Source organism: Podarcis vaucheri (genome assembly GCF_965113315.1).
Source record: "Podarcis vaucheri genome assembly, chromosome: 8".
NCBI classification, from domain to species: domain Eukaryota; kingdom Metazoa; phylum Chordata; class Lepidosauria; order Squamata; family Lacertidae; genus Podarcis; species Podarcis vaucheri.
The window spans coordinates 1786819-1858907 of NC_138766.1; the positions used below are offsets into that span (position 1 = coordinate 1786819).

Consider the following 72089-nt stretch of genomic DNA (forward strand, 5'->3'; position numbering starts at 1 on the left):
GTGTGAATAAAATTGGGCTATACAGATTGGCCACATGCTCATGATGTCAGTTGAGCTGGCCTTCCCAAGATTCTAATCCAGTTGGGTAATGCACACAAAATTTGATGACAGACTGCACAGTTTACTTCTACACATCCATTTGGGTTTTGTTAGGAGTCACATAAGCCACCATGTTTAGTGGCGTGTGAGCATCATGGTTTGAAATGGAATCTGCCCAAGCTGTTTCCTAGACTAGCTGTCAGAAATAGCATCACCCACTAAAGAATTCCATTTCATTTTTCTTTGCCTAAATATAGTTTATTGAAAAAGAAAAGAAAAACCAGACCAGTGGTAAAGCTATGCATTTTTTGCAACATTCAGTGCCAAATAAATATAAGCCCACATTCAACATGAATAATGCAAAGCATCACATTTATGCAAATGCACTTACAGTATCCAAGCTAACACAACTTCCATGTTTTATTATGAATCTACTTTTAATTTTTGGGGTTTTTAAAATATTCATCATTCGAAATTTATATGGCAAACAGAAGTGTGCAGGAAGAAACCATTGAACAAGTAGAAGAGAGACAGTTGTGAGATTAAGCACACTAAATTCTGTATTAGATGGTGGTCTAGAGTTTTCTTTTATTTACAAAATATAGAAGTCATAGAAAATTTACCGTATGTAGTTCATTCAAAATTCTAATCACAATTATTCATAATTAATAAAAATGCAAAAGATGGCATAGCATATTATAATTTCTTGCTACAAAAAAATCAATTATTCACTCATTGATCACAACAAAGGAGGGGTTTACAAATGTTTGCACAGTATCTTGGAATTTCTTGTCCAAAATGTCACAAATAAGACCCCCTTTTCATAAGACAATTAGTATTTCTCTCCCATTTCCTCCAAAAGTAGGGACAACAGCAATGAGCCATTTTTTATATATTCCAGTCCAAAAAAGGAAGGCTCCATTTGGCCTAAATCTTTACCTTTGCAGGACTCTTTTCACATCAAAAAGCTTGAGGACTGGAATCTATCCAAAGAGATAGATTAATATTTGGCTAAAATTGGCAGTACTTTTACATTAGTGGCAAATTGTTTTGCATACACCCTGGCTTGGATTATGCTGTGTGGACATAAAGGTCACAATCTACCTTGTGGATTGTTCTCTTGAGCAAGCCTCATTGAAATGAACATAACAATCCTTTGCTGTGTAGCTCTTGTTAATTTTATTATCTGGGCTTTCACAGAAGGAGTGTGCCTCATGAGCTTATCCACTAACTGTATTTTTTCCTTTGTGATCCTTCCACATATCCCTGAGCAACAACTTTAAGGCCCCATCCAGATTTCACAAGATATACTTGTGGGAGTCAGTGGAGAGGGGTAGTAACCATAAAGGGCCTGTCCCCAAAAAAGTTATCAGTTTCATTCTTACTATCCAAAGTTGCAAAGCACCATTCAGAGTGCTGGAGAGGGATGAAAGAATCCTCAGTCTACAATTTATATAACTTTCCACTTTAAAACATTTCATTATTGTTAGTAAGTCTAGATGAGTGTTGATGACATTCAAAGAATATTTTAAAACTATAAGGTAAAGGTAAAGGTAAAGGTAAAGGTAAAGGTAAAGGTACCCCTGCCTGTACAGGCCAGTCGTGTCCGACTCTGGGGTTGCATGCTCATCTCGCTCTAAAGGCCGTGAGCCGGCGCCATCCAAAGACACTTCCGGGTCACGTGGCCAGCGTGACGAAGCTGCAGCTGGCGAGCCAGCACCAGCGCAGCACACGGACACGCCGTTTACCTTCCCGCTATAAAGCGGTCCCTATTTATCTACTTGCACTTAAGAGTGCTTTCAAACTGCTAGGTGGGCAGGAGCTGGGACCGAACGACAGGAGCTCAGCCCACCACGGGGATTCGAAACGCCGACCATACGATCGGCAAGTCCTAGGCACTGAGGTTTTACCCACAGCGCCACCCACGTCCCAGACAAAATCCCAGATTAAAACTATAATCATGTATAAAACATGTCACTATAAGGCACAGGAATAGGGGAGAAAGTACAGACAAGGAGTTGTCATGTGTTATTCTGATACCACAAATACTAACCAAGTGGTGCCTATGACACACACAAACCACAGCCTGGGAGCAGAACCAAATTCTCACTGCAATGAACTACTGCAATTTGAGCACTGGGAAAATGTAATAACAGTAGTGGTGCTTTAAGAGGAAATGTTTTAAGTCTGCATAGCAAATAATATGGAGTAGAAAAGCCCTGAGGTAGAGATGAATATATTCCCCTGCCCCAATCCAAAAAGACCAGGTCCCCCCCTCTAGTAACAGACATGAGCATCACACATAGGAAGAACACTGACCTAAAGGGACAATTGGTCTGAACCACGCAAGGTGTATTGTTATGGGCACAATCAAGCCAAGCTTAAGCAGTTTTAAGTCCTGCTCATTTCAATGGGAATGTTAAGCAAAGGCTTAATGAAATAAAGCAAAGGCTGGTGAAATAATTGAATTTTAAGTGTTCAACATTGGCTGGACCTTGCCCCAAGTTTTCCAAACCTCCATGTTGCCATGAGTTAATATTACATTTCTTCCCCTCGCCCCTCAGAAATGTAGTAGCAATTTTGGGAGATAGTACAAATGAGTTACAAACAAGTCAAACCTCTGCTTTCCCCTCTTCCTCTGCTTCACTTTTGTTGTGGAAGAGTCTGGAAGGTCAACTGATGCTGAACAAGGTAGCCATCATTGAACACATAAAGTTTCCCATCTATAGGGCTGTAGTTGATACTCTGAATTGTTTCTAGCATTTTATCTAGAGTGATGCTTGTTCTGCCTTCTCTTCCTGTGTTTGTGTCATATGTGTAAAATATTTCCTCCTTCCTAGTATTGATGGGCCTTGTGGCATAGAGCACACCACACACAACAAAAGCATTGGACACGGCTGGCTTGTACTGCCTTGTTTCCCATGTACTGATCACCTCAAGAGTTGTTTCATTAAGTCTGCTAATCACGATATTACCTGCGCTATCTTCTTTTGAGTAAATTACCCACAATCCATTCTCATCCACAGCAAAATCCAGATCTTGCCATGACACCCCTGCATATGAGAACCGATTGTTAAAAGCAGCATCTGGAAGAGTTTTCTTCAGCACCACAGTATTGGTGCTTAAATCTAGTTTGCTCATATCTCTTGAGCCATGTTGGTTAAAATACATATAGTTGTTGTAAGCAACCATGCCACTGCCCTGGCCATATAGAATTCTAAATTGATTAGAGTATCTGAACAGCAATAAATTATCAAAGGAATCATGAAGTCTATAATATTCCAGGTATCTTCCATCAGTGTTCAGTGGTGCAACCCAATAGAGCTCCTTTTCAGGGTTCAGGGGAGAGGTATATCTTCCCCAGGCACCATATTTGTAGTCAAATCCTCTCCAGTTTAGCTGAATCACAAAGGGCTGGCTGGCATTTGCAATTCCACCATGACTGCAGCTTCCTGAAACCAACCAAAAACAGAGTGTGTTGCACATATGCAGTTCAAAGATTCTGAGTATCTCTGGCAGTGAAATAACTTATGTCTCTAAAATCTTCACCTCTCACTTGCTTTGTGCCCTCAGTCACTCACCACCACTTCCTCACCCTCATTTCTACCTCCCATCCTGCTCTTGGCTCGTTATTACCTCTCGTGTCACAGGACCCTCGCTCCAGACCAGGTGTCTTGGCAACGCATCAGTTTGGAACATATCTAGAGAAAACCTATTGCAATCACGGGGGTTTCCCCCCAGAGATTAAATGAATCATTCTGGGCAAAATTGACTAAGAGTGTCATGTCCAGAAGGATGGCTGTGTTTCAGTTCTCATATTGTTTTGCAAAGTGTGGATTAAGCAGGTTTACCTTTAAATGTGAGTTGAATTGACTTTACAGTGGTGCCTCGCAAGACGAAATTAATCCGTTCCGCGAGTCTCATCTTGCGAAGCAACCCTATTAGCGGATTAGCGCTATTAGTGGTTTAGCGGCTATTAAAGGCTTAGCGGCTTAGCGGCTAAAAGGCTATTAGCGTCTTAGCGTCTTAGAAAAAGGGGGGGAAGCGAAAAAAATCGCAAGACTCGCAAGACTTTTTCGTTTTGCGAAGCAAGCCCATAGGGAAATTTGTCTTGCGAAGCGCATCGAAATACGGAAAACCCTTTCGTCTAGCGGGTTTTCCGTCTTGCGAGGCATTCGTCTTGCGGGGCACCACTGTATCCACCATTCTGACTCCCAAGCAAACATATTGCTAAAACAGGAGGACAATGCATTCCCAGGGTCAATAGTATTGAAAAGAAATGGTTGTTAACGTAACAACATCAAGCATTTATATAACACTTTAAAGAGTTTCTAGATGGGGGGGCAGCCTGTGGCCTCCAGGTATTACTAAACTACAAAACCCATCATCCCTGACCATTGCCCATTCTAGCTAGGGCTGATAGGAACTGGAGTCAACTCCTGGAGGGCCATAGGTTCCCATCATTGCTCTAGACAAAACATATTACCATTTGGCAAAACTGCTTCTAGGCTGTACTATTTTAGAATGCACAGGAGAAGTGCATGATAGAACCTCCACCTCCAAAAACAACAATAAAAAACACCTGCACATAGAAAATTAGCATGTCAGGTAGAAAGCTAAATCTTGTCCTTTAATATGCAATCCTCTACCTGCAATATGAAGTTGTGGAGTTCAACCTCCTGATCTGATTGTAGTGAGTCTATAAGACAAATGTTACTCAGGGCTCATCCACACTTCCATTTGTTCCTGGGAAAACCCAGGGACCCATGCTTTCTAGACATGGGGCAAGTGGAAGTGTGAACGAGCCTTTAGTCACCCTTACAACAGCTCAGGCAAGTGTTGATTGCTATCCCCAGACTATTGATGGGAGAGTTGCCAAATCCAACCCTGAGAGAGTTCATGGTAAGGCATGAACTGAACTGGGGACTGCCCAACTCACAGCTTTCATGCTCCAGACCTTATGCAATCAACATGATCTCAGCTCTTGGCATACCTACATTTCTGTACTTAGAGTTATATATACCCCCATCAGCACAATACAGGAATATAATATGTAGTTTTATGATCTGGGTTTACTGCTAAATGTTGTGCCACTTACCAGCTCGCTAAATCAATGGGAGCTCTTTACACAGCAGAGAAACCACTATAATTTATAGTTTGCCCTTAACTGTCAACACATTGACTGAATTAGTGCACCTAAATCAGTAATGTTATTTTCAAATTAAATGCTTATTAACGGCATGCATAAATCTGCAACTTACTTTTTAAAAAGCTGCAAAAAAGATATAAAAATGTCCACAGCAAGTTGCAGAGATCCAGCCTAAAATAATTTTTCATGTCATTAAACCAAGCACGGATCTAGCTTCATCTTAATAATTCATGCATTGTTTCATAAATAAAAAACAATCATGTATTCAGCCAAAAGGCTTTTTATGGTACAAAAGAAATAAGAAGATCTTATTTTTCCCCTTAAAGAGATCTCTTTCCTGAACATTTGTTTGTTCTTTACTTATGAAATAATACATGAATTATTAAAGTTAGAAGTGGGTTTGGTTTATTAAGATCAAACATTGTTTGAGGTTCAATATCCAGTCTAGGCTTTTCTTTTTAAAAACAAAACAGCCTTTTCAACATGCACACAACATGCACACAAATAGTCAGGGTAGGTTATCCATTTCTTGTACTAGATTTGAATACTGTGTTGCTGTTGAGTTTCTTTAATGTTGGCATACTGAGCAGAACAGAGTGGGGTGGAGGGGAGTAGAAGAAAACAAAGCATCCTCTCACTTTGTAAATATTGGAAGGCATAAGAAATAAATGTACATCCATTATTCAAGCTGTCACTTGTTTTCAAAGCTTGACCATGGGACAGCATGCATGTCAATGCAGGGGAGTCAAGAAATGTTTCACACACAACTAGGGGAATTAGCAGATATATGTTCATATACTTAGTAAACTCCTGTGGTCCCCCCACAATATGCTGGAGCCATGCTAGTCTTTCTTTCACCTCAAGTATAACTCACAGATATCGGGGACCCCTCACACTTTCCCATGACATGTACACAGTCATCAGGAAAAGCTTAGCAAAGCACTTACAAATTTCAGGGAATCTCAGAAGCACACAGCATATTCACACACATGTACCCACAATCCTTGCAATGTTTGAAGGGGCACTAAGAGAGTATATGGGTGCTTTTCCAGATACTGAGGACTGCAGTTCTGGGAGAGGAACCAGGGATCTTTCTTTCCTTTCTTAAATGGCAAAGAATGAAAGTCATTGTGGTGGAAATGATTTGAGCACAAGCCTTTGCCCTGAAAGACAAATGCTTTAAGTCATCTTCAAGCACTACATTTTGAGCTCAGGAAACGCAAGAGTGGGACAGGCAGCAAGGATATATCCACGAGCTGCATCCCTCTGTCACCTTTCCCATCACCTTTTAGCACAGGGAAAGCAATCTTCTGAAGCAGGGAGACATGCTTTTCAGATCCCTGGAGAAACACTGCTCTCAGAGGTTTTCCCAAAGTACAGCAGGCTCCCTGCTTCAGACCACCTTCTGCAAATTGGAAGGAAATGAGCATACTCCTCTCTGGACCCTTTTCACGTACAGTGGTGCCTCGCAAGACGAAAAGAATCCGTTCTGTGATTCTCTTCGTCTAGCGGTTTTTTTGTCTTGTGAAGCAAGCCCATTGACGGATTAGCGGATTAGCGCTATTAGAGGCTTTTAGCGGCTTATCGGCTTATCGGATCAGCTGATAAGCGGCTTAGAAAAAGGGGGGAGGGGAAAAAACCCGCAGGAACTCACAAGACATTTTCGTCTTGTGAAGCAAGCCCATAGGAGATTCGTTTTGCGAAGCACCTCCAAAACGGAAAACTCTTTCGTCTAGCGAGTTTTCTGTCTTACGAGGCATTCGTCTTGCGGGGCACCACTGTACTTGCTAAACCATCAAGGCCATCACCAAACAAAGAAATTTTAAGCACTTTCACTATTCTCAGGAGTCTTTGAAGTAAGTCATGAAAGCTAAAGCAGGATAAAACAGAAATAAGCTCAATGAGATCCATGCTAAAACACTCTTTCTTGCTCTTTCCTGAATTGTCTAAGACTTAGACTGCAAGAAGCTTTCATCATAACTTTACATGAAGGGAAAGGGAGAAGGGAGAAGAGGTGGAGACAGACAGGCAGGTGTCACTAGCACATTAGACTGCTTTAGGCAACAGCTTCCCAGAAACAGGACAGGTGTAGGCATGGGCATAGCCAGGGGGCAGGGGGGCATCTGCCCCCTGTAAAGCAATCAAAATCTCTACAAATCATTACACATGTGAGGTTCTCCCTCCCCTAACAAAAGCCTGCCCCCCTAACAAAAATCCTGGCTACAGCCATGGACATAGGATAGCTCCATTAAGATTCCCACTCAGCCCTGAAGCTCATTGGGCACAGAATCATAGAATTGTAGAGTTGGAGCAACCCCTAGGGTCATCTAGGAATCTTTTGCCTAACATGGGGCTCGAACCCATGATCCTGAGATTAAGAGACTCATGCTCTACCAACTGAGTTACACCAGCAACCATTGGTTACTTCTCAGTCTCACAGGAAAGTATAAATGACATTAGACTTGTAAAACACTTTTTCGCATTAGAAAACACTACAGGAAAAAATAATACCCTGCCATCTTATCTGTAAGGTGTGCACGTGTAAAGAGGGCAGGTGCACCTCCAAGGCAGCAGCTCCCTCTTTTGAAACAGGTGCGCTTGTTCATGGCATTATAATCATGTTTACAGTAGTCAGTGGCCATGCTAGAAGTCAGAGGCATATCAAATATGCTTTTATTTAGCACTGATCTACAGTGAAGTAATTGTGTAGATAAGACAAAAGACTATTTTTGGAGGGGAGAATTGTTAAACAGATGAAAATGTCCATGATTTGCCAAAATGTTCTTCAGAAAATGAGGGTGTAATTCAGTATGCCAAATGCTTTTTTCTTCCTTGGAATGAGCACTGAGTTAGAAATTTGCAAGCAAAATGGAGAACACATTTTGTTCTAACATTGCTGCAAACTAGGCTAATCCACTCTATTGAGCACAGCCACAAGAGAAGCTTTACAACAGAGCATCTCACGAGGTGACTTTCTAAAGCTCTGCCATAGCCGTTAAACTTTATATAGTCTCATTAGATTCATAAGCTTAGACAGCTCTGGGATTTCCTAGGCACTCTTCACACCCGCCACAAAATATCAAGGAAAGAGAGAGGAGAAAAAGGAAAGCATTGGAATCAGGACAAAAAAAACCACCCAGTTTAATACAAACATTATAAATATAAGATGAACCCAAAGCAAATGGAAGCCAAATGGGCTGGCAGATATACACGTGGAGCTAAGTTTGCTGGGAGAATGTACTTAACTATCTGCTCTCACCTGCTTCAATGAGTGCAAGGAAGCTGTAAACCCACAAAGCCCCCACCCACTTAGAAAGTAAGGGAAATTACAGGGTCCTCCTGCTCCCCAGCTGACTGGGTGTTGCAGTCAAGTCAGGGGCAAATTAGAGATTACATGCAAATGTAGGTAACAATAAACCGCCAACAGCCTTGTTTTAAAATAATATGGAAAAGTAGCCTTGTTGTGGAAGGCAGTAATTTTAAACAAATTAGTGGCAGACTAGTTTCTTTTGTTCAGACTTACTCTGACTGCTTTCCCCATACAGATGTATATTTATTGTGAAAGCTCATCCAGCAACGCCCCCAAAAAGGATGAAAATACACCTAGTGGGAGAGATTTTTGTGTGTGGGAAAATGACTAGTGCAAAAAGCATAGAGCCTCTCCTCCTGCACACACAACCGTGTGACCCAAAATTCAAGTTTTTTAGCTGTTTCTTGAAGGAGAGTAATGCCCTTTCTGGGCTTCAGAGGTGTTGTTTCAGATCTTTTGTGTATGTGTGTATGTTTTAAATCTCTCTCTCCCCAGCCCCACTTGACCTGGCAGACAAAAGGGTTCCTCATCCTTCAGGGAGAAAATGCAGCTGCTGCCTGAAAGGCAAGTAAGTTCAAGAAGGTGTTTTGAACAATGGAACTTTGTCTTCCATCACTTCATTTATCCTTCTAGCAAGGAAACAGAAGCATGTGGTGAACAAAAATAATAAGATCTTTCTGAGATGAATTGCCCTTCATACAAAACACGTAACTTTTTTCCTGACCCACTTTGTACCTTATAATCCAGGGACTGTTTCCTGTGGGCCTCTAGATATTATTAGACTAAAAAACCCATCCTCTCTAGCCACTGAACACGCATGTTAAGACAATGGTGGCTGCAGCCCAACAACACTGGAGGGTCACAGGTCCCCACAAGAATGTAAAGTACCAGAGACTGTCCCATCACCAGGGAATGGGCAGCAGCCGCCTACTCAGAGGGCAAATCCTGGGTCCTGTGAAAATGGCAGCACAGACAGTTCAGCAGAATGGTGTGCTGTTCACCAGAAGATTTTCTGAATAAGCCCAACTGAGATGAAGGGAGCCCTCCAAGAGCATAACAGAAGCCACTACACTACCTGATGGTTAATCTGTGGTCATTGAAGTGTCTTCTACACTTTGCCATGGTGATTATCTGAGACTGATTTCCCCTATGGCCCATTTCATTAGCATACTGCAAGCATACTGATAGTGCAGGAAATGTATTTCCCAAGGTTATGATGAGCAGGAGATCACAAAGGAAGTTTCAGAAGAGAGTCACTGCAGAAAGATTAACAAGATCCTCCATTATGTTATGTAGATAACTTGAATGTATTAAATTCTGGCATCAGTGAGTTATCACTAAATCTTGCTACCTCTGACAAAGGTCCCCCGCCTCCAAAATTAGGAGCCATTCTGGAATGTGGCAAGAGTCATTGAGCTAAAGCTCAACAGGTTGGGTAGGGTGGGAGACTTACAGGAACCTTGCAAGCAATCTGCTTAATAAACTGAAGTCAAAATTTTGACCGTTCTTTGTACTTTTGACCAGTGGGGAAGTGTTTTATTCCAGCATTTTTCTGCGCATTTTACCATGTGGCTTCATTTAGGTACCAAGTCATGTCTCAGTGTTTTTTAGAGTTGCAGTCACACACAACCTGGAACAATCTAAGGGGTCGGGAGCCTTTGGCTCCACAACCTAATCATTATCAGGATTGGTGTTGCAGGCCAAATTTGATAGGTGGGAAAGGCCACCCACTGTCAATCACACGATGTCACCATGCCATCCAGTGCCAGGTGTTTTGAAGTCCCAAACCTTACAAGGTGCTGCTGAAATTGAGGCCTCCCCTTTCCTTTTAGAGTTCAAAAGGGCTTACTTCTGGTTGGTTAGGATATTATTTACTTATTTACTTTCAGAAGCATTTTAATCCCTGTTTCATTGCAAAATGAAGAATTTCTCCATTAATTGCCTGGTCCTCCTCCTCTCTGCTCTTTTTCTCATTCACTGCAAGGAAGGATGAAAATGGCCACAGTGTGACATGCTGAGGGCTGGGCAAATGAATACTAAAGATATTCATTCACAATATATGTAACAAAATGAAAAGTTTTCAGGAAAGAAGCCTCAGATCTAATTATTTACCCTGCCCTCCAAGAATGGAAAATATGAAAATATACTTCTGCAACATAGGTTCCATCATCTAACAAAACAAATACTTACCAGGAGGGATGTAGTGGCTGGTGGTGCTCTGGTTTGTATTCGCTTCACATTCTTGCAATTTATTCTTTAGAGCCAGAATTTCTCGGCGGACTGCAAGGATGTTATGCTTATCCAGCGATTCCAGTTCGTTCACCATAAGACTCAAATTCTTAATCTAGGCACATAAAATGGTAGGAGTGACTTTTGGTTATGCTCAAGTTTGTTTTGCAAACTCATTTTTTGCTGATATTTTAATAAAGGATGTTACCAAGAGTGCAGTAAGTACACTGATACCTTGGGTTAAGTACTTAATTCATTCCGGAGGTCCGTTCTTAACCTGAAACTGTTCTTAACCTGAGGTACCACTTTAGCTAATGGGGCCTCCCGCTGCTGCTGGGCTGCCGCTGTGCGATTTCTGTTCTCATCCTGAAGCAAACCCAAGATACTATTTCTGGGTTTGCGGAGTCTGCAACCTGAAGCGTATGTAACCTGAGGTACCACTGTAATTAGAAATTGTGCATTTCTAACAATAAATGTTATGCCATCACCATTAATGTAGATAGATGTATGACAGGTGCTCATTGTCACATAGAAATCTTTTGGCTTTTGCAAATAGCTTAGGATAAGGTTACTAATTTGCTTTAACTTCCTGTTTTGTTTTGTGTGTGTGGTTTTGTTCTTTTACTGTGAAGTGCCTTGAACAAAATGAGTGAGCGATTGGATGCAAATTTATGAATTCTTTTCAGTGCTCAGTGTGGGAATAGTTACTAATTTTTTTTACAGAGCAGGCTACTTGTGGAGCTTTTGATTGGTCCATGGTAATTATTCTGGACCACATAGCTCCCATTTCCTCCTTAGGGCCTGGATCCTTCTCCCCCTTACTCTTGACCCTTATTCCAGCCCCACTGTTTCATCCTTGACACTATTCTCTTATTCATGGACCAGCCATATTTTCCAGTCCTTGTGTAAACTGGCTAGGAAAGGAGGGAATAATTTCTACCTTTGGCTATATGTGCATAATTTCAGGAGAATCATATTAAAGCTACTGGAGATTTTATCAGGAGAAACTGTGGATCTTAACAAAGCTTTTAGCATACCTCTCCATACAGCTGCTCAACAATCACATTGCTTCCCATTAGTGTACTTTTCAGCTGTGTGACAAGCCTCTCCATTTCACTGATTTCCAGTTTCATCAGTTGGAAGTCCAGTTCAGTGTAAGAAATGCTCATCTTCTCCATGCGCTCAATCTTGATGGTTAGGTTTACAATCTTTTTTTCATACATTGCAATTTCTTTGGTGTACTTGGTAATCTATACATATACACAGGAATGTATTTCATTTTAGAAAATGTATTTAAGATACCTTTTAAAAAGATAAGTTTTGCCCCACTGCACCTCTGTAATCTCGCCAAGATCAAAATATGATTACTTGGGTACCACTGAGCACAGAAGCTTATATAACATTGCTGTGGATTCTGGTCTAAAAATAAAGACAAAGATTACAGATAAATGACATAGATAAAGAAGAATGTCTGCAGGAAAGGGAAAGTGTAATCACTGTTCAGCTACATTTTTCTCAGTGGGTTTTAATTTTTATTGAGTTCAACAGAAAAGTGCCTCCAACTGTGACAGAATGACATAGATGATCCTTATCCATACTTTTTAAAAAATAATCTGGTGAATTCATCAATCAAGTGCCATCGATCACAAGAGCTTTTAGGCAGAAATACATTTACATAGATTACCTACCTTACCAATTGCAGGGGCCAACACTGCATACACACGCTCCTTTCTATAGCTAAAGATGTTTTGGAAGCCTGAGTACTGAGTATCCATGGAAATTAACTAGGTAAAGTCCCATTCTCGGAACCAGATGCCCCTGGGACAAGGCAGAGAACCCCAAGAGTCCCTGCCTGTAACTACAAACGAAATGGATGTATAGGACACATGATCTGCATTACAGCCTTCCTTTTATTTCACACCAGTTAACTATCATGGCATCACCTATCACAGGGAAGGGAAGAAGTTTGAACCACCCAGTTCAAGTTGGTTGCTGAGATTCCTGCAAAGTATGTGGAACTGAATAGGCCTTCACAGAACAGCAATTAGGGAGTGGGGCTGGTTGAATTTTCAGGAGGGTTAGGGGAATGAAACCTGGAAGAATGTGAACTCAGGGTGTATGGGAACATCATAGTAAAAAGTAAAAAGTAAAAATGAACAATGTTTAGATTTAGCTTATCACCAAACGTATCATTTGTACAGTTCTGTTAGCTGAGTACATGTGGTGAACAATCCAAAGCCATACGGGGTTTTTTCGGATCATGTCACCCTCTAGTTAACCCTTCAGACTGTGATATTTAATAGGTTTTCATGTCAGGATGATTGACTGTGTAAAAGAAATCCTCAGCATTGTGATTCCAGTGTGAGATTACAAGAGGACATAACGGTGCAATATAAGCATGTCTCAAACAGATGCTTGGAAGTGTAGTGCCTGGGGCACCTAGCCATTTTCAAGAACAGTTATGCATTTACAAGATCCATCAATCATTTGCTGCTGGAAATAATAAGAAAGGTGATGGCTTGAATAATGTTTTTATATAGAACAATAACAAATGAGGTTGCATTTATTTTATGTCTTTACCAAATGACCTCAACTATGAAACAGAAGCCTCAAAAAGCTCTTTATTTTTCCTGTATAAACAATTCTCATAAATAAGTGAGTATCTTTAACACCCCTGTAGAAAAGCTTTGTTTTCATGTCTGACCCGATCTGTTATCTGCCAAGATTATGTCAGAGTATGTGTCGCTCTGCATCTAGCTTGAGGGTTTGTTGCCCAGCTAGGCTGAATTGTCCAGCTGGACTGCAGAGCCACAAAGGTTTGGGGCAGGGCTGGGGGGGTTTCTTTTCCCAGCTACCACAACTTTAATCACATAGTGCTCCACAGGAGAACAACACTGTTTGGTTTCAGAAATTTCATTGTTTAAAACTATCCTTAAACAGCTTTCAACTGGGAAGACGACTGTCAGCGCTGCCTCAGGTCCTAGCTCACAGAGGACCAACGCCAGTCTTTATTGTGGTTCATTGTTGGTTTGACATCCATGGCGTGCAGTGCTACGTCTGAGTCCTTAGACCGGCGAAGCTCCGTCTGACTCCTCCCCGCCCATACACCAGTTCAAGACCCGAGCTTTGCCCCACCTTTTCCTCTCCTCCTTCTGCTCCTTTCTCCTCCGGGTCCTCCTGCCCTCTGGGGTTACCTCCTTCCTACTTTCTTCGGAGGCGGATTCTTCTGACTCCTCCCCACCCTTCCGGCGGGCTTTAGGACCTGGCTCCCAATCCGGGTTTTCTGCTGGCCCGCGCGCCTCCACATTTGAACTTGGCGCGCGCGCCCAGCTGCCTACTTTCCTCCTAACGGCTACACTGCTCCCCTCACTGCTTTCTCCTTCAGGGAGGCTGGCCAGACCTGCTCTTCCCTCCGCCCCTCCACTCTCTGACGGAGGCGTGGTCAGTCCAGCCTCACTCTCTCCTCCTGCAGGAGGCTCTTGTTTTAACCCTTGGGATTCTCCCCCCCCCCCCGCTACGCTCTGGTGGGGAAGCTACCCCTGATTTCCAGCTGCTGCTTGGAGACTCCCCACTGGCCCCCCTTGCCCTGCCTTTGGGGGCCCCCTTCTGGGAATCCTCTGATTCGCTGGAGAGACTCATGGAATCTCTCTGATCGCTGGCATACCCTCCTGAACTCCCCTCAGATTGTTCCCCTTCGCTCTCCATCTCCTCCTTCCCCTGTGGCTCAGCCCCTGAGCCCATGACAACGACTTTTTCTGTAATTTTGCTGAATAGCTCAAGATAATTCGCTAGTAAGCACAAATGATTAAAATGATTTTTTAAAAGTTCCTATCAAAATTATTCATGTAGGTTGTTAAATTATTTTTGTAGTCCTACAAGTGGGACCCCATTAAGAATGAACCAAATGGCTGATATTAGTCCTTGACCATCCCTTCTTAACGTCTGCAAGAAATCTGTCACTGCTGGAATAGATGACCCTCTACAATTCTATGATTATGCAATTCTCAGTCTGTTGTCTGATTCTTTGTGAAGTCAGGTGAGAAAGCCTTCACAGCCTAATTCCTATACTTCCAATTTTTCTGTTCAGGATGGGATTTTAAACTTTATTCAGGCCCATATTTTAAATGTATGTTCAACCCTCATACATGGGCCCTGGAGGAATAAATTGCAATTAATATATCCTCTCCTGCCTATTAAATCCCATCCCACAGTTAGAGAGGTGGACCTTTGGGTGACAAGGAAATCAAAGGTGTGCTAAACAAGAGAAGGAGATGGCAGAGAAGCTGAATGAATCACTTGCATCTATCTTCATAGAAAAGCCTATAGCACAGATCTCTGTGCCTGAATAAACTTTCAGTCTGAGGAACAAATAGTGGTTACAAGAGACAAAGTTCTAGATCTTATTGAGAGAAAAAAAAACCTTTAAAAATCTGCAAGTCTGGATGTTATCCACCCAAGAGATCTTAAATGACTCAAACGTGAAATTGCTGTCAAAATATTTTTTTAAAACTGAAATGTATGTATGTATTGTATGTAAGGGACGCGGGTGGCGCTGTGTGTTAAACCAGAGAGCCTAGGACTTGCTGATCAGAAGGTTGGCAGTTTGAATCCCAGCGACGGGGTGAGCTCCCATTGCTCGGTCCCTGCTCCTGCCAACCTAGCACGTCAAAAAAGTGCAAGTAGATAAATAGGTACTGCTCTGGCGGGAAGGTAAACGGCATTTCCGTGCACTGCTCTGGTTCGCCAGGAGCGGCTTAGTCATGCTGACCACATGACCCGGAAGTTGTACACCGGCTCCCTCAGCCATTAAAGCGAGATGAGCGCCGCAACCCCAGAGGCAGCCACGACTGGACCTAATGGTCAGGGGTCCCTTTAACTTTATGTATTGTATGTAGAGAGAGAGAGGGAGAGAGAAAAATCGCTGACCTTCTCACAAAAATATTTAACTTGTCTCTAAGATCAGCCTCTGTACCTGAAGACTAGTTAGTGGCCAGGGTAATACCTGTAATGGGAATTGGGGTTGCTTGTGCGTAAACTGCAAACTGCTCCAAGCTGGTTGTATAGCTAAACCTTTCCCTGGTTTGACAGCCCTTACAACACGACTGTCTTAGTCACTGGCAGAATCCGTGAGTGGGCGTTTCCTAAACTTCTTCCAACATAAAAATTCCTTGACTCCAAGTCTCCTCCTAGATTCTCTGCGTGGAAGCTTTCTGCGCAGCGTAGGCGTGCCAAGCGGAGGTCTTGTGCTCTCTCCGCTGATTTCACTGGAAGAGTCTCGGAGCCTCCCCTCCGCAGTACTCTCAGCCTCCCCTTTCTCCCTGGTGTCCCCTGGATTTCCTTCCCCAGCGGAAGCTCTCTGTCTCTCCTTGCTAGTTCCCTCCCCTGCATCATTGGAGAGTCTTACCTCTCCTCTTGCCTCTGATGGCAGTTCCCTGACAATACTGTTTTTTAAAAAGGATCCAGGCTGGATCCAGGGAACTACAGGCTGGTTACATTAAAACTGGTGAAAAGCATTGTTAAAGATAGAATTACCAAGAATACAGATGAAAGTCCTGCTGAAGATGAACCAACTGGCTTCGGCAAGGGTTAGTCCTGTCTCACTAACTTACTACTACTACTACTACTACTACTACTACTAAATTTTTATTATACCCTGCCCTCCCCGGCCAGAGCCGGGCTCAGGGCGGCTAACACCAATAAAATTACAATAAAATATAATGGGGGTGGGACCCAGTTTATTAAAATACGGGTTAAAATACCATTTAAAATGCAGCCTCATTTTAATAGTAGCCCATAAATCAAAACCATAAGGGGAGGGAAACATAAGGGTCAGACCGAGTCCAAACCCAGCTGTGTTTTGCAGCTGTGAAAGATGCAAATTCCATGCAAGTGATCATTAGGAAGGGAACTGAAAAGAAATCTACCAGTATCATAAGGCCATTATACAAATCTATGGCATTACTGTACCTGGACAGTTCTGGTCACTTCACCTGAAAAAAGGATATTGTAGAGTTGGAAAAGTTCAGAAACTGGCAATCAAAATTATCAAGGGGATGGAGCACCTCCCTTAGGAGGAAAGGATACAACATTTGGGGCTCTTTAACTTAGAGAAAAGGTTTAAGGAGTAAGGAGAGAAATGACAGAGGTCTATAAAGTTACGCATGGCAGGCATAACACTATAACCCATGGACCATCCAGTGAAGCTGAATGTCAGAAGATTCAGGACAGAGAAAGGAAAGGACTTCTTCACATGTGGCATTATCAGAGGTGCCAATTTGCGGGTGAGATTGAGGGGGCAGATGTTGCGCGTGTGACATCATGACATTAAGTCAGCATATGCTTCAACGTTGGTCCAACATTTCTTGCCCTCTCGCCCGCCCAACACCACTGATGCCTCTTCACATCTCATACCCCCATACCCAAACCACAATGCTACGGCCCCAGCCACTTGGTCTCTTGCACTGCCCCCCCCCATACCTGCCAACATTCTTACCATTGGATCTGGGGCATGATGCTGAGTGTGGAGGGGACGGGGAGGAGCTGCTCTCCAGCACATCAGGGAATAGTAGAGTCCGCTTCCTCGGATCTGGCCCACCACTGCCAGGCCACAGCTCCACTCCCAACTGACTCAGGACTGACTCAGGTGTGGGGGGGGGAGTGGCTAAGAGAAGGAGTGCTGGCACCGATGCCACGCTTCTTCTCTGCTGGGCTCCGGTGCATAAGGGGGGCCAGGACAGCCCCTGAGGGGAGAATATCCTTGTAGCAGCCAGTGATGTACTTCAAGTAGCTTGTGCCTCGAAGTGCACTTCCAGAGAAAGTCAATCCGGACCTGCCAGCAGATTTATGTTTCTACAATGTTCTTTTAAATAAACTCTATATATTGACTTTCTGTGGGTAATAGAAGAATCTTACAAATGAAATGGAACAACATAGAGGAGATAAAGTTCAGTGTGTAGTTAAAAATGTAATGAGGGTAACACAACAGGTGAATCGGAGGTCATGGTGAATTTAATCACCAATCGTTTTTCTTTTCTTTTTTCTTTTTTTACAATGTGTATTAATCATGGATTGAGTACTTGTTTATTTCCTTCTATTTTTTATTTCCAATGACTATTTATGTTACTTAGTAATACAACAAAGCATTCAAAACTCAAAAAAAAAGGGAAAAAAGAACAAGTGCACTTCCGGAAGTGCAGCTTGCTTTTCTGAAGGGCATCGGCAGCCTTCGCAGGCCTTGTTGGAGGCTGGGCAGCAATCGAAAGAGGAGATCATGGATTGACATCAGAAGCCGAGGCAGCTCCTGTCAATCAGTGATGTCCCTGTTGGCAGGAGGGGGAGCAGGAGGCGGCTTGGTGCTCGGCCTCCTTCTCCCTCTCAATATGGAGAAAAAAATATTGAGGGGGCTGAAGACACCTCTGCCCCTAGTAGTTGGTGCTATGCTGTATATGCTGTATACTGTGAGATTCACTCACACAAGAGGCAGTGATGGCACCTACATGGATTAGACAGATTTATGGAGATTCTTGGCATCTAGGGCCAGATCGTCCACTATCAGTTGGTGTTTCCTTGCCCTGGCTCTTTGTGGTTCCCATTCAGCCAACACAACTCCTTCCTGGGCCAGGATCCTCTCTTCTCCTCTGCAGACAGGGACATTCGTCAACAAGAGGACAGAGGTGAACATATGTAAGCCTCACCCTGGGCAGGTGTGTCATAATTCCTATTACTTTAAAGAAAATTGTTTAAGCAAAAAACAAATGTTCCCAGAGAACTGTCTCTGTCTCCACCACCTCCCTGTTGTAGATTTTTTTTTATGCTTAAACTTCTTATCTCTTCCTGATTATACTGTTAGAAAGTTTATTAATATTTATGGCCAGAATTTATAATTTAGTGTTCTGTCTTTCCTCCTGATTAATTCAAGGACACTTCATTTGTTACGACGTCTGGTTCCTGGAGCAGTCAAATAATATCTCCTGGACACCTAATTGAAACCCTGCATATTTTTCATCAAGCAGCCAATGTCAAATGCTGGTTCTTGGCTGCATGAGGTATTTCCCCCCCCCCAAACCTCACCCACCCCCACTTCCTCAAAATTACAGATGTTGGGGCTTATTTGTGGGGATTTTAATGAATGTTGCAAGGGAAAGGCAGCAGAATTCCTAAAGCAAACCACAAAACAGCAAAAGGCTAAGCAGCTTTGCTTTAATTAGACAGCCTCATGACCACATGTAAACAACCCACTGTTGTGCAGCTTCACAAGGCAGAGGGAGCTGTTGAATCCCCCACCTTCAGGTCTTGCAATATTTTCAGACAGAAAGGAGGAGTATCAGGCTATTATCAACCTTCTTTTATGTGAGAAGATCCACCTTGCTTTCCCCCATAACTACCTGCCACAATAATAACAGGAGCTTCCCCTGCCGTTACAGTAAAAGCGAGGCTAATCAGTAGATTCTGTATCCACAGACACCCCTCAACCCCAGTATGTTAAGCAATATGCTTAATGTGGGGTTCTCAACCAAGGAAAACATTTCACTTGATTAACTGGCTGCTTTTTAACCTCTGATTTTATTAATTACGCCTGCACAGAACCTCAGGACATGTGCCTTTTTGAAAGTTAAAGGAAGTATAGATTACAATGCAATGTGACAAAGCTAACTCTCGTTCTTTGAAGGAAAGGCCATTTTTAATCTTTTCCTTTGTGTTTCTGACTTCTGTTCAACCCCATGGCAAGTTCTGTTTTGTCTCCCATGCTAGTCAACATCTATTTCAATCCATTGGATGGCCTCATCTGGATATTTGAAGCATGTTACCATCAGCATGCTGATGAAAATCAACTCTTTCTCTTCATACTATCCAAATCAGAAAGGGCTGTGCAAGTGCTGGAATGATGCCTGAACACTGGGATGGGTTGGATGACGGCCAGTAAACTGAGGTTGAATTCTGATAAGACAGAGACTCTGGTTCAAAGAAATAGGTGAATGTCATGTTCCACATGGGGTGCCACTCCCCCTAAAAGAACAGGTTTGTAGTCTGGGGGTGCTTCCAAGCCGTAGGTGCTCAAGTGCCCTGAGTGGTTGGCTCAGCTTTGACTGGTTTGCTAGCTGCACCTGTCCTTGGAACAGGGTGACCTATCAGTCACCCAGAGCTCTTATGCAAGGGTGTGGCATAAGAAATAAAATGATAATAGCAACACTGCCAATAACACACCAGAATTATAACAGCAATGATCAAGTGGTCCCTTAATTCACAGGCTAACTGATTAAGATTATCTGATTAAACTGCAGGAGCCAAAGTCTTAGGTGCTTAATCAAACAGATTAAAGCCTGCAGTTGCCAATTAGACCAGAAAAAATATAAAAGGTTGTGTAACATCACTGTGCACTATCTACTGAGAAGCTATTCTGCACAGACCCTGTGAAACAAATGGGAGCTGATTTCTCCCTCCCTCTCTCTCTCAACTTAGTTTTAAAAAACCAGAAACTATATGTGCTGATTACAGAGGTGTATACTTTTATTTATTTTTTAAAGTAACTTACTTTTGAAAGCTCACTCTCAAATTTATTTGAGAGCTGTTGGGCTAAGATCTCAAGGCTCTCCATTCTCTGCACAGGGAATGTGGTGTCTGGTAAGAAGACGGAACATCGGCAAACTTTGTGGTCATCCACAGAACCAGTCACATTAGCAAATGGCTGCAAGAAAATTGGGGTTGGGGAAAACAACATGAATGTTATACAATTATTGACACAAAAGGGTAAAAGCCTGAGAGAACAACTGGCCTGTTTGACTTCATTGGTCATTGATAAGAAACAAAATCTATTTAGTGGGTGTCATTCCTGTTGAGCACTCCTTTTCCCTCTTCATGTTGTGTGCTCAAGCAAGTTCAAAGTGAAGAAAAGAGGCTAGATATTTACAGTACATCAGTAATTCCCCAAAGTACCATACTCATAATTCTATAATTACCACACCACCATTGCTGTTGTTGTGTTGTTGTTTGACAGGCGAAGAGAACAGGCGAAGTCCCGGCAGACTGGAGGAGGGCAAATGTTGTCCCTATTTTCAAAAAGGGGAAAAGAGAGGACCCAAATAATTACCGCCCAGTCAGTCTGACATCAATAGCAGGGAAGATTCTGGAGCAGATCATTAAGCAAACAGTCTGTGAGCACCTAGAAAGGAATGCTGTGATCACCAATAGTCAGCATGGATTTCTGAAAAATAAGTCATGTCAGACTAACCTGATCTCGTTTTTTGACAGAATTACAAGCCTGGTAGATGAAGGGAACGCAGTGGATGTAGCCTACCTTGATTTCAGCAAGGCATTTGACAAGGTGCCCCATGATATTCTTGTAAAGAAGCTGGTAAAATGCGGTCTTGACTATGCTACCACTCAGTGGATTTGTAACTGGCTGACTGACCGAACCCAAAGGGTGCTCATCAATGGTTCCTCTTCATCCTGGAGAAGAGTGACTAGTGGGGTGCCACAGGGTTCTGTCTTGGGCCTGGTCTTATTCAACATCTTTATCAACGACTTGGATGATGGACTCAAGGGCATCCTGATCAAATTTGCAGATGACACCAAACTGGGAGGGGTGGCTAACACCCCAGAGGACAGGATCACACTTCAAAACGACCTTGACAGATTAGAGAACTGGGCAAAAATTAACAAGATGAATTTTAACAGGGAGAAATGTAAAGTATTGCACTTGGGCAAAAAAAATGAGAGGCACAAATACAAGATGGGTGACACCTGGCTTGAGAGCAGTACATGTGAAAAGGATCTAGGAGTCTTGGTTGACCGCAAACTTGACATGAGCCAACAGTGTGACGCGGCAGCTAAAAAAGCCAATGCAATTCTGGGCTGCATCAATAGGAGTATAGCATCTAGATCAAGGGAAGTAATAGTGCCACTGTATTCTGCTCTGGTCAGACCACACCTGGAGTACTGTGTCCAGTTCTGGGCACCACAATTCAAGAAGGACACTGACAAACTGGAACGTGTCCAGAGGAGGGCAACCAAAATGGTCAAAGGCCTGGAAACGATGCCTTATGAGGAACGGCTAAGGGAGCTGGGCATGTTTAGCCTGGAGAAGAGGAGGTTAAGGGGTGATATGATAGCCATGTTCAAATATATAAAAGGATGTCACATAGAGGAGGGAGAAAGGTTGTTTTCTGCTGCTCCGGAGAAGCGGACACAGAGCAATGGATCCAAACTACAAGAAAGAAGATTCCACCTAAACATTAGGAAGAACTTCCTGACAGTAAGAGCTGTTCGACAGTGGAATTTGCTGCCAAGGAGTGTGGTGGAGTCTCCTACTTTGGAGGTCTTTAAGCAGAGGCTTGACAACCATATGTCAGGAGTGCTCTGATGTATTTGTGCCTCTCATTTTTTTTGCCCAAGTGCAATACTTTACATTTCTCCCTGTTAAAATTCATCTTGTTTATTTTTGCCCAGTTCTCTAATCTGTCAAGGTCGTTTTGAAGTGTGATCCTGTCCTCTGGGGTGTTAGCCACCCCTCCCAGTTTGGTGTCATCTGCAAATTTGATCAGGATGCCCCTGAGTCCATCATCCAAGTCGTTGATAAAGATGTTGAATAAGACCGGGCCCAAGACAGAACCCTGTGGCACCCCACTAGTCACTCTTCTCCAGGATGAAGAGGAACCATTGATGAGCACCCTTTGGGTTCGGTCAGTCAGCCAGTTACAAATCCACTGAGTGGTAGCATAGTCAAGACCGCATTTTACCAGCTTCTTTACAAGAATATCATGGGGCACCTTGTCAAATGCCTTGCTGAAATCAAGGTAGGCTACATCCACTGCGTTCCCTTCATCTACCAGGCTTGTAATTCTGTCAAAAAACGAGATCAGGTTAGTCTGACATGACTTATTTTTCAGAAATCCATGCTGACTATTGGTGATCACAGCATTCCTTTCTAGGTGCTCACAGACTGTTTGCTTAATGATCTGCTCCAGAATCTTCCCTGCTATTGATGTCAGACTGACTGGGCGGTAATTATTTGGGTCCTCTCTTTTCCCCTTTTTGAAAATAGGGACAACATTTGCCCTCCTCCAGTCTGCCGGGACTTCGCCTGTTCTCCAGGAATTCTCAAAGATGACTGCCAGTGGTTCTGAGATCACATCTGCCAGTTCTTTTAATACTCTTGGATGCAGTTCATCTGGCCCTGGAGACTTGAATACATCTAAACTAGCTAAATATTCTTGTACTATCTCCTTAGTTATTCTGGGCTGTGTTTCCTTTGCTGAATCATTTGCTCCAAATTCTTCAGGTCGGGCATTGTTTTCTTTATCGGAGAAGACTGAGGCAAAGAAGGCATTGAGTAGTTCAGCCCTTTCTGTGTCCCCTGTTTGCATTTCACCATCTTCTCCTCTGAGTGACCCCATTGTTTCTTTGTTCTTCCTTTTGCTACGAACATACCCATAAAAGCCTTTTTTGTTGCTTTTAACCTCTCTAGCAAGCCTGAGTTCATTCTGTGCTTTAGCTTTTCTGACTTTGTGTCTACACGTGCTGGCTATTTGTTTGAATTCCTCTTTGGTGGTTTCCCCCCTTTTCCATTTTTTGTACACATCCTTTTTTAATCTTAATTCAGTTAAAAGTTCTTTAGATAGCCACCCTGGCTTCTTTAGGCACCTTCCATGTTTCCGTCTCATTGGTATTGCCTGTCGTTGTGCTTTTACTATCTCCCTCTTAACAAACTCCCAGCCATCATGAACTCCCTTTCCTTTTAGTATTGTTGTCCATGGGATCTCACCCAGCACTTCCCTAAGTTTTATGAAGTCGGCTTTCTTAAAGTCAAGAAATTGAGTCCTAGTATGCTTGGCTGCTCCTTTCCGCTGTATAGTAAACTTCAGAAGAGCATGATCACTCGCGCCTAATGATCCTTCCACTTCTACCCCACTAACCAGGTCATCAACATTGGTTAGGACCAGATCTAAAATGGCTGTTCCTCTTGTTGCTTCTCCCACTTTCTGGACAATGAAGTTGTCTGCAAGGCCAGTGAGGAATCTGTTTGACCTTATGCTCTTGGCTGAGTTTGACGTCCAACAAATATCCGGGTAATTGAAGTCCCCCATTACTACTATCTCCCTTCCTTTTGCATGCTTGGCCATCTGTTCCAGGAAGGCATCATCTATGTCCTCCGTTTGGCTTGGGGATCTATAGTAAACTCCCACAATGAGGTCTCTGTTATTCTTCTCTCCCTTAATTTTGACCCAAATGCTCTCACTTTGGCTTTGAGGATCTAAATCTTGGATCTCTTCACAGGTATACACATCCCTGACATATAACGCCACTCCTCCTCCTTTCTTGTCTGGTCTGTTTCTCTGAAATAGATTGTATCCCCCCATTATTACATTCCAATCGTGGGACTTATCCCACCAGGTTTCAGTGATGCCTATTATGTCATATTTAGTTTGCTGTACCAAGAGCTCAAGCTCATCTTGTTTATTTCCCATGCTTTGCGCATTAGTGTACAGACATTGAAGACCATTAATCATTCCCCCGTGTCTCTTATTTAAGGATTTTTTCCTCCCACCACTAGGTCCGCGTGCTGTTTGCTCCATTTGGTCTATGACATTTGGATGATCATCTTCATTAATTGATAGACTCCTACCTTCAGGAGCACATATTTAATGTGGGACACAGGAACTTGCTTTGTTTGAGCACTAAAGCTGTCTACCTCCAGTTATGCTAACATTTATACATAAGCTCAGGTATGATACAATATTGTAAGGTTCCAGTGATCCCTCCTTTGAATGGAAACTGAATATGGAGAAGTACCATGCCCTTGGATCTTCCCTCAGTGAGATGAGGCACATGTAGGCTCCTGCAACACCTGCAGAGAGAGCAGGCAGGTTCCCTAAAAGCAAATTGTGCCTGCTCTGCTAAAGAAGAGACAAGGCAGGCATAGAACAACAACAGACAGAGAAAGTCAACAGCAGCTCTGCATTCTTCTCCAGCTTCCTCTGCCTGATGAAACCTACAGAAGTCTCAACAGAGAAAGCCTGGCTTACCTGCAGCTGCTTTTTGAAGCTAAGCCTGTGGTGGAAGGGTCATCAAGGGTCAGGGGTGGACCAGGTGCCTCTGCAACCTTGTCCAAAATTGCAGGTGCAACTCTTATGTTTCTAAACTGCTCACCCTGCGTTCTGTTTCTTGGTCACAGTTGTTTGGACTGCTGGGAACCTTCCCTGGATGAGATTAGATAGCATGAAAGAACCTAGGGTTTCTCTCCCATCCACCCCGCCTTCCTGTAAGGGTTTGCAACAGATTTATTTTCAACCAATTCAAATTTTATGGTCTTGCTTGCTATTTTTTGTGACCCAGTAGATAGTTCTTACATAATTTATATTTAGTAATAATAATAATAATAATAATAATAATAATAATAATAATAATAATTTTAGTAAGAAGATTCATAAAACCTGTTCCAGACACTCCAAGTGTCTCTATTTTCCAGGGACATCCTTGATTTAGAGGAGCCATTCCCATTTCTGCTTTGATCCTGGAATGTCCTCCATTTCCTTAGGATGTCCCTATTTTCATTGGAGAAATGTTGGAGGGTATGGAGTTATCTGACCCCTGAGCCATCTGAAGGCAATCCTTTAATGTTTAATCTTTTTTGTTTTTATATAAGTTGGAAGCTGCCCAGAGTAGCTGGGGCAACCCAGTAAGATGTGTAAATAAATAGTAAAATGAGCATTATGGAATGGGACATCCCTATTTTCATCAGGGAAATGTTGAAGGACATGCTGTTCTATTGGCTATAAATTTGGTGTCACTGAAATAAAGCCTAATTCATCCCTGCCTCCCTTTCCCCTCTTCTTACTGTGTTGTCTGCTCTGTGGTGAGTTCTAAATTGTAAGGCCTTTGGGGCAGGGTCCTGTCCTCCTGTATACTGTGATGGTATAATATAAACACCAACAGCAACACAAATATAAAATAACCCCCCACCCTTTGCTTCCCTCCTGACCTCCCCTATCTTTTGGGGGATGCTTTTTGGAAAACCTACCACAGCACTTAGTTGGGAATCAGCTGCTTTTGAACACTCTCACCCAATTTAACCTGAATAATATTGTGATGATTATGCCAGAAGGAAAAGAACTACAATATATGGAGTTAATGATAAATAATCAAGAGACATCTCTTACCCCAGTTGTTGGCCTTGCTGCAGTGACATTTGCTGCAACTGCACTTTGCAGAAGAAACAGCAGCCCAGCTGCACTGATGGACTTCATCTCCCCAGCTTGGACACATCTGATGAAGCATGGAGAGGGAAGTCTCTTTATAGTGTGGTCTGGGGATTTCCCTTCAGGGGGCTTGCGCTTAGAAGGAATTTGTGCAACTGGGTGGATGACAAAATCAGAAGTGTGAGTCACAATACCACCAGCAACTGAACAAGAACATTTATTTCATTGTTTGTCCGCAATAGTTCTTGCAAAACCCCTTTTGTTTCGGCCAACATCTTATCAGAGTGATTACAGAAGACAGAAATACCATTTACCATTTCCTCCTAAGGTGGGAAGTGATGACTTGGGCTAAGCTGAGCTGGGCAGTTTTCTCTATGCCTGTGGCTTAATCAAGAGCTTTCCAAACTTTTCATGTTGGTGGCACACATTTTAGACATGAATCATTTCGCCACACAGTAATTCAGCTTTACTGAATTAAGCAGGAGATTTTGGTGGACATACAGTGGACAGGCAGGGTTGATCTACAGGCCTGTGCCATTTATCAATCATGTATCCCCTTCAAGCACATTGAACCCTAATTAAACCCTAAATAGGCAATATAGATTAATCACCTGCTCCACTGTGGAAATGCAAACTCTGTCAAACAAATAATTTCATATATCACAACATCCACCCCTATTTTTGGAGAAAATGTGATGAACCAAGAGCAGCAATCAACAAAGCACACCGAGGAAGGCAGATTATGCAACTGCAAACAATTACGCTCACCTTGAATGTCCTACAAGGTAAAGGCATTCTTTGAAAGAGAAATACATCACAACTAGCAATACCTATTTTGCATGCCTGGGGGATTTCCCCTACATTCCTCTCCCCCCAGCTTAGAGATTTCCCTTCTGCCTCTACCTTTGTTTGATGAATTGTAGATTCATACACAAAGAGCCCCCAAACAGATCACAGTGTCTATATGTCCTCCTTCAACCTGTGCAGATGTTGCACTCCCAATCAGTTAAATACTACTTCTAAAAAAATATAAAATATAAAAAATATTATATTGTTTAATAAAAACTCCCCCACAAAATCAGCCTATTTCATTTGTTACGATTCATAGACTACTAGAGTTGGAAATGATTCCAAGGGTCCTCTAGCCCAGTGTTTCCCAACCTTTTTTGGGCAAAGGCACACTTGTTTGATGAAAAAAATCTCGCGGCACACCACCATTACAGCCCCGTGACGTCAGCGCGCAGCGTCACGCCGGGAGGGACGCACGAAAGTGAAAGTTTTCAATTTTTTTCCCTCCCCCTTGCCGGGGAACCTCCAAGCTTTGGGGGTGGGGGGGGGGAGGAGGCAGCAAAGCGAGGGACTGAGGGACCCTAACCCTAACCCTCACCGATCACCCGGGAAAGCATGCGAACGAGGAGCCCCCGTGTCCTGCTCCCGGCAGCGGACGGCACAAAGCGAGGAGGCCTGGACAAGGCAGCACGCTCCCCGCTCTCGCTGCATCGGGGCTTTTCTCCTCCAGGCCGCTTTCGAAGTCCCCTTCTCCGCTCCCAAGAGCCGGAGCCGCTGCTTCCAGGCCCTGTCCGAGCCCCGACTTGTGGCCTCACTTCGAGGAGCGCCTGTTGCTGGGGACGGGGCTGCATCCCCCTCAGCCGCCGCCTCGCTTCCTTCCAGGAGACCCGACGGCTCCCCCTCTCCCGCTCGCCCTCCTGCGCCCGCAGCAGACCGAGACCTCCCCGCCCCCGCCTGGCTCGGCCCTACCTGGGCGCCTCCAAGCCCGGCCGGCTCCGCGTCGCGCTCCACGCTGGGCAGCTGCAGCGGGGGTGCACGGCGGCCCGGCTGAGCGCGCCCCGGAGCCGCCGCGCCGTCGCTCGCGAGTCCCTCCGAGAGCCCTCGGGACTGACTCCGGAGTCGCGAGGCGGCGCGTCGCCCAGGGAAGGGGCGGCTTCCCACAAGTCCTCCGGGAAGCAAACGCCCTCGCCCGCCTCCCTCCAGGCAACATCTCGCGGCACACCAGGCAACATCTCACGGCACACTTGTGTGCCGCGGAACACCGGTTGGGAAACACTGCTCTAGCCCAACCCCCTGAGGTGCAGGAATCACAGCTAAAGCATCCCTGACAGACGGCCATTCAAACTCTGCTTAAAAACCTCCAAGGTCATGTACAACCTCCCAAGGGAGTCTGTCCCACCGTCAAACAGCTCTCACCATCAGAAAATACTTCCTGATGCTTATATTTTCATGTAATTTGAATCCACTGGTATGGGTCCTGTCCTCCGGAGTACCAGAAAACATGTGTGCCCCTGTGTATAAGACTATCCGCCTTTTTACATTATTTTTTAGTAAAAAAAAACCTAGTCTTATACACAGAAAAGTACAGTAAGAATGCTTTTTAACAAGGAAGAAAACTTTGATTGTCCATAATGATTGCAAAATAGATCCTTCAAGATTTTTATTCATGGGGAACATCCTCAAGTCATTACTTTAATTCATTTTTATTTTATTTATTACATTTATATACCACCTTTATCTTCCAAGGATCTCAAGGTTAGTGTCCATGGTTCTCCTCCCCCCCCCCAATTCATTCTCACTGGAACCCTGTACTGTACTGTAAATTAGGCTAAGAGATGATGACTGGCTCAAGGTCACCCAGTAAGCCGTCTAAGTTGTATGTGAGAGTTGGAAGCAGGCTGAAGATAGAAGCCAGAGATGGGGAGCCACACTCGATTTCTGCTGGAATCCAAGTCTGTGACCGTGGCAGAAGTGAGACCTTTTGGGGAGTTAATGCTGTGAGCCCCCACCACAGTCTCCGCTGTCCCTCACTGCAAGGACACTGAACCCTGTGTAAGAGCATGGAACCCCTGGATTCTCACACCACTCAGAAATTGGAATGGTGAGCAACATCTTTTTTTCCAGCATAGCATGGTGAACAGGAACATAAGTCAATATATTAAGTCAATATTTGCATTTCATTGCAATGTTCTCTTTTATTCAACACTGAGGACTGAAAAATGCTTACTGGAAAATTATGCAAGTTCTCCTCACCCAGCCCTAAAATATTTTGAAATAAGGCCAAAAGACAGAGGACACATTAACTTCTCTCTCATAGAAGCAAAAGAACATGATGTGAGGAATTTGACAGGGTACCTCCTTGCCCAATCTGTTGCAAAATGTTTCTTTTCTCAAGCAAATCAGCTTCACCCTTTTGCTAAGATCAGTAGAACAAGGAATTATCAATCAATATAGGCAAAGCTTATGGCAGGCTCTAATTACTTCTATCTATATCTATCTATCTCTATATCTATCTATCATCTATCTATCTATCATATATCTATCTATCTATCTATCTCTATCTATCTATCATCTATCTCTATATCATCTATCTCAATGCAGGACTCAATGCATGTTGTGCACAGGACTTTTATCCAGCTAGAACTCACTGGACCTCAGTTCTGGCCCCTCTCAGCTGAGCACCATTCCCATTATAAGAGAACAAGGGAGGTGTTGAGTTCTGGCACCACTTTTTCCTGGTTGTGTGGGATAAAATACTGGAATTGGAAAGCAATGTGGCAAACAACTCTGTGGCTGACATCCAGGTATAATAATGAGCGCCAATGTTGAAGGAAGGAAGTTGCAGACAGGTGTCCTGAACTGCCCAATGTGAGCAGCTGTGGGGCTCATTCTGGAAAGTTGCCCAGGAAGGATTCTGGCTCTCAGGCTGAAAACTTTGATCATTCCTCAAAATCCCAGTGGAGTTTAACACTCTACCCCTCAAACCACAGAGGAAACCACAACATTAAATCCTTTTCAGTACACATCAAAAGTAGCTCCTCCTTTTCCTAACTTTTATGAGAGTTTCTGATGGACTAAGGCAGGCTGGATTATCATGCTATGTCTGTGTTTTATGGATCACATCATACTAATAGCTAGATGCCATGATTTGGGACCCAGCTGGATGCCATGACCTAGGGACAGGTGTCAGGACCCTAGAGCTGGGCCGGATTTATGTATAAGCTAAACAAGCTGTAGCTTAGGGCCCCACTCTCTTGGGCCTCCCCCTAAAAAAAATTTAAAGGAAGGTTCCACTGTATATTCAACACAAAAAAACAGCGACAATTTGTTGTTGACCAAGGACAGCTGGACATATAAAGGGCCCCATTCCCATTACCTTCAGTAGCTTAGGCCCTCATCAAACCTAAATCCCACGGGGTCAAAACAGCATGCACATCCATGCTCACGTTCTCTGTCACATTCTGCTTCCACAGCATCTATTTCTGAAACCTGAGTGTCATAACTCCGAGGGGCCAGAACTCAGGACTCAGATACACTCGTCAATTACTGTATTTTTATCTGTATAGATCCAGCCTCAGAGCCATAACTCAGAGGTGCCATAACTCTGAGGTTTGCACGTCATGTACACAGCTGACATCAGCCTGCTGAGTGCTGAGTTTGCATAAACTCATTCCCAAAATCACAACCACAAGACATTTCCACAGTTGCAAGTACAAGACCAGTTACGCCTGGCCTGGCCTGAGCTCCAGATACAGGAAGCAACTGTTCTGCAGCCAAGTAGAAGAATACCTTACTTAGGCATGCTTTGTGCATGTGTGTTCTTTGCCAATGGTGATGCAGGAAATCATGTCTTTTCTACAATTGTATAGATGCTCTGTGCTTCCTTTGCTTTACACTTGGTCTTTTGGGAAATACTGTACCCTACCAAGACTTATTGCTGCGACTATAGAATCATAGAATCATAGAATCATAGAGTTGGAAGAGACCACAAGGGCCATCGAGTCCAACCCCCTGCCAAGCAGGAAACACCATCAGAGCACTCCTGACATATGGTTGTCAAGCCTCTGCTTAAAGACCTCCAAAGTAGGAGACTCCACCACACTCCTTGGCAGCAAATTCCACTGTCGAACAGCTCTTACTGTCAGGAAGTTCTTCCTAATGTTTAGGTGGAATCTTCTTTCTTGTAGTTTGGATCCATTGCTCCGTGTCCGCTTCTCTGGAGCAGCAGAAAACAACCTTTCTCCCTCCTCTATGTGACATCCTTTTATATATTTGAACATGGCTATCATATCACCCCTTAACCTCCTCTTCTCCAGGCTAAACATGCCCAGCTCCCTTAGCCGTTCCTCATAAGGCATCGTTTCCAGGCCTTTGACCATTTTGGTTGCCCTCCTCTGGACACGTTCCAGTTTGTCAGTGTCCTTCTTGAATTGTGGTGCCCAGAACTGGACACAGTACTCCAGGTGTGGTCTGACCAGAGCAGAATACAGTGGCACTATTACTTCCCTTGATCTAGATGCTATACTCCTATTGATGCAGCCCAGAATTGCATTGGCTTTTTTAGCTGCCGCGTCACACTGTTGGCTCATGTCAAGTTTGTGGTCAACCAAGACTCCTAGATCCTTTTCACATGTACTGCTCTCAAGCCAGGTGTCACCCATCTTGTATTTGTGCCTCTCATTTTTTTTGCCCAAGTGCAGTACTTTACATTTCTCCCTGTTAAAATTCATCTTGTTTGTTTTTGCCCAGTTCTCTAATCTGTCAAGGTCGTTTTGAAGTGTGATCCTGTCCTCTGGGGTGTTAGCCACCCCTCCCAGTTTGGTGTCATCTGCAAATTTGATCAGGATGCCCTTGAGTCCATCATCCAAGTCGTTGATAAAGATGTTGAATAAGACCGGGCCCAAGACAGAACCCTGTGGCACCCCACTAGTCACTCTTCTCCAGGATGAAGAGGAACCATTGATGAGCACCCTTTGGGTTCGGGCAGTCAGCCAGTTACAAATCCACTGAATGGTAGCATAGTCAAGACCGCATTTTACCAGCTTCTTTACAAGAATATCATGGGGCACCTTGTCAAATGCCTTGCTGAAATCAAGGTAGGCTACATCCACTGCGTTCCCTTCATCTACCAGGCTTGTAATTCTGTCAAAAAACGAGATCAGGTTAGTCTGACATGACTTATTTTTCAGAAATCCATGCTGACTATTGGTGATCACAGCATTCCTTTCTAGGTGCTCACAGACTGTTTGCTTAATGATCTGTTCCAGAATCTTCCCTGGTATTGATGTCAGACTGACTGGGCGGTAATTATTTGGGTCCTCTCTTTTCCCCTTTTAGTCTATGATTCTATGACTAAACGACTGTAATATATATGGGTTGCTCGTGCGTAAGTTGCCGCCTCTCCAGGCTTTGTTGCCTTGCTAAACCTTTCAGTCTGGGCAGCCCTTCACTCCGTGGCTGCCTCAGTCGCTAGCAGAATCCGTCAGTGGGCGTTTCTTAAATCTTTTCCAACATAAAAGTTGTTTGACACCCAGTCTCCTCCTACTCTCTCTGCGCGGAAGTCTTCTGCGCAGGGTGGGCGTGGGTAGTGGAGGACCCGTGCTCTCCCCGCTTGTGAAGAGTCCTGGAGCCCTCTCGCCGATTTCCCCATCAGCCCCTCTATATCCCTGGTGTTGCGCTGATTTGCTTCCCCATCTGCGGAGCTGCCTCTCTCCCTGTTGGGCCCTTCTCCAGCATCATTTGAGAGCCTTCCCTCCGCCTCTAGCTCCGATGTCAGTTCCCTGACAACGACTAAACAACAACAATCCTGAAGTCCATTTCTGCTCTCTTTCTGAGAGTTTTATTTGGTTTCTCTTAAATGAGCAATATGAAAAAGTTATTCAGCAAAGGTGAATCTTAAGGCAGACTATAACACATAAACTCCAACAGGTACATTTCTCTGAGAAGAGAGATTCAAACAGTTCCCACAGTTACAGAACTTACTATTTCCCAACATGTCACATAGCTTGCATGATTGTTCTTTACTTTATACAGGCTGTTTACTTTCTTCCTTTGTACTTCAGTATGTACGCAATGAACTGACATATTTTGAAATATGTGCTATGGTGCCATTCACTAAGACATCTGGTGGGAGATCAGCAGGAAGTTACAGAATATTCACTCACTGGAAATGATGCCATGTAACCAACCCAAACCTTTACAGGTGCAAACAGTATTGAAAGTGGAATCACATAGGACTGCCACAACAGTATCACGAGTGCAAATCATAGAATCATAGAGTTGGAAGAGACCACAAGGGCCATCGAGTCCAACCACCTGCCAAGCAGGAAACACCATCAGAGCACTCCTGACATATGGTTGTCAAGCCTCTGCTTAAAGACCTCCAAAGTAGGAGACTCCACCACACTCCTTGGCAGCAAATTCCACTGTCGAACAGCTCTTACTGTCAGGAAGTTCTTCCTAATGTTTAGGTGGAATCTTCTTTCTTGTAGTTTGGATCCATTGCTCCGTGTCCGCTTCTCCGGAGCAGCAGAAAACAACCTTTCTCCCTCCTCTATGTGACATCCTTTTATATATTTGAACATGGCTATCATATCACCCCTTAACCTCCTCTTCTCCAGGCTAAACATGCCCAGCTCCCTTAGCCGTTCCTCATAAGGCATCGTTTCCAGGCCTTTGACCATTTTGGTTGCCCTCCTCTGGACACGTTCCAGTTTGTCAGTGTCCTTCTTGAATTGTGGTGCCCAGAACTGGACACAGTACTCCAGGTGTGGTCTGACCAGAGCAGAATACAGTGGCACTATTACTTCCCTTGATCTAGATGCTATACTCCTATTGATGCAGCCCAGAATTGCATTGGCTTTTTTAGCTGCCGCGTCACACTGTTGGCTCATGTCAAGTTTGTGGTCAACCAAGACTCCTAGATCCTTTTCACATGTACTGCTCTCAAGCCAGGTGTCACCCATCTTGTATTTGTGCCTCTCAATTTTTTTGCCCAAGTGCAATACTTTACATTTCTCCCTGTTAAAATTCATCTTGTTTGTTTTTGCCCAGTTCTCTAATCTGTCAAGGTCGTTTTGAAGTGTGATCCTGTCCTCTGGGGTGTTAGCCACCCCTCCCAGTTTGGTGTCATCTGCAAATTTGATCAGGATGCCCTTGAGTCCATCATCCAAGTCGTTGATAAAGATGTTGAATAAGACCGGGCCCAAGACAGAACCCTGTGGCACCCCACTAGTCACTCTTCTCCAGGATGAAGAGGAACCATTGATGAGCACCCTTTGGGTTCGGGCAGTCAGCCAGTTACAAATCCACTGAATGGTAGCATAGTCAAGACCGCATTTTACCAGCTTCTTTACAAGAATATCATGGGGCACCTTGTCAAATGCCTTGCTGAAATCAAGGTAGGCTACATCCACTGCGTTCCCTTCATCTACCAGGCTTGTAATTCTGTCAAAAAACGAGATCAGGTTAGTCTGACATGACTTATTTTTCAGAAATCCATGCTGACTATTGGTGATCACAGCATTCCTTTCTAGGTGCTCACAGACTGTTTGCTTAATGATCTGTTCCAGAATCTTCCCTGGTATTGATGTCAGACTGACTGGGCGGTAATTATTTGGGTCCTCTCTTTTCCCCTTTTAGTCTATGATTCTATGACTAAACGACTGTAATATATATGGGTTGCTCGTGCGTAAGTTGCCGCCTCTCCAGGCTTTGTTGCCTTGCTAAACCTTTCAGTCTGGGCAGCCCTTCACTCCGTGGCTGCCTCAGTCGCTAGCAGAATCCGTCAGTGGGCGTTTCTTAAATCTTTTCCAACATAAAAGTTGTTTGACACCCAGTCTCCTCCTACTCTCTCTGCGCGGAAGTCTTCTGCGCAGGGTGGGCGTGGGTAGTGGAGGACCCGTGCTCTCCCCGCTTGTGAAGAGTCCTGGAGCCCTCTCGCCGATTTCCCCATCAGCCCCTCTATATCCCTGGTGTTGCGCTGATTTGCTTCCCCATCTGCGGAGCTGCCTCTCTCCCTGTTGGGCCCTTCTCCAGCATCATTTGAGAGCCTTCCCTCCGCCTCTAGCTCCGATGTCAGTTCCCTGACAACGACTAAACAACAACAATCCTGAAGTCCATTTCTGCTCTCTTTCTGAGAGTTTTATTTGGTTTCTCTTAAATGAGCAATATGAAAAAGTTATTCAGCAAAGGTGAATCTTAAGGCAGACTATAACACATAAACTCCAACAGGTACATTTCTCTGAGAAGAGAGATTCAAACAGTTCCCACAGTTACAGAACTTACTATTTCCCAACATGTCACATAGCTTGCATGATTGTTCTTTACTTTATACAGGCTGTTTACTTTCTTCCTTTGTACTTCAGTATGTACGCAATGAACTGACATATTTTGAAATATGTGCTATGGTGCCATTCACTAAGACATCTGGTGGGAGATCAGCAGGAAGTTACAGAATATTCACTCACTGGAAATGATGCCATGTAACCAACCCAAACCTTTACAGGTGCAAACAGTATTGAAAGTGGAATCACATAGGACTGCCACAACAGTATCACGAGTGCAAATCATAGAATCATAGAATCATAGAGTTGGAAGAGACCACAAGGGCCATCGAGTCCAACCCCCTGCCAAGCAGGAAACACCATCAGAGCACTCCTGACATATGGTTGTCAAGCCTCTGCTTAAAGACCTCCAAAGTAGGAGACTCCACCACACTCCTTGGCAGCAAATTCCACTGTCGAACAGCTCTTACTGTCAGGAAGTTCTTCCTAATGTTTAGGTGGAATCTTCTTTCTTGTAGTTTGGATCCATTGCTCCGTGTCCGCTTCTCCGGAGCAGCAGAAAACAACCTTTCTCCCTCCTCTATGTGACATCCTTTTATATATTTGAACATGGCTATCATATCACCCCTTAACCTCCTCTTCTCCAGGCTAAACATGCCCAGCTCCCTTAGCCGTTCCTCATAAGGCATCGTTTCCAGGCCTTTGACCATTTTGGTTGCCCTCCTCTGGACACGTTCCAGTTTGTCAGTGTCCTTCTTGAATTGTGGTGCCCAGAACTGGACACAGTACTCCAGGTGTGGTCTGACCAGAGCAGAATACAGTGGCACTATTACTTCCCTTGATCTAGATGCTATACTCCTATTGATGCAGCCCAGAATTGCATTGGCTTTTTTAGCTGCTGCGTCACACTGTTGGCTCATGTCAAGTTTGTGGTCAACCAAGACTCCTAGATCCTTTTCACATGTACTGCTCTCAAGCCAGGTGTCACCCATCTTGTATTTGTGCCTCTCATTTTTTTTTGCCCAAGTGCAATACTTTACATTTCTCCCTGTTAAAATTCATCTTGTTTATTTTTGCCCAGTTCTCTAATCTGTCAAGGTCGTTTTGAAGTGTGATCCTGTCCTCTGGGGTGTTAGCCACCCCTCCCAGTTTGGTGTCATCTGCAAATTTGATCAGGATGCCCTTGAGTCCATCATCCAAGTCGTTGATAAAGATGTTGAATAAGACCGGGCCCAAGACAGAACCCTGTGGCACCCCACTAGTCACTCTTCTCCAGGATGAAGAGGAACCATTGATGAGCACCCTTTGGGTTCGGGCAGTCAGCCAGTTACAAATCCACTGAGTGGTAGCATAGTCAAGACCGCATTTTACCAGCTTCTTTACAAGAATATCATGGGGCACCTTGTCAAATGCCTTGCTGAAATCAAGGTAGGCTACATCCACTGCGTTCCCTTCATCTACCAGGCTTGTAATTCTGTCAAAAAACGAGATCAGGTTAGTCTGACATGACTTATTTTTCAGAAATCCATGCTGACTATTGGTGATCACAGCATTCCTTTCTAGGTGCTCACAGACTGTTTGCTTAATGATCTGCTCCAGAATCTTCCCTGCTATTGATGTCAGACTGACTGGGCGGTAATTATTTGGGTCCTCTCTTTTCCCCTTTTTGAAAATAGGGACAACATTTGCCCTCCTCCAGTCTGCCGCGACTTCGCCTGTTCTCCAGGAATTCTCAAAGATGACTGCCAGTGGTTCTGAGATCACATCTGCCAGTTCTTTTAATACTCTTGGATGCAGTTCATCTGGCCCTGGAGACTTGAATACATCTAAACTAGCCAAATATTCTTGTACTATCTCCTTAGTTATTCTGGGCTGTGTTTCCTTTGCTGAATCATTTGCTCCAAATTCTTCAGGTCGGGCATTGTTTTCTTTATCGGAGAAGACTGAGGCAAAGAAGGCATTGAGTAGTTCAGCCCTTTCTGTGTCCCCTGTTTGCATTTCACCATCTTCTCCTCTGAGTGACCCCACAGTTTCTTTGTTCTTCCTGTGGCTGTTCAATAAAAAGGATGTTTGAAGGGACCCAAATGTTCTGATTTATTTTTAACCCACTTTCATTGAGCTGTGAATAGACAGCAATAATGTGGTAGCATCACAGAACAAACTAAAGCAGAATAAATCCACTACTAATGCACTATCAAGAACATGCACTATCAAGAATGCACACATCTCCTCCCAACCAATTGAATACATTTATCATGACTGTAACCCAGTTTACTCAACCCCCCCCCCCCCCGGATAGAGCTAATGTGTGGAGCAGAACCCTGCCTCCTGGCTCCATCCCAGACATTTGCGCGTTGAGTGCAAATGTTTGCACAGGGGCATGGCCACATAAGCTGCTGCTCACATGTAGGCATGCAGTCAACATAGAGACATCAAGGGCAGGGGCAGCACAGTGCGCAATGCCAGGGGCATAGCTGTAAAGTGGGTGTCAGCTCCACTCAGCTCCACAAGTTAGACCTTTGTTTGGAGGGAATAAATGGATAGATGTCATAACTAACCACACTAGACAACTATTCCAAAGACATTCTGACCAAGAAAGATCTGAAGCCACCTGGAACTGGTGGCACCCAGGAACAACCAGGCCCAGGCAGAGGTGGGCAATATCGGCCACTTCAGATTCCAAAGGGGGCCTTGGTCAGCATATTCACAATCGCAGGGGATGCACGGGGGGGGGGGACGCGGAGGCGCAAAGGACGCCTAAATGGTTTAGCAATGATAACATAAACCACAATAAGGCAAAGTTGCTTGATTTTTCCTGTGTTATTCAAGAATTTGCAGAAAAGAAAGCTAGGAAAGCATTTTTAAATGTAAATACCTAAAATAATCCTTTTCCCTGTGTATTTTTAAAAAGAACTATTGTATATCTATATTTTCCATTTTGTCTTTATATGCAGATACGGTTCAAGCCCTGAAATAAAATTACCGGTATTTGTCAGCATAACTTTGTGAAAATTATTTATATACTTACTTATTTATAAGACTTCAGTTATCCCCAGGGTAAAAAAGGGGGGCACATTATCTACCTGGCCCGGGCCTCTGCCTGGCTCTGCAAGGCCCTGGGAACAACCCAAAGCAAGGGCCAAGGGCCCAGGACCCTCGGGCAGGCCCGTGCAAAGGATAGGGAGCTGGGTACACTTGCCCCAGACCTTGGAGGACTAAGCTGGCCGTGGGGCTCACCCAGGGACCAGCTGCTTTTGTGTTTGAGCTTATAACTTTATTTTAACAAGACTCCTGTCCTGGGCCTCAGACAAGTTCTGCCTGGGCCTGCCCTTGGGGGAGATGGCTGGGGTCCTACCATCCAGAAAGAAAGCTCAGCCTCTGTTTCTCTCTGCCACCACCAATTAGAAAGTAGACAAAAACTGCACACAGTTTTTAATTCAAAAACTGACTGATGGAAAGAATAAAGAGGGTTTTTGTTTGGTTTGGTTTGGCTTTGTGCAAAGTTCTTAAGTGGCTAAAATTCCCCTTGGCCTCAATCTTCGCTGTGACACCCCGGGCTGCTACTTATTATTGACCCACACTTGCCATGTGGGAAGCTAGATAGTGTCATGGGCAATCCTTAAAGAAAGAGTTCAAGCAAAGCATTTACTTGGCAGCCCAGTTCTCCAGATAAGAATAATTTTCTTTTGCTGGATGTTAGGTATCACTGGGACTTCAATGAATGATCAAAGTCTCTAATAAAATAATTGTTAACTGTTCATAGGAAATTGAATAAAGCTTGGTTTCTTTTCAATCAGTAAGTCAATCGAACATATGGAATACTTTCATACATTATTTTCTTATTTTAGCAGATTTATACCCACCTTTCTATGCAAAAGTGTCAGAGATAACAAATTCCTAACAATAAATAATAAACAACATCTATCTATCTATATCTATCATCTATCTATCATCATCTTCTATCTATATCTATCTATCATCTATCATCTATCTATCTATCTATCTATCTATCTATCTATCTATCATCTATCTATCTATCTATCTATCATCATCATCTACCTATCTATCATCTATCTAATCATCTATGTACACACACACACACACACACACACACACACACACTTTAGAAGTCCTTTAAAATAACACAGAATTCCAGAACAACCCCAATAAATCAGCCCAATAAAAATACCAATGCCTTCTGGAAAATAGATGTGTCTTTAAAAACCCAAATAAAAGTAATTAGAGAGAGTGTCAAACAGATATACCCAAGGCATGGCATTCCATATAATTAGTACCGTATTTTTTGCCCTATAGGACGCACCGGCCCATAGGACGCACCTAATTTTTTTGGGGGGAAATAAAGTGAAAGAAATTATTTTTCCCCCAGGCACGGGGCTGGGGAAGCCCGAGCTGCGCTGCGCCTCCCCGCTGTCCCCCGAGCTTGCGGGGCTGGTGGTGGGGAGAAGCACTTCTCCCCGCCACCAGCCTCCAAACCAGGTTGGGGGACAGTGGGATGGCAGCGTTCCGCCTCCCCGCTGTCCCCCGAGCTTGTGGGGCTGCTGGTGGGGCTCTCCAGGCTTCAGCAAAAGCCTGCATTCGCCCCATAGGACGCACACACATTTCCCCTTCATTTTTGGAGGGGGAAAAGTGCGTCCTATGGGGAGAAAAATACGGTAATAGTAATTTATTATTTGTACCCCGCTGTCAGGGAAGTGCCAACGGCTAGAGAGCCGAGGGGGGAGACTAGCACTTATAGAGAGCCGAAAGAGCTTATCAGCAGTTTCTCATCTGAATCGGAAGAAGAGCCCGGAACTAGCTATTCATTGAAGTAAGAGGCGGGTCTTTCGACGCTTGGCCTGCTGGGGGAGGAGGAGTAAGAAAAAGCCATTCGAGGCATCTGAGTGAGACAGGCACAGACATGCCTTTGAAGCTCTTGGAACCGTTTGAACTTTGTAAATAAATCTTAAAGACAGAAACTGGCTGCGAGCCTGGAGTTTTAGCTATGCTAAAACCCCTGACACCCGCCCATCTGGCTGGGTTTCCCCAGCCACTCTGGGCGGCTTCCAACAAAGATTAAAAATACATTCAATATAACTGCCACCACCGAGAAGGCTCTCTCTCATGTTGCTGCCATAAGGTCCTCTGATATTGGTGGGATAGACACAAGGTCTTTCCCCACTGATCTTATAGGATGTGCACAGCCTTAAAAGTATCCAGGCCATAAAGTGTAGTAGCAATGCATGTCAAGCAGTGAGTTCACATGGTGAAGTTGGCATATGCTGTTGTGAGTGTAGTTGCAGTTAATTTGGGCAGAATTCAAAACATGCTGAAACCAACAAGTGATTGTTTTGGTACACATGCCCAAAGTTTTATGTGGGTAAAGGGGGTGGCCTAAGTGGCTTTTAAAGTCAAAGAAAAGCACTAATTGCAATACCTAATTTGGGCTGCCATACCAGCCCAAATTAAGTTATTTGATTATCTACCCCTTCACATGAGTTAATCAGATCCTCCTGTCCATCCCAACCCCAAATACATCCAGTCTTGCAAGCTTGGAACCATTTTTTTACCAGTTTACATTCTCATTCTCATCTCAACAAATGAAACAGTGATAGAAAAGCACAGCTGTATTATGCCATTAATTCCATATTGTTTCGCCTGTCATCTAATGTCAGAGAGAAATGTAATCCTTAATGTTTCCATATTTATAGATTAGAGACAGTGGCTGTTTCAAATCATTGTTTTATATTCATCTCTACTTCTTCTTCTGGGGAAGCCCAGCCAGATGGGCGGGGTATAAATAATAAATTATTATTATTATATTCTTTCCTTTTCATCAATTTGAAAACAAAATTAAAATTCATGACAATAACGTGTGATTTTGCTGGTGAGCAAGAAGCTTGAAAAGAGGTCTTTATATTCTGAATTCAAATTGCCCATGCATACTTAATATGCCTGCTTTTAATATGATGGTTAAGCACCAGATACCAGCTTGCTCAGGGTCTTAGTGAGGGCAGCTGGCCAGGCAGTGACAGCATTGTACCTTCTGAGTCATTCTTACTATAGCCTAACACACAAAAACACATTCAGCTGCTGGATTCATGGTAAGAAAGGAGACAAACGGAGAGATGTGACAGAAACAATGGGCACATTTTTGCAGAATTTTGGAATAGAGCCAGGCTACCTGATAAATGCCAATGTTGAATTCCAGCAACAATATCCTTAAATATCCATAGGCATTCCCACTTGCCCCAGTGTCATTTCAAAGGGTGGGCACATGCGTTTTCCAGCCTGCTTTGCACCCGTTCATCTCCTGATATCACAATGGATTTCCATATAGCAGAAGCTGCCCAGGCACTCACCCATTCTCTTGTGAGCACTTCATGCGCCATTGGAAGATGCCTGCAGTTCCCCTTCAATAAAAGAGAAATGATCACAATCTACAATTCTTATAGCAGTTTAGCCTGGGCTCAATTGAACACATTCTCTCTCTCTCTGCTGGAGAAGGGTTCTTCCTTTTTATCTGTGCTGCCATATAAGTGTGTCTGCCTGTGTCGTGTGCCTGTCTTCTTTTTCCATTTCCCCCTTCATCCCTTGGGAAGATGCTGCAGAATTTAATAGAAGTGGGGGAAAGAGGCTTGAAATTACTTCAAAGGGGTATTAGTAGCACTAGTAGCTTTTGTAACATTCTGTTTGCCTTGAGCAACCATTGCCCAAGCTGATGCCATCATGCGCTTGCCGATGTCACCACAAAGCAGCTGAACACCCTCCCCCAATAATCCATCACTCCCTTTCCCAGAAACTCTGCACTTATTTGCCTTGAGGTTTAAGCAGCTGCTGCAAAGGAGTAATGCTTAAGACCTGCTCTAAGGCCTAGCCAGGTGGAAGTTCACGAAGTAAGAAAAACTGGTTTTGGACTATACCACTTCAGACTGCAGAAGGGGACTGCCAGTTGGGTGGGACTTTGTCTCACGACTTTCACCCTATATATGAACGAGTGCCTTGACATCCAGGGGGAAGTGCAAACATTGCATTTGGGATACTGCTGCGCTGAAGGCATCGAGGAACCTTTTGTCTCTCGATGCAAGTCAGGACTCCCTGCAAGCCGCCTCTCTGCCACAGCCAGCTCCCCCGGTTATTCTGGGCATTTTGCTCGCAAGTCAATGAAGCCTGTTTCTGCCGCTGTACAGCAGGGGACGCCGTCGCTTTTAAAGATCTCTGAACTTTTTCCCGTGCTTTGTTTGCTCCGATCCATTCATTGTGCATTTCTACTTGGTATGCAGCAGAAATACTCCAAAGCAAAAACCTGTCAGGCAAGCCATTCCTTATTATTTGGAAATTAGCAATCTCTGAACTGTTTCTAAAACAAATTGTCTCCATTAGCTCAGCTTTCTTCAGTGTGTTTCACAATTAATGGCTGTCCAGATATATTTTTAGCTTCGAAAGGGAGGGACTGGAATAGTTGGGGAGGGGGGTCACAATATTACTCGCTTGCAGAAACTTCAGCCTCCAAGAGCCAGATGCAAATTACTTGCCATCATTTCCACAAACCCTGGAGAACATATTGAGTGTTCTGTGCCTTCTAATTTTAAAGTGGGCAGATGATAAATTAAATAAATAAGAAAATAGAACATAAATATATTAGCAACATCTTGGGGAAATTTGTAGATGGAAATATTAACCTTCTTTAAGGTTCTGCAAAAAGCACTGTCTGCCTCCATTTCACTGATATTATACCAACAGGAAAACAAACAGGCAGCACTAAAGAAATGGAGGCAATTCCATTTGGAAGGAAATTTATGTATTCCCATACTGTGATTCACGAGCACTCAGCCACGCAAAATAACAATAATGCCTCTTGGCCTTTATACAGCTCTGTAGAGCACTCAAACCACTTGGCATCCATTGTCTCTCTTATGTGGCCTACACATGAAACAGAACGTAGTGCTCTGAGTTCTAAGATGGTCGGCCAGGTGGGGGAATCACGTTTTTTAAATGCTCCCACAGGGCGCGGAGGGAGCATGGGGAAAGCTAGCACACAAGAAATTGAGAAATGATGCAAGGGATTGTTAAGTGTTTCTTCATCGGCAGTTGGAAGGGTTTTTAATGCTGCATGTGTAAATCAGACCTGCGTGACCATTGCAGGCAGCCCAGTATCACAAGGGGGTTAGCATTGCTCCAACAGAGGAATTGCCCCAAGCCACTTGGTGAGTCAGGGCTGAAGCAAAAATACAACCAGTTATTTTCAGGCATTATGCTAACTATGTCATCTCCTAGAGATGGGTTACTATCATTGCCTTTTGACAGATGGGGAAAGGAGACAGAGAGAGAAGTATTTGCCCAAGACCTCCCTGTGAGTTCATTCAGCTGCCACGTAGATGTGCGAGTCTGCATTCTACCCATGGCCCCACATCTCCTGAAATCTCCTGCCTTTTATCCAAGTCTTAGAATTATAGAATCATAGAACTGTAAAGTTGGAAGGGACCCTGAGGATCATCTAGTCCAGGGCTTCTTTTAAAGCCAGAACTCAGTTCCAGCACCTCTCAGGTGGGCACCATTGCCATTATTGGAGAACAAGGGAGGTCATGGTGAGTTCCAGCACCTATTTTTCTAGAAAAATAGCACTGATCTAGTCCAACGCCCTGCACTGCAGGAATCTTTTACCCAACGTGGGGCAAGCCATGGGGATTCTGAGTCTGGGGGAGGAGACAAAGCAACTCTTCTGGCTGCCAGAGACACCTGCTTCTTGGTGAATCTGTCCACCCTTTTGCCCCTAGCTATACCCTTGAACATGGAAGAATGGAGAGTCACAACCAAGGAGCCCCTGAATTGACCAGACACAATCAACAAAGTCCAGTGGTAAAATCTAAGTAACACAGTCGAAGTTATCTTCTTGTAACTGAGGCAACTGGGCTATGCACGAAATTAAGAACTGCCACATGCAGAGGGAATGGAGAATATTGGGCAGCTCTAGCAGAAGGATGAGGGGACATTGGAGGGTGAAGCATAAAGAGCACCCGAAGGAAAAGGGAGGAGAAGCTGTGCATGGAATTCTTTCACTCTTATATGTTGAATTTGGAGTTCTGTCCAACCATTTTCCCCCCAAAGCAGCATTTTTAAAAAAGAGCTTTGAATATATCATTTTAAAAAGAGTGTAGGAGCACAATTTGCAAGCAGCATTGTGCCATCTTGACAACAATTTTATGGGTTCAGGGCTACTGAAAATGTTGTTCTCTTCTTTTTTTGGCAAATAAACACTAATTTTCTGGTAGCAAGTATAAGACTGCCAGTTAATGGAAATCAGAACCTAAAATTAGCTCCTGTAACCAAAGATGTAACATGAAAGAATTTCACCAGTGGAGCAATATCTATTTCTAAAGCTCAGTGGCTATGTATGTTGCCAGGATCCCACACGGTTCCACAGACTTCAGTGCCAATTCCATTGTTCAATATCTTCATCATGGCTGATACACATGGAAATATTCTAGGCTAGTGGAGTTCAAGCATTCTCTACATAGGGAAGTATTTCTACATTGATCCATCTACGTTGCAAAGGATTCTGCACCACATTCTAGACCACACTCTGAGTTTCTGAGCTGAAAAAGCATTCAGGGTCATAATGCAAGCTTTGTATTTGAGATGACTGTAACAGGTTCCTGAGATTCCTGTTTCTGAGTCAGGAAATATAAATTCTGGCAATATCTCTACATCTAGCTCAGTGCTGTCTGCTTTTGTTGCTAGTGGCTCTCCAGGACTGCAGGCTAAAGTACCTTGCTTTTAACCTGACTGGCCATACCAGCGATGGAACCCAGAGGCCCTGGCATAAATAACATGTGCTGTGCCACTAAGCCATGCCTCCATCTGCAAATTTAGCAGTAAACTGCTAACTGATAAGAAAGTCTGTACAGGTGCAGGTAGAATAAGAGGAAGTCTACATTACAAAATGCAAATCATGGTGAAATCAGTTTAACTGTCAGGACTCCTGACTAAGAATCTCTGAGAACTGCCAGTTTATGAAGGTCTAGAAATACAAAATAAAAATATCCCAGGATATTCACAGAACTGCAATTTAGTTCACTGGGGAAGGCATGCTAGTTACCGGTAAATTGTCGGTTTCATGCCATTCTAAGTTGTTTCTGTGGTATCCTAACTTTCAGGACCTGACTAAAAATGGCAAATTTTTGTGCAATGTTTGTATGATCACATATGAGGTAAAAGTGTTTCATTTAAGGAGCAACAGCTAGACTGTGATATTAATGTTTGAAACTCTGGATGGTTACTGAGGCCAGTTCCCTACCTGGAAATACCACTTTTAAAAAAGGATAGGAGACAACCCACAGAGGTACTTGCCTTCCTTCTCTCCTTGCTTTGGTTAGCGTGCCTTTTATGATACAGTAGGTAGTTCAAAAGTGCTGTTGAACCAAGGGCTGCACTTAACTTGGAGGTGCCATGCCGGAGCCCAAGGTGACGCGTAAGTGCAGGCGCCCCGGAGCCCAGTACGCCACTTCCCAAAGCAGTGTAGTCTGGGGCTGGCTTTGCAGCGCACTGAGCTGTTATGTCACCCCGGCCACTAGAAGGCGACCAAGGAGGGTGAAACCGGCACGCACAGGACCTGCGATCCCCATGGGACCTGCAGCGTGCCCGAGCCACGGCAACTGCCCTGCGCTGTCTGAAAAAGCAGCATCCACCCACCACCTCCCCCTCAGCCGCCCTCCAGCTGGAGCGTGCCCTGCAGGAACACAACAGCTTGCACCCCGGCCCTGTGCTTCTTTTGCAGGCAGTGCATTCCACTCAGTCGCTGTCCACGTGGAGGGCACTGAGAGGGACAAGGTTCCAGCAGCTTGCCCTGCCCCACCTCACCCTGCTTCCATGGGTGGCTTTCCCCAGGCGCCCCTGCAGGTTGCTACACCGCTGTGTGAAGGTGCTTCTTCTTCTTTTATACATATCACCATTGATGGCAGGTTGCAGTGCCCTGGAAACAGGAAGAAACACTTCAGTGTTTCCCAGGACGGCTCAGTAGTCTTCGGAGCGGATTGTTGCAGACCACACAGAGCACCCCTCGGTGCTTTTCTTCTAGGAAGAAAGGTGTCGGTACCGCGTTCCCTTGAACACCCCCAGGGAAAAAGGCATTGTCACCCCTCAACCTAGTGGGCACAGGCAACAACAGGCGTACACAAACTGGACACGACAACATTATGGGAATTAAAATGGGCCACAACTTTTATTGATTACAGATGTATTTAGGCCTCCAGATGGAGGGCTGAAACTTAAGTAGGGTTGTGCCTGGGCCCAGGGGCGCCATCCATGCTGAGTTGTGGGGGCTGAGGTCTCCCCAAATTTTAAATGAGGGAGCCATGCCCCCTTAATATTCCATAGCCCACAACGTGAGACAAGGCCCAATAGGGCCTATTGCAGCTGCAGCAGGCCCCGTTGGGCCTGGGGGGGGGCACAACAGGGCATGTCAGGCCTCCGTTCACAGTCAGCGCGTGTGATATTGAAGGATTAATCTTCATATTAACTACACATAGTAAGTTTCTGCATTAAACTTACTTCTGCAAATTGTGGTCAAGCCAGCGGCCAGACAGGCTATGGGGCCATTTCCTGCCTTGCGCTTCCTGCTTCGGTAATGCAAGATAAGAATAGACACGTACAAGAGGCTGCTTAGCTAGCAAAAAAGGACACGTGTACGAAGGAGGTGGGAGGGACTGCTAAGCAAGCAGAAAAGCACACAGGGGTAAGAGGAGGAAATGCTTAGCCAGCAGTGCTTAGCAAGCAATATAGATATGCCCTAAAAGGGAATAAGTGAAAACTTGCTAGCTGATTGGGGAAGTTTTGGGGGAGGTCTGAGAGATGGGTGAATGCTTTCAGGTATAAGAAAGTTTGCTGATGTGTATTACTTTGCAGTCAGATTTCAGAAACTATATTCTGCTGGCTGTCTCTGTGCACAGATTAAACCCTTTTCTCCAAAGAAGAAACTTTCCTGGTGTTATTTTACTCTTTCTTTGGTCCTGGGGACGCGGGAAAAACGATTCCCTGGTGAAATAAGGCTTTATATTTTTGGGGGCTCGTCCGGGATATCGCCCCACCCCAGAGGACCAAGGAGAGCCAGGCTCGACCACAGGTGAACAGCTCAGATCGGCGTTCGCATTTCCGGTGCACACCCTGCCAGTTTGTAGGGGGAGATTGCCACACCGTCCTGGAGTGCAGACACCTGGTCGAGGGAGAAAAGAGGCCAAAAGAGGGAATCCGCAGCGGAGAGAAAAAGGTAAGCCCGAAGGAAAGGGCTAGGGGCCCGAGGGAAAGGGCCAGAGGCCTGATCAGCCTCACCTGGTAGTGGCAGTAGAGTGCCCGGCAGTACAGTGCCGCCAGGAAAGGAACTGGCCATGCAGTAGAGTGCCGCCAGGAAAGGAATTGGTAAGGTTGGGGAAAGGGAATGGGGGAGAGGGAATTGAGTGTTTTGTTGGCATGTTGTGTGTCAGATACTCCGGTGGATGAATTACTGAATGAGGGCCAAGGCTTAGTGTCCCCTTGGCCGAGCGATTGTAGGGTTGTGCATTTTCTGACAATCTGTAGCATGTGGAGTGTGAGAGAATTTTGAAACCCGGTTAGGAGCGGAGTATCTGAAAAATGGGGTCTGGAGCAAGCCAATGTATTCCTCTGGAATGCTTTTTAAATAACTGGAAAACTGCGTGGCTTTGATTTGCAATTAATCAACCCCCTGTGGCAAAATATATTAAATGTCCACCCAGACCAGATCCCCTATATCTCTACATGGAAGACCAATGTAGAAAAGAATCTACCATGGCTAAAGTCTTGCCGTGACAGCAACACACAGAACAGGATTTGTACAGTGAAGCCTCTGGTGTTAGAAGACCCAGAAGATGAGGAGGGGGGAGTGATTAAGCCACCACCTTACACTCCACCGACAGCCCCTTCAACAACCCCCCCCCCAGGCCAAAATCAAGAAGCACAGGGAGGCGCTGGTGTAGGGGGAGGAGGACCTGCGAAGGAGGATAGTGAGACGGAAGAAGAGGAAGATGAAGAGGAGTTTAGGAAGACACTAGATGATATGAATAAAGGAAAGAAAATGTGGACAGAAAAACAGAAAGAGAGACTAAAGGAGTTTGTAAAGCCATTTGAGGGAGAAGTTGGATGTGAGCCCCTTGTTAATTGAGGCAGCAGAATGCTGCACCCCTGAAAAGAGGAAGAGATGGCAACGTAAGTGGGGACAGGCGGCGAAGAGAGTTATGTCTCACAGACAGTATGAGAAAACCAGGAAGGATCAGGCAGCCGGAGAAATGCCCCTTCGGAGGGTTTATGATCCGCCAGCCCCTGTCCCAGCTGGACAAGCGGAGGCACCACAGACCTACACGGTCCAGCATATACCCTTTTCAAGTGCAGATGTTTGTAATTGGAGAAATCAAAATCCTTTCTTTGAGGAGAACCCAGCGAAGATCATAAAATTGTTTGAAGGGATTTTTAAAACCTATAATCCCACTTATGATGATGTACAATATCTCCTGGACTCACTACTAACTACAGAAGCATTGCTTGGCCCCTGCATGACTCAACTAGGGGAATAGAGAAGGATCCTTTTATATGGGGCAGGGAACAGCAGCAGGCTTTTCAGGATCTCAAAGTGACATTACAACAAGCCCCAGCGTTTGGCATCCCAAACCCTGAGAAGCGTTTTACCCTGTTCATAGATGAAGACCAGGGGGTAGCCAAGGGAGTCTTATGCCAGAAACTGGAAAATTGGCAGCAACCCGCCGCATACTTGTCAGAGAAGCTAACCCCAACAGAACAGAGGTTGCCCACCCCCGTATGAGAGTGGTTGTGGCAGTGGCCACCCTACTCACAAAGGCAGATAAATTCACGTTTGGACAGGACACCACCTGTGTGACTCCACACGCAGTCCCAGCCTTACTTGACATGAAAGGCACCTATTTCCTATCACAAGCGAAAATGAGGAAGTGCCAGATGCTGTTATTACATTCACGCCTGAAGTTTCAGGTTACCACAGCCCTTAACCCAGCTACCTTATTACAGGTAGGAGAAGGTGAACAAGGGAGCCGCCCACTCAATCTTACCTGTGCCTGTAACAAAACCCACAAACCAAGTGGTTAATATAATTGGGGCCACAGGTAAATCACAAAAGGCCCCGTTTTTGCAGTCTGTTACCTGCTGCCTAGGTGGCCAAGTAGTCCAGCACAAATTTTTGTATATACCAGAGTGTCCCATTCCTTTCTTGGGCCGAGACTTGTTAACAAAATTACAAGCCCAAATTTCCTTCCAACCAATGGGGGAAGTAATGATGACAACTGGACCAGCAGGAGAGTTTTCTTTAGAAATGCCCCTGAGAGACCATTGGTGCTTGATGATGGTAAAAGAAGAGGAGGGAATCCTCCCTGTTAGCCTGCTTCATGATGTTGACCCTGGACTATGGGCGGAGGATAAAAACCAATACCCCATCCCACGACAGGCAGCTGAAGGAGTGTGGGTGCATCTGAAGCGATTGCTTCAACATGGAATCTTGAAACAATGCCAATCACAGTGAAACACCCCACTGTTGCCAGTGAAGAAGGAAGATGGTGGGTACCGCATATAGGCCCCAAAGTTCTGAAAAAGTGGAAAGGATGAACAGGACTTTAAAAAACCAGTTGTCCAAATTGACCCAAGAAACAGGGTCTAATTGGGTGTCCATGTTGCCCTTGGCTTTGCTTAGAGTCTGTAGCCTCCCATTGAAACGTATTCACTTGTCACCCTTTTGAAGTGATGTTTGGGAGACCGGTTCCTTATGTGTGCATACTTTCACCTATCCCTGTTCAAGATGTGGAATTCAACAATTATGTACAGTCTCTCTCTCGAGATTTTCTCTCTCAACCCAGGCCCGAACTCCTTGCGTGACCAGTTTGAGCCAGGTGACGAGGTGTGGATAAGACTGGTCCCAGGCACCACTGCAACCGTGCTGGAAGGGCCCATCTGCTCTCCACACCCACAGCTGTGAAGATCGCTGGCGTCACCCCTTGGGTCCACCACATTCAAGTGAAAAAAAAGCTGCTTCAGATTGGACTGTGTCTCAGCATCCTGAAGATCCCCTCCAGTGACGACTGCCTTGCTGATATCACTCCAGAGGCTGATATCTCTACGCACGGTGAAGAATTGGATGGGAGGGGCGCCCGCGGGCAGCGCCCCCAACGTAGACACTTGTTCTCCAGCCAATTTAGAGGCACCACCAGGACTTTTGATATTGGTACCAGAACCCCCTTGATATAGTCACCCCGTGTGTCAGGCTGCTCCACGTGGTAGGAGCTTCCGAAGTAAGGTGGAGAGGCACCCCTGAGGCCCGGCAAATAATTGAATACGAATATCAGTGGGCCCTTCAGCAGTAAAGGAATATCAGAAATGACCCCTGAATATTGGTGGGAGGAGCCCTGGCATTCTTGGGGTTGGTGGGTGGGAGTTATCTCAACCGCCCTTGTCATATGGATGTGCATTTTCTTTTGCTGGCATGAGCGTAGCCCATTCTGTCAATAAGTCTAAATGTCTAGTATGCACCCTGCCCCCAACAGATGCCTCGAGTGGACTGCCACTCCTCCCACTGCCACTTAACCGTTCCACCATCCACAATCTTTCCACCCTCCCAGATTCTCACCTCTGGCCTCAGTGGACTCATTCATCACCCCTCCGTGTCCATAGGGTGAATGAGTGGGTCTGTGTGACGCAGAAAAGGGAACCTACCAGTAAACAAGCAGTTGGTGTCTCCCACTGCCAGGCCCAATAATGCTTCTATTGCTTTTCTGCTTCTGTATCCCCTGCTTGGTGCAGTGCATGCAAAACATGTTACAGAGAATGATGTCTAGCATGATGGGACCCTGCGTGATTGCTTTAATGAGAGATTATAGACCCATACCCCAGAACGAACCTAAGTATTAGGTTGTTCATAAGAAGAGTAGGGAGTGAAGGATTAATCTTCATATTAACTACACATAGTGAGTTTCTGCACCAAACTTACTTCTGCATTTGTGGTCAAGCCAGCTACCAGACAGGCTATGGGGCCATTTCCTGCCTTGCGCTTCCTGCTTCAGTAATGCAAGATAAGAATAGACACGTACAAGAGGCTGCTTAGCTAGCAAAAAAGGACACGTGTACGAAGGAGGTGGGAGGGACTGCTAAGCAAGCAGAAAAGCACACAGGGGTAAGAGGAGGAAATGCTTAGCCAGCAGTGCTTAGCAAGCAATATAGATATGCCCTAAAAGGGAATAAGTGAAAACTTGCTAGCTGATTGGGGAAGTTTTGGGGGAGGTCTGGGAGATGGGTGAATGCTTTCAGGTATAAGAAAGTTTGCTGATGTGTATTACTTTGCAGTCAGATTTCAGAAACTATATTCTGCTGGCTGTCTCTGTGCACAGATTAAACCCTTTTCTCCAAAGAAGAAACTTTCCTGGTGTTATTTTACTCTTTCTTTGGTCCTGGGGACGCGGGAAAAACGATTCCCTGGCGAAATAAGGCTTTAATATCACATGCATGCACTGGTCCCCCACAATGTTGGGCAGAACCCGGCACACCTGGCTGGGATTGAGGCCTCCTCAAGATGCAGGTCTACTGAGGTGGCCCTCAGTGGAAACTAACACCAACAGCACTGTTTCTAGAACCTCTCACTATTCACAGAAGTCAGGGACAGCGCATGGCATCATGTTACACTGGAAGGAGTACTGCATTTGAGTGTGCAAATCCTGTGCAGCCTCATGCTAATTCCTCTTAACGCAACCCTTCATGTTTATCACAAGCTCTGAGAGCTTCCAACATTGATGCACCTTAGATTATTATTCCTTTAAACTCTCATTTGGAAGCATTACAATACTTTCCACTCAGGGTTTGTGCAAACATTGTGCTTTCCTCAACATCTTACCCGTATAAATTAATGTCTCCCTGAGGCAGTTGCCCTTTGTCCCCATATTATGCTCCAGGCAGGCCACAGAACTGCAGCAGATTCTTGCTTACCTCTCCTGAATTGTCTCGTCACTGATTAGATTTAGCTGTAGCTATTCAGAGGTCAATGCTGCAGCTGCTACAGCAACCAGGAAGCAAAATGGAAGTTGAACACAAGCCATTTTTTGCTTTGTCTGCTACTCTGAGCAGCACTTGACACAACTGCAAATCTGTTTTCCTCTCTGGTGCACTTTGCAACAGAGCTGAAAATCGGGCTTATGATTCATTTTAGCGGCTAATAAGGCTGAACAGGAGTTCTAATTATGGGCAAACATGCCATGAATGAGGTTAATTTTACTGCAATCCCAGGGGTGGCACAGAAGAAAATGAATGGAAGCAAGGAAAGGGAGAGTTCCTTTATACGTTGAGCCTTGAAACTGTACAATATGAGAAAGGGGGAGGTTTTGTTCTGCATTCTTCTCCCATGACAAGATTTAAAACATTCAGCCCCACTGACTGCATCTTGCTCCTCTGCCAGGAGACAGACATAAGAGATGCATAAACAGGATCACACACAGGGACTCCATACAGTGGTACCTCAGGTTACAGACGTTTTGTGTTACAGACGCTTCAGGTTACAGACTCTGCTAACCCAGAAATAGTAGCTCAGGTTAAGAACTTTGCTTCAGGATGAGAACAGAAATCGTGCTCCGGAGGCGCGGCAGCAGCGGGAGGTCCCATTAGCTAAAGTGGTGCTTCAGGTTAAGAACAGTTTCAGGTTAAGAACAGACCTCTGGAACGAATTAAGTTCTTAACCCGAGGTGCCACTTTACTTGAAATCTGAAATATGGACATTATTTAATCTGCATCCACTGGTGAGAGTTGAGAGCAGGGAGCTGAGCAAACCGTGGTCACGGTCACACCACATTCTGGTGAAGTTCAGTTTGTCAGTAGGTAGTGGGAGGAACTATTAAGATGTCCCACCCTTGGAGACTGATGGAATCTGATGTGATGTCACTCTGCTCATCTGCAGCAGGGTGGGCAAATCTGTCTCTTATGTTGCCTTCTTATACCCTATTCCATTCTGTTCCATTTCTAAATGAACCTGCTAAGTTTAAAAGTACATATTTTAAAATCCTTGTCTTAATACATTTTAGCATGTATTCATTTTTTTTCTTTTCTTAAAGATACTAATTTAAATGTCTATTTTCTCTCAAAATAATTTATCTTGATACCTTTAAACTGCCAAGAATTGCATCACAGCATCCAGAGAAATGCAAAAGTTGTTGAAGTGCAGATCAGGTCATTTCATACAGGAGTCTGCAAATATCAAATCCCTCAGAAACGCCAAATCCACATCCTTTCTCTGGAGGAAAGAGCAGAGCCTGGAACTTGGATTATGACATCAACTGACAGGGATCAGGAAAGACCATTGGAAACTCTTCTATGCTTCCCTGGTATATGTTGTACTTTTTTGTAGATTTTAGCTCTCAACATTTAACAGTTTTAGGAGTTGATATTGGTTGAAAAGCAGCCTTGTGACATTGTTGCACGCCACCCCAGTCACCAGGCAGTGCAGGCGCTTCCCCGGGGTTCAGTTTCCTTAGAATGAAGGACAGCGGAAGCTGTAGTGTCTTTAGAATATATGGTTTATTTACACATATATACAACCTGAGCCTACAATGGAGGAGCTAACAGCATCAACATCCCAGGAAGGTCTTCTCCAATAGTCACAACCTTGTATTCAAGCAGAAATCAAGTCTCTCTCTCTCTGGCTTCTGGATTTCTCTTTCAACCCTTTCACTGCTTGGTTTCCCCTCTGTTGGGATCATCTTTTCCACTTTTCCACTAAAGAGGTAGGAGCATTACCTATCCCCAGGAATTTGTCCAAGTCCAAATTAAACCATGGTTTGAACCTCCTTGCTAATAAGGATGACAAAACTAAGCAAGTTTCACCATGGTATCTTGTAGCTAAGCAATAAGGAAATCCAGGGAAGCCTGGAAATGACATGGCGTTTGTACACACAGGTGTTACCTACTAACACATGAGGCTTTCAAGCCCCTGCTCCTCACTGTTTTGCCCTCTGAATGCATGGCTGTCTGGAGGCTTCTTCCAGGTCACCATCCTTTACCACTGGGGGTCACAACCTTTTGATATAATCAGAGAATCATAGAATTGCAGAGTTGGAAGGAACCCCAGCTCGATGTTTTCCTTGATGTGCTTTCTGCAAAACTATTACCAAACTTCGGTTGAACAAAGCTACCAAACTTTGGTACCAATTTGGAGCGAATCAGACAACATTAGATTTTGGGGTGGTACCTATGATCCCCGTTTCAAGTGTCAATTATTCCGTTTGTGGGGTACTGCAAAATGTGGGGTTTTAACTGCAAAACACTGCAATTTTTTTGCCAAACGTGGGTGCCAGTTTGGAGTGAATTGGATGGTGTTGGGTTTTGGAGTGACACCATGACCTGTTTTGAGTGTCAGTTACTCTGTTTGTGGGGCACTGCAAAACGTGGGGGGTTGCTGCAAAACACTGCAAAATGACTGCAAAACTTTGACATTAATTTTGAGGGGATCCCAAATGTTGCGGTTTGTAGTTAATTAAGCTCCTGCAAGTCCCAAGAGCTTGAGGTGCCCTACCCTAACCCTAGTGCCTAGGAAGTAAAAAAGAAATTGAGGAATTCTCAGGAATGTTGATGTGAGGGATCCCTGCTCACACCTGTTCTTCAGCTCCTTTCTACAGATCTGGTCACCTAACAAGTCCTTGACAGTGACTCACAAATTGCCTCTTGTTCTTTCAGTTTCTAGGGGATGCGACTGAGATGCTGACCTAATGATAGTGTAGTGTATATGTGTGTTTATTAAAAAAAGCCTAATCATTCCGATGCCTTGTATTTTTATATTGTACGGATAGTATGTACAATATATGTACAGACAGTATACTGAGTCACACCATTTGCCCATCTAGCCAGGGTTCCAGGCAGAGGGTATTACACAACCGTGCGACTCGAGAGTGGGAAGGTGGATCTTGGCTTGCAAAACATCTGTGGCCCCCTCACCTCTTTGTTGTTGTTCAGTCATTTAGTCGTGTCCAACTCTTCGTGACCCCCTGGACCAGAGCACGTCAGGCACTCCTGTCTTCGACTGCCTCTTGCAGTTTTGTCAAACTCATGTTAGTAGCTTCGAGAACACTGTCCAACCATCTCATCCTCTGTCGTCCCCTTCTCCTTGTGCCCTCAATCTTTCCCAACATCAGGGTCTTTTCCAAGGAGTCTTCTCTTCTCATGAGGTGGCCAAAGTACTCAGGACTGATTTCCTTAAGAATGCAGAGGTTTGATCTTCTTGCAGTCCATGGGACTCTCGAGTCTCCTCCAACACCATAATTCAAAAGCATCAATTCTTCGGTGATCAGCTTCTTTATGGTCCAGCTCTCACTTCCATACATCACTACTGGAAAAACCATAGCTTTAACTATACGGACCTTTGTCGGCAAGGTGATGTTTCTGCTTTTTAAGATGCTGTCTAGGTTTGTCATCACTTTTCTCCCAAGAAGCAGGCATCTTTTAATTTCGTGACTACTGTCACCAGCTGCAGTGATCATGGAGCCCAAGAAAGTAAAATCTCTCACTTCCTCAATTTCTTCCCCTTCTGTTTGCCAGGACGTGATGGGACCAGTGGCCATGACCTTAGTTTTTTTGATGTTGAGCTTCAGACCATATTTTGCGCTCTCCTCTTTCACCCTCATTAAGAGGTTCTTTAATTCCTCTTCACTTTCTGCCATCAAGGTTGTGTCATCTGCATATCTGAGGTTGTTGGGATTCATCCAGTCCAGCCTTTCACATGATGAATTCTGCATATAAGTTAAATAAGCAGGGAGACAGTATACAGCCTTGTCAACCCCTTTCACAATTTTGAACCAATCAGTTGTTCCATATCCAGTTCTAACTGTAGCTTCTTGTCCCACATAGAGATTTCTCAGGAGACAAATGAGGTGATCAGGCACTCCCATTTATTTAAGAACTTGCCATAGTTTGCTGTGGTCGACACGGTCAAAGGCTTTTGCATAGTCAATGAAGCAGAAGTAGATGTTTTTCTGGAACTCTCTAGCTTTCTCCGTAATCCAGCGCGTGTTTGCAATTTGGACTCTGGTTCCTCTGCCTCTTCTAAATCCAGCTTGCACTTCTGGGAGTTCTCGGTCCACATGCTGCTTAAGCCTGCCTTGTAGAATTTTAAGCATAACCTTGCTAGCATGTGAAATGAGTGCAATTGTGCGGTAGTTGGAGCATTCTTTGGCACTGCCCTTCTTTGGGATTGGGATGTAGACTGATCTTCTCCAATCCTCTGGCCACTGTTGAGTTTTCCAAACTTGCTGGCATATTGAGTGTAGTACCCTTTTAAAATTTTAAATAGTTCAGCTGGAATATCATCAATTTCACTTGCCTTGTTATTAGCAGTGCTTTCTTTTCTTTTTTTAATATATTTTTATTGCAAGTTTCAAACAAAGAAAGAACACCAAACATATACAATACCTTCACCAAAAAGTAACAAACAAAGAAGACCATGAGTAAACAGAAACATAAACATAGAATAAAGAAAAACATAACTGTTCATAACACCTTTTTTCATAACTAATTGGACTTCCTCACATCTCCCTTCCCTGCGTTCTCAGTAGAAAAATTAAAAACAGCAATTTCTTACCTTATTTCAATTCTTATTTTGTACTTCTCAGATATTATGTCTCTGAACTTCAAAAATATTTTTTGTCAACTACTTATCAACTTAATTTAAACATAATATTACTTCAAGTTTTAACCTTTTCTTAAACATCACTTAGTCTCCGATATCTTTCAACTAAATTGCTGGTACCATGTTATTTTCAATCGTGCAGTTTTTTTAACATTCATAGAGTTTGTACTGTTTTTGTAAATAGTCCTTAAATTTTTTCCAGTCCTCTTCCGTTGTCTCTTCTCCCAATTCTCGGATTCTGCCAGTCATTTCAGCCAACTCCATATAGTCCATCAGTTGCGTCTGCCATTCTTCCAGTGTGGGCAAATCTTGTGTCTTCCAATATTTTGCGATGAGTATTCTTGCTGCTGTTGTGGCATACATAAAAAAAGTTCTGTCCTTCTTTAACACTTTCTGGCCAACAATGCCTAAGAGGAAGGCCTCTGGTTTCTCGGGGAAGGTATACTTAAATACCTTTTTTAGCTCGTTATAGATCATTTCCCAGAAGGCCTTCACTCTCGGACAGGTCCACCAGAGGTGAAAGAATGTCCCGTCAGCCTCCTTACATTTCCAACATTTGTTATCAGGCAAATGGTATATTTTTGCGAGCTTGACTGGGGTCATGTACCACCTATATATCATTTTCATAATATTTTCTTTCAAGGCATTACATGCCGTGAACTTTACACCGGTGGTCCATAACCGTTCCCAGTCATCAAACATAATATTGTACCCAATATCCTGAGCCCACTTTATCATAGCTGATTTAACTGTTTCATCCTGAGTGTTCCATTTTAGCAGCAAGTTATACATTCTTGAAAGTACCTTAGTCTTTGGATCTAACAGTTCTGTTTCTAATTTCGATTTTTCCACCTGGTATTAGCAGTGCTTTCTAAGGCCCATTTGACTTCACTCTCCAGGATATCTGGCTCAAGGTCAGCAACCACATTACCTGGGGTGTACGAGCCATTCATATCTTTCTGGTATAGTTCCTCTGTGTATTCTTGCCACCTCTTCTAGATGTCTTCTGCTTCTGTTAAGTCCTTACCACTTTTGTCCTTTATTCTTTATTATGGTAATCTTTGTATGAAACGTTCCTTTCATATCTCCAATTTTCTTGAACAGATCTCTGGTTTTTCCCATTCTATTGTTTTCCTCTATTTCTTTGCATTGCTCATTTAAGAAGGCCCTCTTGTTTCTCCTTGCTATTTTTTGGAAATCTGCATTCAATTTCCTGTATCTTTCACTATCTCCCTTGCATTTTGCTTGCCTTCTCTCCCCCGCTATTTGTAAGGCCTCATTGGACAGCCACTTTGCTTTCTTGCATTTCCTTTTCATTGGGGTGGTTTTCGTTGCTGCCTCCTGTATAATGTTGTGAGCCTCCATCCATAGTTCTTCAGGCACTCTGTCCACCAAATCTAAATCCTTAAACCTGTTCCTCACTTCCACTGTGTATTCATAAGTGTCAGGGGTTCAGAAGCAGAGACGCAGAGAAGGGTGGAAACAGAGAGCGAGGGGGAGGAAGCCGAAGGGAGAATGAGTGATGATGACGACCCGAGATCTCCAAGCCTAAGCAGTGAGTCAGAGGACTCCCAAAAGGGAGCCCCAGTGAGCAGAGCAAGGGGGGGATCCGGGGGGACACCCCAGGAGGAAGGGAACAGAGGAGATTCAGAGAGCAGCAGCTGGAAGTCGGGACCCACGCTCAAGACTGAGAGCAGCAGGGAGGAAGGCAGCCAGGCATCGGGTTCCGGAGGCCGTCAGCAGGAGGGAGGGCACGAGTCAGGGGTGGTCACGCCCTCCTCAGAGAGCGAGGCAACGGTCAAGAGGAAAGTAGAGAGTTGGGCGCGCGCGCCAAGTTCAAATGCAGCGGAAGCTGGAGCAGTAAGCAGCCCGGAGAGTGAGCCAGGTCCCAAAGCCCGCCGAAAGGAAGCGGAAGGATCAGGGGGGTCAGCGTCAGAGGAGAGTAGAAGGGAGGAGTCCCAGGGGGGCAGAAGGACCCAGAGACGTAGGGAGAGGCGAAGGAGGTGGAGCAAGGCTAGGGTATTAAGCTGGTGTGCAAGAGGCGGGGACTCAGATGGGTCTTCGCCGACCTAGGGCAGAAGGTGTAGAGCTGCACGCTGCAGTTCGGAAATGAAACCTGTAACTCAATAAAGACTCTTTTAAAGTGGACGCTGTGTGGCGTGGTCCTATGTGAGCTGGGACCTGGTAGCAGCTCTGACAATAAGGGATTTGATTTAGATTGTATCTTACCGGCTCAGTGGTTTTTCCTTCAGTTTAAGCTTGAATTTTGCTATAAGAAGCTGATGATCTGAGCCACAGTCAGCTCCAGGTCTTGTTTTTGCTGACTGTATAGAGCTTCTCCATCTTTGGCTGCAGAGAATATAATCAACCTGATTTTGATGCTGCCCATCTGGTGATGTTCATGTGTAGAGTCCTCTCTTGTGTTGTTGGAAAAGAGTGTTTGTGATGACCAGCTTGTTCTCTTGACAGAACTCTGTTAGCCTTTGCCCTGCTTCGTTTTGAACTCCAAGGCCAAACTTGCCAGTTGCTGCTTTTATCTGTTGAGCATTCCAATCCCGTATAATGAGAAGAACATCCTTCTTTGTTTGTTTTTAATATTATTATTTTTCCTTTATAACAACCAAATAAAATTTCTGCATCACAAATATACTTGCTCAAATTGAGCTTTGACTTCCTCCTGCACCCTCCCTGACTTCCATATGTAATCACTTTTATCTTAGCATTTCTAAATCACCCTATTTACCTTATCTCAATACTTAAAAAAACTTACTTCCAGTATTTATGTTTTCAAATGTTTACAATGTTCCTTCATATATTGTACAAATTTACTCCAATCCTTTCCAAAGAGTTTGTCATGCTGGTTTCGGATTTTCCCTGTCAGTCTCGCCTGTTCGGCATATTCAATCATCTTCGTCTGTCATTCTTCCAACACTGGAAGTTCCTGCTGCTTCCATTTCTGGGCTAAAAGTATCCTTGCTGCAGTGGTAGCATACATAAGTATATTTATGTATTTTTTGGGAATTTCTTCAACTATTATCCCTAATAAAAAGGCCTCTTTTTTTTACTAAAGGTATTTTCGAAAATCCTTTTCAGTTCATTATACCAGTATATCATATCCCAGTAGGCTTTAATCTAAGGACATGTTCACCACATATGAAAGTAACTCCCTTCCGAGAAGAACAGCCTTCTTTGGTGTCAATTCTAGAAGGTGTTGTAAGTCTTCATAGAATTGGTCAATTTCAGTTTCTTCAGCACCGGTAGTTGGTGCATAATCTTGGATTACAGTGATGTTAAAAGGTCTGCCTTGGATTCACATCAATATCATTCTATCATTTTTGAGATTGCATTCCAGTACAGCTTTTGCTACTCTTTTATTGACTATGAGGGCCACTCCATTTCTTCTATGGGAGTCTTGCCCACAGTAGTAGATACGATTATCATCCTAACTGAATTTGCCCATTCCCATCCATTTTAGTTCACTGATGCCCAGGATGTCAATATTTATTCTTGCCATCCCATTTTTGACCACATCCAGTTTACCATGGTTCATGGAACTTACATTCCAGGTTCCTGTGTAATATTTTTCATTACAGCATTGGACTTTCCTTTCACTTCCAGCATATCCGCAACTGAGTGACCTTTCAGCTTTGGCCCAGCTGCTTCATCAGCTCTGAATCTACTTGTACTTGTCCTCCACTCTTCCTCAGTAGCATGTTGGACGCCTTATGACCTGAGGGGCTCATCTTCTAGTGTCATAACTTTTACATGCCTGTTGTTTTTGTCACCTCTTAGCCACTTACAAAACCAAGGTATTTACTGCAGAGAGGAGCATATTGTGAGATGCTATTTGTCTGTGTCACGATCTCTCCACTTTACAGAACAAGCTAAAGTTGTCTGTCAGAATGGCTTCACGAAAGCGGTTACCAAGCATAATGCAGAAGCTTTCTCATCAGAAGTCTTTAACCTTCTCTTTTTAACTCACTTGCCTTTCAACTGAACAATTTGCCCTACCATATGGCAAAGGCTGAGGTCAGACAGATAAAATATCTCATCGCACGATAGAATGGTTAACCAACATGTGAGTTAGTACAATTAACACATCGTAAAAGTGTTGCAAAAGCCAGCTGAAAAGAAGCTTCAGCTTAAGACAAGAAATCTGCTTCCCAGCCCCAGCCCTTCCAGTTCATTACAGATATTGTGCAAAGAAAAAAGGCCTCTGAGCCCTCCCTTGGCAATCTGTGCCTGGCTCCTCTGACAGATTTCTAATGACTTTTCAATGATAACAACTTAAAATGGCTTTGTACCTTGGCATTGAGGTTTCATATCTTATCCTTCTCACATACAGATCTAGAGTGACTTGAGTGCATGCAGGTGGGTGTGTAAATACACCCACACCCACCCACCAACACTTTCGTGGCATTTTCACTTCACTTCAGTATTCCCTGCACAGTTATTCATAAATATCAACCTAGTGGGGAAAAGACTCCTGTCTTTCCACTCTCTGGCTTCACCACCAAAAGGCTTCTCTCTTTTCCACTGGAAGAGGCTCCATCATGTTCTGTGAGGAGTGTGTGTGTGTGTGTGTGTGTGTGTGTGTGTGGAAGTGGCAGAGACTCTTGCTCACCCCTACAAAGCAACTGGAACTGAGAAGCTCATTTTCCACCATTGCATTCCACCTCAGTCATTCCTTGCTGTCTAAGATATGGACACTCCCAGACTGTCATCTCCTTTACACACCTGTTAACTCCTTCAGCCTCTGTGGAGAGCAGAGTTGTGTGAACTGAAGTGAGCAAAGAGAGGAACCCAAGGCAACAGGAGTAGAAAAGGAGCCTGGGAAAAAAATGCTAAGTCCTGAGGCAGGAAGCAGAACCTGAAACATTCAAAAATAAATTGCAAGACTACTAGCTCATATACTGTATGGTCCATAAAAGAATTGTTTCCACCGCTAATTTCATGTACTGCATGTTCCTTCCTTTAAAAACTAGTGTGGGACTTACTATTCTTTTTTACAGAGTAAAGAGGTGACCTCTCTCTTTAGGTGTTATGTGGCTTGACAACAGAAGGAGGCCAAGAGCTTGCCTTAATGCCTTTTGATGGCTGCTTCCATTCAATGAGAAATGTGTTGTGTCCCACTGCCCTATTAGGGGGTGGGGGCAGCAAAAGGAAGCAGGTTTTTCCTCCAGAGCAAACCCAAACACCGATTCACTGATTCAGTCCAGGTGCCAAAATAACTTGGCTAGCCTTGGATGTACCTTGACCTGGTAGGGTATATTTGCTATTGCACCTCAAGCGGTAAAATGTCTTGGGCCACTCAGTTCTGAGAAGACACCTTTAGTTGCTGACAAGAAGTGGCCTTTGGGTAATGCTGTAGGGGAAAGTAGTTACATATGGAGAAAGTGGCTGAACTCAGCATGGATTGGGTCCCTTTCCCCATTAAAAAAAAAACCCTCAAAGTGGCTTGTCTACAAATAGAAACATTCACAACCATACTTTAAAACATGTGGAAGTTAAAATACTAAAGAAGTTAAAAACCATCCCAACTTTCTAAGCATTTGCAACAGGTGGTCCAACGCATGGCCCAACAGCTGCATGCGATCCTTGAGACCTTTTTGGAAGCCTTTGGCAACATCTGCCCCCCCCACCTTCTCAAAACCAGGTAAGCTAGGCGCTGGGCTTTGGGAAGGAGGTGCGAAGGCTCTGGCAGGGTCCTAGAGTCCTCCTGTCTCCTTGCCAAAGCCCTAGTTAGTACTTTCCCAGCTTTGGGAAGGAGACGGGATGGCTTTAGGACCCTGCCAGAGCCCATGCACCTCCTTCCCAAAGCCCAGCACGTCACTGAGCCAGCTTGGGGAAGGCAATTTTGGCCTTGCTCCCTGCCTCCCACATAACAAGGCCATGTGTGGCCAGCGGGTTCCAGATCTTGCAGCCCCCTTAGTATAGACTGTTGGACCACCTGCTCTAAGATTTGCATTTAGTGGCTTTTAGTGTTGATTTTCTAGCCCACTTTTAGCACTGGTGTTGCTTCTGCCTTCAGCACCATAAACACACCCTAGCAAGGATGGTTCAGACCTAACCCAGCAACTGCAGCAAAAAGATCTTTGTCCAGTGCTGTGTTCAGGGAGGTGTGTCATTACCCCCCCCCCTTATTAAGAAGGAAAATCAAAGAGTTTAATCTTTTCTGGTCTCACCCTGAGGACTATCTTCAGCTTTGCCACGGCCTCTTAAAAGAGATTTACCTCACTCCGTGGTGAAGGTGCTCAAATTTTTACAGCTATCTCGGAAAGAGGCTGCACACAGTACAGGTATAATTAAACCATCACTAATCAGAGAGCAACAATGAATAATGGATATCTCCTCATTAGCAGGTCCTCCCCAAATCCACCATTTGGGGTAATTCATATGTCCTGATTTGCCTCAGACAGCAATAATCAACGGAGAGTTGCTATTGAGTTTGCCGTCCAGTAGCTTTACGGCAAGTATAGTTCAAATAAATGCTGGTTTTTAAAAAAGCTTAAATCAAGTGTACTTTCACATAGAAAGTACTCTTGATTATAAGCTTATTTTTTTAAAAAAAAACCCCAACATTTATAACCTAGGTTAAAGTGGCCTGGGACAATAAAATATATTACACACTTGTTATAGAAATATATATCATTCCAGGTCTGTGATAGCTTTTCCTTTAGATTTAGCTTGATCATTTCCTGGTAAAAGAGAAACACCAGGACTAGATTTTAATATATTTCACAGAATAACATTTAAAACATAGTAAGCACAAGTAAATTCAAAGTAAAACTTCCAAGTCTACAGGGGCATGAATTCAGAACGAATACCAGGTGAGCAGGCATTATGCAATATATAATCTATCTATCTATCTATCTATCTGGTTATACATACCAGGCGTTGCTGCGTCTCTTATAGCAACCCTGCCTGCCTGCCACACACCCCACCCTTTCCACCTGACCAATCCCCTCCCATTAAATCTGCACTTCAGCAACTCATTGCTGTAGCTCTCCCCATGGCAAACCTTCAGATCAGGGGTTGTCAACCTGGTCCCCATCGCCCCCTAGTGGGCGTTTCAGGATTTTAGGTGGACGGCGGGGGGTTCTACGGCACAAGCTGAATCCTCTTTCCATCAAGCACTGGTGGGCAGTAAGTAATTTTTACCATCAAGAAAGATGCGTTAGTGGGCGGTAGATATAAAAAGGTTGATTACCCCTGCTCTAGAGCTTCCCTTTCCCACCCCACATAAGTACTAAGCCGCCTTCCCTACCCTGTTTATGAAGTGGCTCCTCTTTTCTATTCTGCAGTCCTGCTTTGTACCCCTATTTTCACTCTCACCGCCATGTTTGTGCTTCTTCCCAACTCCTTTTCTGTAGCCTCCCTCCTTGCACTTAAATGGCACTCCAGGCCACCTCCTGGGTCTTCTTCCCCACTCGACTGAGCCCTCTTTGCACACAGATCCAATTCTGAAGCATTCATTCCCTCCTGTTCTGCAGCCTTCTTTGTAACTGCTTTGTCACCTTTCCCCATTCCCATGCCTCTTCCTCCCTGCTCTTCTTCTGGCAACCCCCTGCCCAAGACACCTTGCAAAAGAAGCTCCTCTGAACATGTGCAAAATGACTTTTCCTCCCCGCCCACCATGTCTTTTATACCACCAAATGACTAATCTCCATAGTTCACTGCATCTTCTTTTTCTCTTCCCAGCCCTGGAGATTCCCTCTTTGACATGCTCGCTCCTCCCACTTCCCTGTTTGGCATCCCCCTCTTTTGCCCTATGGTACTTGCCCATCCTTGGGACACCCCACTTTCCCCTTTTAGACTCCTCCTCCCTCCCTCCCTGGTAAACCCCATTTCCCACCTATCATAAAGCCCAATACAGTGGTACCTCGGTTTAAGAACAGTTCTGTTTATGAACTATTCGGTTTATGAACTCCGCAAAACTGGAAGTAGTGTCCCGGTTTGTGAACTTTACCTCGGTCTACGAAAGGAAGCCGAATGGTGGAAGGGCACCGGCGGCGGGAGGCCTCATTAGGGGAAGCGTGCCTCGGTTTAATAACAGCTTTGGTTTAAGAATGGACTTCCGGAATGGATTAAGTTCGTAAACTGAGGTACCACCATTGTTCTGATCTAATGTAGCACATTCAACTTTCTTCCACCCATTCAAGAAACTTGCTTTTAGTACACTTCTTCCTCTTAACTTTTTATCTCCCTTCACACACACACAACACACAGGCAGACGCACACCCGCTTTCTATCTCTTTTTTTCACAAGCACATAGAAAACACACACCCATCCCTTCCAGACGCACATGCATGCATTCAAGCACAAATCCCTTTCTCTCTCTTACTTGGGCTCACAAACAAACAAATTCTTCCATAGGTGGAAAAAGGCAGCTGTCTCCCCAGCAGACTCCACCCCTTGATAATATACCCCTGGTATTAGATTAAATGCTGTATGCAATCTCTATTTAACTCCACTTCCAATCAATTACAGAATAGCAGTGTCTCATCCTCACTAGAGGACCAAAGGGTGAAAATACGGTATCTCCCTCTGTCCAGACTAGCAGTGCACTGTTGCTTGGAAAAACATCCACAATATATTTACGGAAAACAGCCTGACAAAGATCCTCCCCTAAGTTAAAAGCATGGGTCTTTAACTTGCCCACCATCTGAGACCAGGCTTGAACCAGGATGCTACCTCGGATGCATATCATACAGTGGTCCATGTGGTACAATCTCTGTTTTGCATTCCAGTTTGTCCAATTTAGCTTCACCTATATTGTGTCAAAGGCAGAGGAATATATCAAGTATATAAATAGAATTCAGCTAACTCAAGAAGAACAAATTTATCTTTTTTTTTTTTGTCACAACTCCTTTGGCCCTCAGGAGCAGTTAACAAAAGCAGCACTGCACAAACCCATGGCAATTAACATAGCAACAAAGACTCTGAACTGCAGCACCACACAGTCAAGCTGAGAAACCAATTACACAGGGTTCTCCCGGAATGGCCACAGACTCTTATCATTGGTAGATGATTTATTCCTTCCCTTTTATGCTAACCAGAAAAGGAATCCAGGCAGCCTCAGCACCTCTGTATCAAGTGGGACTTATTCTGTCATGGAGTAGGAGCCTCAAGAACTAAATGTCTGTAGAAGGAGCAGCCTTAGAAGAGGTAGCACAGCCATTCCCTTCATGGCTTCTGATGAAACAGCTTCTGTTCCTACCAGTGCCGGATTTACATATAAGCTAAACAAGCTATAGCTTAGGGCCCCACTCTTCTGGGGGCCCCAAAAAAATTGAAAGGAAAAAACCCCTGGATGTACATTTCCAAAATATAAGATAAAAAACAAATAAAATAAAACCTATATACAGCAACAGTGTGATGTGTTGTGTACAAATAGCTTTAGATACCTTTTAGCATATTCAGCACAAAAAACAGAGACAATTTGTTGTTGACAAAGGACAGCTGGACATAGAAAGGGCGCCATTACCTTCAGCAGCTTAGGGCCTCAACAAACCTAAATCCAGCCCTGGTTCCTACCCTCATCTGTGTCTGCAGCAAACTACAGAAAGCTCATCATAGTCATTGGAAATATTTGCCTGAATACATAGGCAAGAAATGAAACTTACTGGAATCCTCGTAATTACTAATCCCAGTAATATGAAAATCAGTCAGACTGGATACAATGCAAATTTCCCGTTCTGCTTACCCTGCTTTGGGGCTGTACTTATGCTAAGTACGGTAATATGCAGAAAGGCATCATGTTGCTTCATTATGTGACAACACCAGCCAATCAGAAGGTGCATATTAGCATACCTGTTGCTTCAACAACTTTCTTGACTTCAGATGTCCTAATTCACATTTATAAAAATCTGTAGATTCAGAGCACATTTTGTATCTGAATCCAAAACTGTTCAGGTAAACTAAATGGACCTTTGCTAAAATTGAAACAGCCTTGGTAGGGCTTGGCTTGTTTCTGAGGAAAGAAAGAAGCATTCAACAAAAGTGTTGTGTTAATGCTTATTATTATTTTCTAGGAAGAATTTAAAGGCCCTTTCTTGGGGAAAGGGGACTTAATCCCAAGACTTTTTCCAAAAATGAATAGCCCTCTTGAACCTTCCTCTATGGAGCTTTTGAACAGTGCCTTTAAAAGGCTAAATGCACATCATAAATATGGTATTTAGTGTCTGGCGTTTTCTAAGGCCCCTGAGACAGCTCAGCAAACCTCTGGCAGGAATCATTTCAAATTGGCTGGAATAATCACAGGTCTCAAAGGTTTGCAGTGACAAGATACACAATTAAGATTGTATGGGGGTGGGGGGTAGGAGGCTGCCTGAAGTTTCTTTCATGCTGTAGCTTATATGGAGAGGAAAGCTTGTGAAATGGCCCTTTCCCATTGAATTAATAATATCTGAATAGGAAAAGGGAACTTCTGAGCTCTGTAATACATAACACACACTGCTTCTGCCCAGCTCCCCTGCTGATTGATAGCTGGGGTTTTGTCCCTCCTGACATATGCTTTCTCTGTTCCTTCTCTTGCTCTTTCCACCCCCCCCCCTTTCTCGGAGTAAAAGTAAATGCAGGGTATTTTGCTTTCAGTGTGGAGAGGCGGGGGTGCAACTGAAGGGTCTGCATTCAAGAGCTCTTCAGAAAGGGCTTCCTGGGCTGTGAGTCCTCCCACCTCACCCGCTCCCCAGTCATGGGGAGCTACCAAACCCTCTGCCTCCCAGCACACTGGCTGTCAGAGTGCAGACACGTCCCTCTTTCATGAGAGATTGGCTGCATCTCCAGGGAAGCCCCCCATCTTGCTATAGCACAGAGCACAGAGAAGAGAGGCAGATGTGATAAACATTTAACTGGTCTTAGGTGAATGCGGCAACAGATTCATTAGCAAGGAAATGAAGCCCTTGACTAATGGAAAAGGTTGCCAGGGCTGGTTACTTGCTGGGGCCCAGACATACAAAGAGCCCTGCTGGATCAGGCCAAAGACCCATCTAGTCCAGCACTCTGTTCTCACAGAGGACAACCAGGTGCATATGGGAAGCCTGCAAAGACACAACCACAACACCCTTCCCCCACCTGGGATTCCCAGCAACTGGCTTTTAGAGGCAGAACACAAGGCGCTGGGGCTGGGAGCCACTGATAGCCTGATCTACTATCAATTGGTCTAGTCCTCTTTTAAATCTTTCCAAGGCCTCCTGCTGCTGCTGCGCCACTGCTGCGCGATTTCTGTTCTCATCCTGAAGCAAAGTTCTTAACCTGAAGCACTATTTCTGGGTTAACGGAGTCTGTAACCTGAAGCATATGTAACCTGAAGCATATGTAACCCGAAGTACCACTGTATTATGCCCTATGCCCATTTAATCATTACTGATTTAACTTCCTCATCTTTAGTTTCCCATTCCCAAAGTATGCCATATGGCTTTTTAACAGTTTAGAGTTGTCATCTATAACATCCCTTTGGAATTTGGAAACTGTATAGGCAAATCCTTTTTTATTATCCTGTTTAAAAAATTCATTCAGTTGTCTGTGGTGCAACCAACTCTGAAGATATTTCTTTATTTCGCCATACGCTTTCAATTTCAATTTTCCTTCCTGTTCAATTAATAGTTCTCTATATGTTGGCCATATTCCTTTCTTTGAGGACATTTTGAATGACAATGCTTCAACAGGTGATATCCACCACGGAGTTTTAGGTTCCAGTAACTTTATATTTTCCCCAAACCTTTAATAGGGACCTTCTTATTATGTGATTATGGAATCCTTTACGTACCCTTGCTTTCCCATACCATAATTATGCATGCCACCCAAATCTGTCATCATGTCCTTCTAGATCTATTGCCTCTTTTTCTAATTTAATCCAACCCCGAATCCAAGTAAGACATGCAGCTTCATAATAAAGTTTAAAATCTGGAAGGGAAAAGCCTCTCCTTTCTTTTACATCTGTAAGTATTTTATATTTTATTCTTGGCTTTTCCCCACTCCAGATAATTTTTGACATATCTCGCTGCCATTTTCTGAAGCAAGCATTATCACTTACTATCGGTATTGTTTATCTTTATTGCTGCGATTCTTCCTAGAAGGGAAAGATTCAACCTATTCCATATTCCTAGTTTCCTTTTTATTTCATTCCAAATTTTTCATAATTGTCTTTATAAATATTAATATTTTTTGTAGTCAACCATATTCCCAAATATTTTACCTTTTTATGGACTTTTATATCTAAAGCTTCTGGTAGCTCTTTCTTTTCTGCTTCTTTTAAATTTTTAAATAATAATTTAGTTTTGCTTTTATTAAGTTTAAAACCTGCCACCTGCCCAAACTTTTGGATCTTTTCTATAATTCTGGGGAGAGAATTCTGTGGTTCTTCAACAGTAATAACAAAATCATCTGCAAATGCTTTCAGTTTATGTTCACTTGTCTTTACTCTTATTCCTATTATTTCTTTGTCCTCTCTAATATTCCTTGCTGAAACCTCCAGAACCAGATTGAATAAAAGTGGTGATAACGGGCATCCTTGTCTTGTTCCTTTTTGTATTTCATATTGATCTGTTATCACCTGATTAATAATTAGTTTTGCATTGTGTTCTGAGTAAAAAGCTTGGATTCCCTTATTAAATTTTGCTCCGAATTCCATTTCTTCTAAAACTTTTTTCATGAAATCCCAGGAAACATTATCAAAAGCTTTTTCTGCATCTATAAAAATCAATGGTGCCTTCTTTTCATTTCTTACTTCCAGGTATTCGATTATATTTAAAACATTTCTTTTATTATTTTTCATTTGTCTACCTGGGAGAAATCCTGCTTGGTCTTGATGTATATAATTTTCCAAGATTTTCTTCATTCTATTAGCAAGAATATATGCAAACAATATCATTGTTTAATAATGAGATAGGCCTATAATTTTTAACTAATGTTATATCTGCATCTTGTTTTGGTACAGTGGTACCTCAGGTTACATATACTTCAGGTTACAGACTCTGCTAACCCAGAAATAGTACCTCGGGTTAAGAGCTTTGCTTCAGGATGAGAACAGAAATCAAACGGTGGCAGTGAGGCAGCAGCAGGAGGCCCCATTAGCTAAAGTGGTCATAGAATCATAGAATCATAGAGTTGGAAGAGACCACAAGGGCCATCGAGTCCAACCCCCTGCCAAGCAGGAAACACCATCAGAGCACTCCTGACATATGGTTGTCAAGCCTCTGCTTAAAGACCTCCAAAGAAGGAGACTCCACCACACTCCTTGGCAGCAAATTCCACTGTCGAACAGCTCTTACTGTCAGGAAGTTCTTCCTAATGTTTAGGTGCAATCTTCTTTCTTGTAGTTTGGATCCATTGCTCCGTGTCCGCTTCTCTGGAGCAGCAGAAAACAACCTTTCTCCCTCCTCTATGTGACATCCTTTTATATGTTTGAACATGGCTATCATATCTCCCCTTAACCTCCTCTTCTCCAGGCTAAACATGCCCAGCTCCCTTAGCCGTTTCTCATAAGGCATCGTTTCCAGGCCTTTGACCATTTTGGTTGCCCTCCTCTGGACACAAGTTTGTCAGTGTCCTTCTTGAATTGTGGTGCCCAGAACTGGACACAGTACTCTAGGTGAGGTCTGACCAGAGCAGAATACAGTGGCACTATTACCGTATTTTTTCTTCTATAAGACTCACTTTTTCCCTCCTAAAAAGTAAGGGGAAATGTGTGTGCGTCTTATGGAGTGAATGCAGGCTGCACAGCTATCCCAGAAGCTAGAACAGCAAGAGGGATTCCTGCTTTCACTGTGCAGCGATCCCCCTTGTTGTTCTGGCTTCTGAGATTCAGAATTTTTTTTCTTGTTTTCCTCCTCCAAAAACTAGGTGCGTCTTGTGGCCTGGTGCGTCTTATAGAGCAAAAAATACAGTACTTCCCTTGATCTAGATGCTATACTCCTATTGATGCAGCCCAGAATTGCATTGGCTTTTTTAGCTGCCGCGTCACACTCTTGGCTCATGTCAAGTTTGTGGTCAACCAAGACTCCTAGATCCTTTTCACATGTACTGCTCTCAAGCCAGGTGTCCCCCATCGTGTATTTGTGCCTCTCATTTTTTTTGCCCAAGTGCAATACTTTACATTTCTCCCTGTTAAAATTCATCTTGTTTGTTTTTGCCCAGTTCTCTAATCTGTCAAGGTCGTTTTGAAGCGTGATCCTGTCCTCTGGGGTGTTAGCCACCCCTCCCAGTTTGGTGTCATCTGCAAATTTGATCAGGATGCCCTTGAGTCCATCATCCAAGTCGTTGATAAAGATGTTGAATAAGACCGGGCCCAAGACAGAACCCTGTGGCACCCCACTAGTCTCTCTTCTCCAAGACGAAGAGGAACCATTGATGAGCACCCTTTGGGTTCGGTCAGTCAGCCAGTTACAAATCCACTGAGTGGTAGCATAGTCAAGACCGCATTTTACCAGCTTCTTTACAAGAATATCATGGGGCACCTTGTCAAATGCCTTGCTGAAATCAAGGTAGGCTACATCCACTGCGTTCCCTTCATCTACCAGGCTTGTAATTCTGTCAAAAAACGAGATCAGGTTAGTCTGACATGACTTATTTTTCAGAAATCCATGCTGACTATTGGTGATCACAGCATTCCTTTCTAGGTGCTCACAGACTGTTTGCTTAATGATCTGCTCCAGAATCTTCCCTGGTATTGATGTCAGACTGACTGGGCGGTAATTATTTGGGTCCTCTCTTTCCCCCTTTTTGAAAATAGGGACAACATTTGCCCTCCTCCAGTCTGCCGGGACTTCGCCTGTTCTCCAGGAATTCTCAAAGATGACTGCCAGTGGTTCTGAGATCACATCTGCCAGTTCTTTTAATACTCTTGGATGCAGTTCATCTGGCCCTGGAGACTTGAATACATCTAAACTAGCCAAGTATTCTTGTACTATCTCCTTAGTTATTCTGGGCTGTGTTTCCTTTGCTGAATCATTTGCTCCAAATTCTTCAGGTCGGGCATTGTTTTCTTTATCGGAGAAGACTGAGGCAAAGAAGGCCAATGAACTGAGGAGTTCAGCCCTTTCTGTGTCCCCTGTTTGCATTTCACCATCTTCTCCTCTGAGTGACCCCACAGTTTCTTTGTTCTTCCTTTTGCTACGAACATACCCATAAAAGCCTTTTTTGTTGCTTTTAACCTCTCTAGCAAGTTCATTCTGTGCTTTAGCTTTTCTGACTTTGTGTCTACACGTGCTGGCTATTTGTTTGAATTCCTCTTTGGTGGTTTCCCCCCTTTTCCATTTTTTGTACATTTTTTTCCATTTTTTGTATCTGAAACTGGAAATGAAAACCTTCAAAAATGGCAGCTCCCATTTGCCTCCTGAAAGGGAACAGTCTTTTCTACCACCTCAGCATTTGACAACTTTATCCTTCTGCATGTGCAGACCAGGTCCTTTTT

At 44.1% G+C, this 72089-nt stretch overlaps 1 protein-coding gene across 1 annotated transcript; it reads right to left on the reverse strand.

The window, feature by feature from the left end:
- Positions 1 to 1948: 1948 nt before the first annotated feature.
- On the reverse strand, positions 1949 to 41373 carry OLFM4 (olfactomedin 4). Its single transcript, XM_082234486.1, has 6 exons — positions 41355 to 41373; positions 25883 to 26076; positions 20260 to 20412; positions 11765 to 11977; positions 10689 to 10842; positions 1949 to 3491 (listed from the first exon to the last, which is right to left on the reverse strand). The coding sequence occupies exons 1-6, from the start codon at positions 41356 to 41358 to the stop codon at positions 2683 to 2685; spliced, it is 1527 nt and encodes a 508-aa protein (XP_082090612.1). The 5' UTR covers positions 41359 to 41373; the 3' UTR covers positions 1949 to 2682.
- Between the last annotated feature and the right edge of the window lie 30716 nt (positions 41374 to 72089).

Excerpts from the sequence above, each read along its gene's own strand:
- OLFM4 (XM_082234486.1), bottom strand. Across the intron at positions 10,843-11,764 it reads TTGAGCAGCTGTATGGAGAG|ATTAAGAATTTGAGTCTTAT; the intron begins GTATGCTAAAAG and ends TTATGTGCCTAG. Across the intron at positions 3,492-10,688 it reads CAGCCACTACATCCCTCCTG|GAAGCTGCAGTCATGGTGGA; the intron begins GTAAGTATTTGT and ends GGTTGGTTTCAG.